This window comes from Phoenix dactylifera, chromosome 2 (assembly GCF_051530095.1).
Source record: "Phoenix dactylifera cultivar Ajwa chromosome 2, Ajwa_hap1_PhDact_Kaust_v1.1, whole genome shotgun sequence".
In the NCBI taxonomy this organism is placed as follows: domain Eukaryota; kingdom Viridiplantae; phylum Streptophyta; class Magnoliopsida; order Arecales; family Arecaceae; genus Phoenix; species Phoenix dactylifera.
Genome location: NC_143191.1, coordinates 38,975,355 through 39,047,088, shown reverse-complemented (window position 1 = coordinate 39,047,088; position 71,734 = coordinate 38,975,355). Strand labels below are relative to the sequence as shown.

The 71,734-nt window shown below is 38.0% G+C and overlaps 5 protein-coding genes and 1 long non-coding RNA gene across 21 annotated transcripts; 1 reads left to right on the top strand and 5 right to left on the bottom strand.

The window, feature by feature from the left end:
- Positions 1–1,286: 1,286 nt before the first annotated feature.
- On the bottom strand, positions 1,287–10,960 carry LOC103723827 (putative disease resistance RPP13-like protein 1). Its single transcript, XM_008814883.6, has 9 exons — positions 6,690–10,960; positions 4,073–4,364; positions 2,912–3,010; positions 2,725–2,826; positions 2,561–2,620; positions 2,328–2,434; positions 2,012–2,094; positions 1,708–1,798; positions 1,287–1,619 (listed from the first exon to the last, which is right to left on the bottom strand). Exons 1-9 carry the CDS (start codon positions 10,733–10,735, stop codon positions 1,418–1,420), a joined length of 5,082 nt encoding a protein of 1,693 aa, XP_008813105.4. The 5' UTR covers positions 10,736–10,960; the 3' UTR covers positions 1,287–1,417.
- Positions 10,961–16,500: 5,540 nt separating this feature from the next.
- On the bottom strand, positions 16,501–27,033 carry LOC120111276 (uncharacterized). Of its 16 annotated transcripts, none has more exons than XR_015975502.2 (6): positions 25,471–27,033; positions 25,154–25,255; positions 23,856–23,956; positions 19,772–23,757; positions 19,119–19,299; positions 16,501–16,915 (listed from the first exon to the last, which is right to left on the bottom strand). XR_015975502.2 is itself a non-coding variant. In XM_088716344.2 (5 exons), exons 1-3 carry the CDS (start codon positions 26,743–26,745, stop codon positions 23,676–23,678), a joined length of 288 nt encoding a protein of 95 aa, XP_088572470.1. In that variant the 5' UTR covers positions 26,746–27,031; the 3' UTR covers positions 16,501–16,915; positions 19,119–19,299; positions 19,772–23,675. The 16 variants fall into 16 exon arrangements, 1 of the variants encoding a protein (XP_088572470.1); XR_015975503.2 differs by having other exon boundaries at positions 19,772–23,956; positions 25,471–25,569; positions 26,641–27,032; XR_015975500.2 differs by having other exon boundaries at positions 19,772–23,956; positions 25,471–27,031.
- A 3,386-nt stretch (positions 27,034–30,419) lies between these two features.
- On the top strand, positions 30,420–32,449 carry LOC120111279 (zinc finger A20 and AN1 domain-containing stress-associated protein 8-like). The gene is made up of 3 exons (XM_039127839.2): positions 30,420–30,559; positions 30,682–30,751; positions 31,602–32,449. The coding sequence occupies exon 3, from the start codon at positions 31,616–31,618 to the stop codon at positions 32,129–32,131; it is 516 nt and encodes a 171-aa protein (XP_038983767.1). The 5' UTR covers positions 30,420–30,559; positions 30,682–30,751; positions 31,602–31,615; the 3' UTR covers positions 32,132–32,449.
- A 3,385-nt stretch (positions 32,450–35,834) lies between these two features.
- Positions 35,835–52,525, bottom strand: LOC103698637 (polygalacturonase ADPG1-like). The gene is made up of 16 exons (XM_088714683.2): positions 52,514–52,525; positions 52,261–52,383; positions 51,255–51,386; positions 50,491–50,640; positions 50,361–50,381; positions 49,286–49,436; positions 49,019–49,100; positions 48,413–48,521; positions 40,631–40,753; positions 39,622–39,753; positions 38,793–38,942; positions 38,665–38,685; positions 37,589–37,739; positions 37,322–37,403; positions 36,706–36,814; positions 35,835–36,071 (listed from the first exon to the last, which is right to left on the bottom strand). Exons 1-16 carry the CDS (start codon positions 52,523–52,525, stop codon positions 35,835–35,837), a joined length of 1,785 nt encoding a protein of 594 aa, XP_088570809.2.
- Positions 52,526–55,099: 2,574 nt separating this feature from the next.
- LOC148714799 (uncharacterized) lies at positions 55,100–56,034 on the bottom strand. Its single transcript, XR_016399343.1, has 2 exons — positions 55,726–56,034; positions 55,100–55,470 (listed from the first exon to the last, which is right to left on the bottom strand). It is a non-coding gene; the product is annotated as an uncharacterized LOC148714799 (long non-coding RNA).
- Positions 56,035–63,576: 7,542 nt separating this feature from the next.
- LOC148714798 (polygalacturonase ADPG2-like) lies at positions 63,577–68,574 on the bottom strand. The gene is made up of 9 exons (XM_089928149.1): positions 68,563–68,574; positions 68,310–68,432; positions 67,304–67,435; positions 66,540–66,689; positions 66,410–66,430; positions 65,335–65,485; positions 65,068–65,149; positions 64,453–64,561; positions 63,577–63,813 (listed from the first exon to the last, which is right to left on the bottom strand). The coding sequence occupies exons 1-9, from the start codon at positions 68,572–68,574 to the stop codon at positions 63,577–63,579; spliced, it is 1,017 nt and encodes a 338-aa protein (XP_089784275.1).
- Positions 68,575–71,734: the final 3,160 nt, after the last annotated feature.

Sequence of the window (71,734 nt, the reverse complement as noted above, 5' to 3'; positions counted from 1 at the left end):
ATGTTGTGGTATATCTCTTTTGATAAACTAGATATTTGATGTATGTATACGTGGATATTTGTTGGTTTAATTGAGTTATATTAGATATTTAAAAAGAGGTTTCATAATTTATATGTTTATTTTGGTGTCGTTTATTACTATTTTCAAATTATATTATTATATTGGTGTGAATGTGCAAAGATTCTTATCGGGTTGTAAAGCTCCCAACTTCTTTTCTCTTTTTTTTCCGAGTTGTAGGCTGCATGGTACTTGACTATGGTTGTGATCACAGATTGAAGGAATGAATAGATAGAGCATTCTTGTTACTAGTTGGATGAATGAATTTTATAATTTTATACCAGTTTGTTACTTGTTATGAAATGATATTATTTTTGTTCACAGATATTGAAATTGTAATAAATTTTTCAGACCTAGCATATTTCTATATCTAACAAAAAAAATGGATATGAATATAGGTAGACAACTACCCAAACCATATTCAAATATTCGATTTTTTTTGTAATTTTATTCAATTTTTTATAGCACTCATGAATTTTTAAAAAAAATAAATGACTATATTAATATGCTATTAATTTGATTTAACTTCTACATAGTAATTCTTTGATTTTCTATCCAATCTATATCCATATTCATTTAAAACAAATATAAATATAAATTTTTGCATCTAACCAATATCGACGTCCATACTTGTATTCATCAAATAAAATAAATATGGATATAGATACTCTGATCCAATTTCAACCCTTGCCAAAATTTTCTAATCCATCTTTTAGAATTTCAAGTCACTTTTTGAATAATAAACATTAAGACCAATTTTTTGATATGGATATCAATCAAACAGTTACAACATTAGCCAAGATTTCAGCAAGACATAAATCAAGGTTTCTCGTCGACACTTCCTTGAAGGAGATCTGATACCTTTTATGCCTGGACGCCTTTTATACAAAAGAAAAGATGGAGTTAAAATCCTTTAGTCGTATTATATTTATTAAAATCCTCGAGTTGCTCAAAAAAATTTTGAAACATTCTTTTGGATTGTTAACATCTGCAGATTGATGTACGACAACAAAACTTAAAACCGTGATAACTACTACTGCATCCTGTCAGAAGCATCTTAAATTAAATATGCTCTCGCATATTGAACATTCCTTGCATAGCACAAAATGATGCGAAGTTCGTCTGACCTTCACTTGAACAATATCCGTAGGAGCTATTGCAAGTTGTGGGTGATCATTACGAAAGACATTGAACACAACGAGCATAGATATAGTGTTAAATTTTCTCCGTTTGCATAAAATTACAGCGCCCTAAATTGAAAATAATCTTTTACAGACAAGAATAATTACTTAAACAGGTTATACACAAAGGATGGATAACACAATTACTTAAGCAGGAATTAATACAAAATGGTGGTAGACTAATGCCTCTTCTTTTTGGCTTGCTTGCTGCTTTCAATTCTTTTCCGGGCCATCTCAAACTCTTGTTCTGAAGGTTCTGGGGCAGCATCTGCATCGCACTCGGCCATGATGGAGGAGAGAACAGAGTTGAACTGCTGTTTCCTCTGGCTCATGCGTTGAGAGATTAGTGCAACAAGATCTGCTTCTTTTTGTTTCTTTGACCTACAAAGGTTCGCAGAGATGATAATTAGGCTTAAAGGGAACTATTTGCATGAATGGTAGATAAAATTCGGGCAAGAAAGCAACTCACTTCCCCCTTCTCTCTAGAGGATTGGTAGGTGGTTCTGTTTGAGAAACCTGCTTCGCCCATTTCTGATATGCTTTGCTTGTCTTCAGTTCTCCTATCAGAGGAATTACATGTCATTTGAGAAAAGGACAAGCTCCACAAAAAGGAGCCATCCAGGATGTTTGTCACAGTCCTCCCAAACAACAGAATCAGAGCTATATTGATTATTTGGATTTGAACAGAATTTATGATGAAAAATTGGAGTGTTGACTATTATACTTCTCTGAAAAGTAGATCAATACGGATGATAACAGTAAACAAATCGCACCTTCAGCTATTGCCTCATCGATTATATCTTTGAACCGGTGTGAATCCAACTTTGGCTCAGAACAAAGCATTGAACAGAAAAGCCTGGATGGAAGGATGTCAGAAACACTATATTAATAAAGAATTTCTATAGTTTTAACAACAACCCGAAATCATATTGTTGAGAGATGGCAATGGATGGCCAGGGGCCCTGGGCCTGCTTCTATTATCAAACATTAAAGCCCAACAGAGCTTGAAGGCAGGTCAATAACGAGATAGTGAAAAAAAATCACAGTTCTCTAAAAAGGTAAAGCTAAATGTGTCTAATTCTATAGTACCTGTTCATATCGCCCCTGAATTTTATATACAAATCCTTTAAATCCTTTTTCTCTGAATCTGAACCTCTGTAATTAGCTTCAAATTCTTCAATATCAGCCTCTGTTACCTGCAGCCAAATGGAGCAATGCAATTATCGCAAGAAAAATGGTTCACTATTCAACACAACTATTTGGTTATTATGAAATAGCTAGAGAAAAGATCATAGTCCCTGTCTCTGAGAAATAACTCATACCTTTTTATACATTGATCTGAAAAACTCTTGCAGATTTTCGGCAGCTTCACCAACCAGGGCCTGATCAAATAGGGAAAATGTCATAACATAACTAAGATGGGCTAATCAATGGACCGGTTAGCGAAAAAAATGATAAAAATAAATAAAATTTTCAATGTCCTTACATCATCACCAGCATAACCAGTCTGATCATATATTGCCCTTTTCTCTTCATCCCCAAGAATAGAAATCACCTTCTGCAAGAGTTGAAATTTTTCCTTGGCTTCCTGATGTAGAAGGAAAAAAGGTCAGGGACCTAGCTACGATGTCAAACAAGAAGACACTACTCTAAATATAATCATGGTTCTCTACCTCATCTCCAGGATTCTTATCCGGATGAAGACGCAAGGCCAACTTATAGTATGCCTTCTTTATTTCCTGCTGAGATGCTGCCCTCTCCACACCCAGAATCTGGAAAAACAAAAAAGATTGTTAATAAATTCTAAATTCTTAGAATGAGTCAGTTTTTTTACCTGATATTTTTGAAAATTAATGGCAAAAGTGGACTATGAAGTGAAAAGATGCTTGTACTAGCTACCTTCTTAAAATAGATATTAACAAGGATAACTGAAACTTAAACCATGAGAATTATAAGGTGGGCAAGGAATGAAAGCAAGAAGAGGGAACCATCAGAGCAATGCATTTATTGAACTATTCACTTGGCAAAAGACCACCGGATGGTGTTGGAATAATTTAACTAAAACTTAAACTACCTCAAAAAATGAGAGGATGGGTAGAGATTTTATGAATTTCTATATCCATATATTCTCATCCATTTACAGCCAGTCGTCCAATTCTTCACAACCAATTTCTACTGGGGCAGACTCATCCATGAACGATCGTCTTTTCAAATGCTTCTTAGAAGTTGCCATCCAAATACCTGCAGTCTTGGGACGTGTTTACACCGAAATCTAAGCCCCTTTCTTTACTATATCCTTCTCTAGACCTAATTTCACAAGGATATCACCTCGGTCATTCTCAATACCCAAAAGCTACGGGATGCAGCCTACTAAATACGATATCTTACATGATTACTTAAGAAATTTCACTCTGAAAGCCTAAATGAGATAAGAACTAAATCCTATCAGATAAATCACGCTCCTTTCGAAAATTTCTCTATTTTCCTAGAACTCGTAACTAGCAAACAAGTCATCTTTTCGAATCTCGCACAATTGTCCGTTTAGCCCAATCATGCAACAAAAGACTTTCCACCCACCACCTGTTTGATTAAAATCAGCAGCCTTTCATCAAAATTTCTGGGCTCTAAACAAACTATGACTGCGAAACCCTAATTCGAAAAATCAACATATAGATAACACATATCACATCAAAACAATGGATCTAAAAGAAAGCAGGTGGGGGAGGGGTGGGGTGGTGAACTGTCGTTTTGAATCGTTCTTTCTAGCAACCAAAGAGAGATTCCGGTTCCCCTAATTATTCGAAAATAAGAGAGGGGAAGGGGACTTGGAATACCTCGTATAAGCTCTTCTCTTTGGGAGTCTTCATCGATGATTCGCCGGCCCCTGGGATCTCTCCGGTCTTCTCGTTCTCGTCCTCGGAAACCCGAGTTCGCTTCTTTTTCCCCATGGCGAGCGGAAAGATCGAAGGTTTAGGTACGGGGGGTGTTCGGTATTTGTAGGGGCTGGGGCCGGGGGCCGCAAATTTCCCGCCTTTTCTCGCTCCGCTCCCGCCGAGAAAATAATAATAATAAAATCGAAAATCCGTCGCCATAAGGGCGAAAAAAAAAATATATATGGTCAGCCTTCTAAATATAATATATTATACAGGCAATATATCATACCATACCGATTTAGTACCTATATTCGGTACGGATAGTGTGTTGGCACTCGGTACGCTAAACAAAATTTCGTACCATATCAATACTATGCTAGTATATGATATCGGTACAGAATTCGATATCGAGACGACGAATCTTACTCTCAAAATTTAATATGGCTATCCCACGCAACGACGCTATTCTAACCATAGCCGTTTTCTCTTGTATTTATTTTTTTTCTTTGGTGATGGAAGCCGGTTTTGATCAATTGCTACTTTTCCTAACGTACAGGAAGATGCATTTCAATTGAAATTTAGACTGGATTTTTGTCTTGCAATGCTCAATACACTACGGCTTTTTGACAAATTTAGCTTGCAAGATATTGTTATCATGATCATCCACATTGCATGAAACACAAAGCAACGCTTGGCAAGTAGACATTCTTCGAGAAAATGAAAAATAAAGACTTATTAATCCAAGCATTACACAATACTTAAAACTCGCTTGGATATCTGATTAATCCAATACTTATTAATCCAACCTATAACAATGTTCCCAATGCCAATCTGATTCAATTGTTCGTCCTGTTCATTTACAGGATATCTTTCATACATATAAATACACCTTACGAACGAAACACCTCTCAGTGCTAACTTGTTATTGATGTGCACAAACAGCCGATTAGTATAATTCATACTTGAGTTCACATGTGTTGATGCCTAAGAGCTCAAGTGCACAGAAATCTCCGTCGACAAATAAATGAACAATATCACTATATGTCTGCCAACCTATCATTTTTATTACAACAAATTTGAAATTTGGTAAACACTATAACCGAAGAGACTGCAAGAAGATCGACACCTCTGTCTCTTCATCTTCTTATAATTATTTAATAGAGTTGGAGGCATATATTATTTGTCGCCTTCTGAAATTACAAATCCTTCAGTCTTTGTCCGAACACTCAATATTTTGAGAACTTTAGGAAGAGTTGAAAATTTTGCAAACTTCAGCATAGTTCATTTGATGATGATTTGTTATATATTTGAAAAGGGTTGGATGAATCTTTATTCAACTTTTCTCGTACGCATACTCTGCTGTTGTTTCACCCAACGAAAGCTCAGTCCATTCACCGGATTCATTATATCTTTGATAACAATCTACTGAAATGTCTTGATCTTGATATGCATTTGATCCCCAATCGTAGCTAATTTCCCACTTTTCTGCTATTTCAGGATCATCATCCTCATGCTTACACCTAAATTCAAAGAGAACAAGAGCTTCAGTAGCTTTAAGAGATTCATAAGATAAACAAGACATGTTTTTTTCCAAATACAAGGGAAGAATATCTCCTCAATTGCCACGAGATCAGAAACTTCACTGTGAAACAGGGTACGCAGGACAAAGATGAGCCAACTGTTTCAAAGCAGTCACAGATATGATAAAACTAAACTGTTGAGTGGGTCACCAGCTGAACAAGTGCATGCTGAGTTGAATTTTTGCAATTTAACAGAAGCCACAAGCTAAGCTGTCACCAATTAAACAAGCACGATTCTATTTGAATACAAACGAAGTTGTCACCCATTAAAACACGATGTTAACCAAAACAATTTAAGAGACTGACGCTAAAAAATATTCTTAGGCACGATAAACAGCTCAATGTGCATCAGATTTATGCTTTCATAACATTGAAAATCAAGGAAACATCACAACTGAGAGAAAATAAAAAACATATGATATGATTAGAGATGTCCACGTTATTGGTTTTGTCTTCAGAATTTAAATCTCATTATATTGGGGAATTTTAAACAGTAGTTATACCACCTTGTAGCCTTGTTGCAGAAGTATACCTCAAGAAATGCCCTCAAAACCTGTTAAACATTATGCAGCAAATAAGGGAGAAAAGATGGGAAAAAAAGGAAGATTTCTATCAGCTGAAAGAAGTTAAGGTTGTACTTCAAGAAAATGTATTCGATCAAAAATGGAAATTTAAGGTTTGCAACTACATACTATAGATGTCAGACATAACTTTTTCTAGCACTCTTGCTACTGTTCTTGTATGTGTAATAAATGCTAATCTCGGTCCTCCAGGTGAGTTAAACAACCATTAGATTTTCTAAAGACAACTGAAATCTAGGCTATATTGGAGGTGGGTAAGAGGGAGCTATTCTTTCTTTAAATAAAAAGAGAAAAAAGAGGTGGGTAGAGGATGATTGTGATAAGAACAGCAGCCACACCTCTAAGCAACAACTGTATCAGTGGATGAGGTTGCAGAATAGCACAACCATCTCTTGCAGAGTTCAGATGAATCAGTAAAATATTTGAGAGATGTGAGCAATCTTATCCCACTCAGGGCCTTTCTTTTTACGCAGCTGTGCCTTTAATTCTGGATGGCATCCCAACAAACTGAAATATTCAAGTGAAGCAGGCAGGCCATCATCGGGCAGCAACTGAATTTCTGATCCATCCATTACATTCAATTCCTTGAGGGAGGAAAGGTTTTTCACATCATGAAGTAGGGCCATTGAATCGAGCTTGGGGCAGCGTTCAATATTCAAGTCTCTGAGGGAGACAAGGGCTGATAAGCCTGCTGCTGCTGATGATAACTCTTTACAGTCCTCAACATGCAATTTTTGGAGCGAGGTCAAGTGGCGCAACACGTTTGCTGGGGGAAGGGATGTAATGCCGTGACAGCCTTCTATGTTCAAGGTGGAGAGGGAGATGAGGTTCTGCAGACATCTGGACAGTGACTCATCAATGATACCACATGAGTTGATTTCCAGATATTCAAGTGACGAGGGCAGGATGCCACAGCTATCTCCTTCGCCTGGGGTCATGGACTCCAGAAGAGTAGGACAGAGAAATATTCTGAGTGTTCTAAGGGAAGAAAGCTCATGCAAGCCAGCCAGTGATGTCAGCAATGGACATTCTCCAATACTCACCTGCTGGAGTGCAGTCAGGTGGCACAGTACCTGCGCCGAGGGAAGGGATGTTATTTGGAGACAGCCTTTAATCTTCAAGGTGGCAAGAGAGGTCAGGTTCCTCAGGCAGTTTGACAATGAGATATCAACAAGGCCACATGACTCGATTGCAAGACGTACGAGCGATGATGGTAGAATGCTACTGCAATTGTCCTCCACCCCTTGGATCATGGATGATGATAAAAGCTTGGGACAACCAACTATTCTCAAGGTTCTGAGGGAGGAAACGGCATGCAACCCAGCCAGTGAGATCAATTCTTTGCAATCTGCGATATGCATCTGTCGGAGTGCAGTCAGGTGGCACAATACATTCCTGGAGGGAAGGGAAATTATGAAGGGACAACCTCCAATCTCCAAAGTGCAAAGAGAGGTGAGGTTCTGCATCCATTTTGACAGTGACTCATCAGTGATTTCACACTGAAGGATATCAAGATATACAAGTGATGAGGGCAAGATGCTACAGCAACTCTCCTTCTCTGTCATCATGGATTCAAGTAAATTGGGACAGAAAGATACTCTGAGTCTTTGGATAGAGGTGAATTCTCGAAACTCTACGGCAGACAGAGTCCCTTGATGACACATGTCCAAGTTCAACACCTCAACATCCCTGAAGTGGTGGCAGTGAAGGTAGTCATCAAGTAGCATGGTGGAGCTACATATAGTCAGGCTTAAAAGGGTTTGCAGTGGTGATGACAACGGGCAGAAATCTAAATTATGAATTGGTCCCACATCTCTTATGGATATATTCATTAAGTTAGGAGGGAAGGTGGGTAATTTCAACAGCTTCGGGCAATTCTTAATCTTGAGTTCACGGAGACAAGGAAACATTTGGGAGTCCTCTATTTCAGACCACTCTACCCACTTCGACATGTTCACAAACTGTATATGCTCCAATGATGGGAATCCTCTTACAGTGCCATGACCATAGAATTCACAACCAACTCGTTTTACTGCATGCATTCCAATAATTTTGAGAAATTTGAGGCCAGGAAGCTGTCCAAGAGGAGGGAGGGATTTCAACCCCTCACAGTTGATTAGGGAGAGAGATTTGAGGTTGCAGAGCCAGATTGCCTCCAGCCAACATGGAGATCTGATGCCCTTGTAGCTTACGATATCCAGTTCCTCGAGATTGGCATTTGGCTGGAGGCCTTCAAGTACTTCTACATCATGCCTTCTAGTCTTTCCAGAGGTACCCCACTCTAACCGCAATGCCGTAATATACATTTTTCGGTTCAACTTGGCCTCAACAGCCTCTGCCTTACTTTTAACATTCTGAAGATTTCTTATGTCGAGTGATCCTCGAAGTTCATTCATGTCCTTCAGCTCTCCAATTTTGTATCCCTTTCTTTCTCTAACATGGAATTCAGCTAATTCCTGAAGACAGGTAAGTTTTCCAATTCCAGAAATCAGAGCTGCATATTTACTATGAACATTAAGATGCCGTAAGCTGATCAGCTTGTTCATACTTTCTGGAAATTGACCAAGCCAGCACCATCTAGATGTGCTTAACACCTGCAGATGGTAAAGCTTGCACAGTGATGCAGGCAATGTTCTGAGTGTGTCACAAAGAGCTAGGTAACGCAGATGAATTAAATGATCAATATCTTCTGGCAGTTTTTCCACATCACAACCAGTTAAATCCAACACACGGATGCTTTTCAACTCTTTGAGCAGATCACGGTGAATGTTGTGATCATTATAGAAGAAAACTAAGGTGCGCAACTTATTCAGTTGACGTATATTTGTGAGTTGAGGCAGATTTTCAGTGTTAATTGACAAATGGCAAACGGTGGATGGAATTTTTGTTACCATGTCACCTTCAATTCGAAAGCATTCATCCTTGGAAACAGTTTGTGCCAAGTCACTCATCAGATCATGCATCATATAATATTTACGACCATCTTGCTCAAGTGTTTGAAAGAAAGACCTTGACAATAAGTCATCGAAGTAGACTCTTCCTATATCCTCTATCCTCGCAATGTTGCAGCTTTGGGGCTGAATGAAACCCTGTGCCATCCACATGTAGACCAGCCTATCTGGTTCAAACTTCCAGTCCTTGGGAAATATACTGCAATATGCAAAGCAGCGCTGCAGGTGTGCCGGAAGGTTTTGATAACTCGATCTTAAAACAGGCATAATGCCATCCCATATGTCACTTTTCAAAACATTCTTCCATTTTCCAATATCCAATTCAGCATTCAGCATTCCTCCCACGACCTTTGCAGCCAAAGGTGAGCCATTTAGCCTCTCTGCTATTTGCTCACCAAATCTTAATAAATCTGGATGGTTATCAGGGTTCTCGCAACCAAAGGCGTGCTTCTTGAAAAGCAGCCAATAAGCATCACCTCTCAACCCCTTCAAGTAGATTGAATCCACAGCACCCAACACCGCTACCACCATTTCCATTCTAGTTGTCGCCAGGATCTTGCTTCCCCTTTCCCCAGATCTCAAAGGGGCGAGGAGCTTCCTCCATCTATCCCTGTTCTCCCAGTCCTCCATGTTCTCAGCATTCCACACATCATCCAAGACCAACAAATATTTCCTCGACATCAACTTCGTTCGAAGCTCCTCTTGGAGCTTATTGAGATTTGCTGAATCGCCAATTGCATCATTAGAAACTGACGCCAAAATCTCCCTGGTAAGCCGAATCTCATTGAAACTATCGGAGACGCAGATCCACATCCTCAACTCAAAATGTTTCGCCACTCGTACATCATTATAGACAAGCTGAGCGAGTGTAGTCTTCCCAACACCTCCTTCACCAACTACCGGAAGAACGAAGTTGTGCTCGTCACCGGGCTCGAGTAGCAGCCCGATTATTTCATCCCGTTCCTCGTCTCGCCCGAACACTTTGTTCTCAAGCAAAAAGGAGGTGGTGGCACGCGATAGCATGAACTCAGGCTGCTGAATTGCACTGCTAATCTCTAACCTGGTCACTTGGAGGAACCTCTCAGCACTGGCGTTGACCCTATCTAACTTCTTTACGGTATTCCTTAACTTGGTTCTGAATTTGCCATGTCCGACTGAAAATTGGCCAGAAGAAAGAGAACAAGAGGATAGCCGATGGCTCACCTTGCATCCGCCCTCCACTCTGGCCTTGAGGAACAGGTAGCCGTACTCATCCAGCACGTCCTCAGCCTCGTATATGGCATCCTTCATTTGGCGCAGCAGTGTTTGGTGGGTCACATCCTTGACATGCTGCCGCCTCTCGGCGGCACCGACGACGGCGAGGATCTGCGTCAGGGAGGTCTCGAGGCTGTGGAGTTCCTCCTCCATGTCCATCCGCCGGTGGTGATGGTTCTCTAGGTAGGAGCGGGCCTTGTGAATCATCTCTTCGATGATAGGAGACACCAGCCATCCTGCTATGGTCAGCTCCGCCATGCCAGGGAAAACAACTGTGTGTTCCTTACAAACAATAGCTGATCCAAGATAGCAGAAGAGAAGGAAAAATTCATAAAAATTAAAGGTGGTGGAAAGGAAAGAAGCAAGTGTGAACGGCTAAGAAGAGTCAATCTAACGGGTCGAAGGGGAATAAAACACGCCAGAGTTGACCGCCGGGTGGAAAGAAATAGGGGAACTTGCTCGGCGGCCCATTTATTGAACTTTAACATTAAATCTCTGTTTAACAACCGGTCCATATATAATTCAACATTGCTTTATGGAACAAAAATGCCCCCGCCTCTCCCATTCCCACCAAAGAAGGAGAAGAAAAAGGCAGCTGCCGGCCACGGCCCGCCGCCTCCCGTGCCTGCCGCCGGCCACAGCCCGCCCCCTCCCGCGCCTGCCGCCGGCCACAGCCCGCCCCCTCCCGCACCCTCTGCCCCCTTCCGCGCTGCCGGGAATACCTCCGCCCCCACGGTGGGGAGGTGCCAAAGAAGAGGAGCCGCTGGCCCCCCCCCGGTGGCCCCATCCTGCGGCTGCCACCGTCCGACCCCCTTCCGTAGCTACCGGCCTCGTGAGAGGAGAAGGAAGAAGAAAGAAGAAGGGAAGAAGAGAAGAAAAAAAAAAAGAAAAGAAAAAAAGAAAATGAAAGAAAAAGAAGAAAAAAAATAAAATAAAAATAAAAATAAAGTTAACTGTGTTCCTAGACAAGTTAACTGTGTTCATAGACAACTTAACTGTGTTCACAAACCTGGAGTTGACCTTTGCTCACCTGGAGTCGACCCCTTAACAGCACGAGTCGACCCCTGTTCACCTGGAGTCGACTCTCAGGCTTTCCTAGACAAGTTAACTGTGTTCACAGATAAGTTAACTGTGTTCCTAGACAACTTAACTATGTTCCTAAACAACTGTGTTCCTAGACAAGTTAACTGTGTTCCCAAACAACTGAACTGTGTTCCTAGACAACTGTGTTCCTAGACAAGTTAACTGTGTTCCCAAACAACTTAACTGTGTTCCTAGACAACTGTGTTCCTAGACAAGTTAACTGTGTTCACAGACAACTTAACTGTGTTCCTAGACAACTGTGTTCACAGACAAGTTAACTGTGTTCCTAGACAAGTTAACTGTGTTCCCAAACAACTTAACTGTGTTCCTAGACAACTGTGTTCCTAGACAAGTTAACTGTGTTCCTAAACAAGTTAACTATGTTCCTAGACAAGTTAACTGTGTTTCCAAACAACTTAACTGTGTTCCTAAATAACTGTGTTCCTAGACAAGTTAACTGTGTTCACAGACAACTTAACTGTGTTTCTAGACAAATTAACTGTGTTCCTAGACAAGTTAACTGTGTTCCTAGACAAGTTAATTGTGTTCCCAAACAACTTAACTGTGTTCCTAGACAAGTTAACTGTGTTTACAGACAACTTAACTGTGTTCCTAGACAACTGTGTTCCTAGACAAATTAACTATGTTCCTAGACAAGTTAACTGTGTTCCTAGACAAGTTAACTGTGTTCCCAAATAACTTAACTGTGTTCCTAGACAAGTTAACTGTGTTCACAGACAACTTAACTGTGTTCCTAGACAACTGTGTTCCTAGACAAATTAACTGTGTTCCTAGACAAGTTAACTATGTTCCTAGACAAGTTAACTGTGTTCCCAAACAACTTAACTGTGTTCCTAGACAACTGTGTTCCTAGACAAGTTAACTGTGTTCACAGACAACTTAACTGTGTTCCTAAACAACTGTGTTCTTAGACAAATTAATTGTGTTCCTAGACAAGTTAACTGTGTTCCTAGACAAGTTAACTGTGTTCCCAAACAACTTAACTGTGTTCCTAGACAAGTTAACTGTGTTCACAGACAACTTAACTGTGTTCCTAGACAACTGTGTTCGTAGACAAATTAACTGTGTTCCTAGACAAGTTAACTGTGTTTCTAGACAAGTTAACTGTGTTCCCAAACAACTTAACTGTGTTCCTAGACAACTGTGTTCCTAGACAAGTTAACTGTGTTCACAGATAACTTAACTGTGTTCCTAGACAACTGTGTTCCTAGACAAATTAACTGTGTTCCTAGACAAGTTAACTATGTTCCTAGACAAGTTAACTGTGTTCCCAAATAACTTAACTGTGTTCCTAGACAAGTTAACTGTGTTTACAGACAACTTAACTGTGTTCCTAGACAAATTAACTGTGTTCCTAGACAAGTTAACTGTGTTCCCAAACAACTTAACTGTATTCTTAGATAACTGTGTTCCTAAACAACTTAACTGTGTTCACAGACAACTTAACTGTGTTCCTAGACAAGTTAACTGTGTTCCTAGACAAGTTAACTGTGTTCCCAAACAATTTAACTGTGTTCCTAAACAACTGTGTTCCTAGACAAGTTAACTGTGTTCCTACACAAATTAACTGTATTCCTAGACAAGTTAACTGTATTCCCAAACAACTTAACTGTGTTCCTAGACAAGTTAACTGTGTTCACAGACAACTTAACTGTGTTCCTAGACAACTATGTTCCTAGATAAATTAACTGTGTTCCTAGACAAGTTAAATGTATTTCTAGACAACTTAACTGTGTTCCCAAACAACTTAACTGTGTTCCTAGACAACTGTGTTCCTAGACAAGTTAACTGTGTTCACAGACAACTTAACTGTGTTCCTAGACAACTGTGTTCCTAGACAAGTTAACTATGTTCCTAGACAAGTTAACTGTGTTCCCAAATAACTTAACTGTGTTCCAACTTAACTGTTTTTCTAGACAAGTTAACTGTGTTTACAGACAACTTAACTGTGTTCCTAGACAACTATGTTCCTAGACAAATTAATTGTGTTCCTAGACAAGTTAACTGTGTTCCCAAACAACTTAACTGTATTTTTAGATAACTGTGTTCCTAAACAACTTAACTGTGTTCACTGACAACTTAATTGTGTTCCTAGACAAGTTAACTGTGTTCCTAGACAAATTAACTGTGTTCCTAGACAACTTAACTGTGTTCCCAGACAAGTTAACTGTGTTCCCAAACAACTTAACTGTGTTCCTAAACAACTGTGTTCCTAGACAAGTTAATTGTATTCACAGACAACTTAACTGTGTTCCTAGACAAGTTAACTGTGTTCCTAGACAAGTTAATTGTGTTCACAGACAACTTAACTATGTTCACAGACCTGGGGTCGACCCCAGCTCACCTAGAGTCGACCCCTTAATAGCACGAGTCGACCCCTGCTCACCTGGAGTCGACTCTCTCAGGCTTTCCAGAGAGCTGTTTTTTTGCCTGATTTCAGGGGTCGACTCTAGCTCTTCAGGGGTCGACCCCAGCTCTTCAGGGGTCGACCCCAGCTCGACCCCAGCTCAGCATAAGTCTACAATAATTTTCTAATAAAACTTAACTGTGTGCACAGTCGAAATAACTGTGTTCCTGGGTAGAATAAGTGTGTTTCGAGATGATTTAAATATGTTCCAAGCTTATTTAACTGTGTGTCATGTTAGATTAAGTGTGTTCCAAACTTATTTAATTGTGTTCCAAGCTTATTTAACTTTATTTTTATTTTTTTATTTTTTTCTTTTTTTTTCTTTTTTTTCTTCTCTTCTTCCCTTCTTCTTTCTTCTTTTTTCTCCTTCCGCGAGCTAGCGGTACACAGTTAAGTTGTCTGCGAACACAGTTAACAGGACTGTGCGCACAGTTAAGTGTTCTTAGAAAATTGTTGTAGAAGTGAGCGAGTCGACCCAAGATTCTCACGAGTCGACCCCAGCAGAGCAGGAGTCGACCCCAGTTCAAACTTTTTCTTTTCTTTTTCTTTTTTTTCTTCTCTTCTTCCCTTCTTCTTCTTTCTTCTCTTCCCGCGAGGCCTGCGGCGCCGGAAAGGGGCTGGGCCATGGCGGACGCTGGAGGAGGGCGGGCTGTGGCCGGCGACAGCCGCAGGACGCGGGACGGAGCCCTTCTTCCTCTTCTTCGGCACCTTCCCACCATGGGGGCGGGGGCGGAGGCATTCCCGGCGGCGCGGCCGCGGGAGGGGGCTCGGGGGAGGCGAGCCGGGCCGGCGGCGGCCGCGGGAGGGGGCAGGCCGCGGTCGACAGCAGCCGCGGCTGGGAGATTACAGTTTGGAAAGTCTCTAAAATTCTTTTTCTTCGGAAGGATGGGAGATCATGAGGGAAGGGGCATTTTCGGTATCTTATTTCAAAATAAAAGGGGCTCAGGGACCAGAAATTACAATTTGGAAAGTTTCTGGACCGGATGTTTTAGATTTAATTAACAAGGACTTTTTGTTACAGTGGAGTCTTTAGAGGGATGGGAAAGTAATTTTCCTAAAGAAATAAGGAAAGAAGGAAGGACATGCTGGAGCTGATGAGTTTAGGAAAAGCTTCTTAATCAGTATTGGCCATTGAACTCCTAATTCTTGGTACCAACAACTCACGGTCGTCTATTTCTTACATCGCAGAAATATTAAGGCTCATTTAGCAGAGCTTTTGATGAATCAGAAAATATTTTTTAACCTTCTAAAAATAATTTTAGGTAGGATAGAGATGTTTGGTAAAAAAATTAAAAAATTATTTTAACTTTGCCATAAAACTAAAACAACTTTTTGAGAAAAACTTCAAAATGTAATTTCTTCATAAAAACAGTTATAGCATGCATCAAAAAGCTATTTTGATTTATAAAATTATTTTCTTTTTGAACCAAAATATCCATAATAAAATATTATAATTACAAAAACTAATTCCTAAAAATATTATATTAATAAAATATTAATATATAATGATAATAATTATAATATTTTATATCTTATTATTGTATTATACTATAAGATATTATGTTATATTATATTATATTATATCATAATACATCGATTCTTTATGTTATATAACATCAAATTATGCTATATTATTATGCTAAAGTATACAATATTATATTACTATATTATAATAATATTATATTAGATTACATTAATATTATATTATATCATATATTTATATAATAATATATATTATATTTTATTATGCTCTATTTGTATAACTATGTATTGTTCTTTATAGTTATTTTGTCATACCAAAAATACTCCCTTAATTTGGTTACTAAACATATATTAAAATTCTACAATACCTGATAAATTTAGTTAGCAAACTGCAAATAGCTTTTTATAAAAACTCTACTTTATGTACCAAGAAAAATAAAAGTTCTATTTTTGAAATCTCTACTGCCAGTAAGTCCACTAAATAGGGCCTAAATAAGTTGACAGCTTCTATTTCTTCGAAAAGAGGTAGAAGAGAAGCTCCTGTCTAAATAGTAACGTGTGAAAGATTGGGTGGGGGAGCGTAAGGGGGTCAAGGGAATTGGAATACCTCGAACCAGCTATCTGTTGGGAGCGATGGATGATACCACGACGCTTCGACTAAATAAATAATTCTCGTCGGCATCTTCTGAAATCCCCTGTTTCTCTTTACTGGTCCTTGATCCCAATCTTGATGGAACAAGGACGAAGCTGGAAAAGCATGAGAGAGACGGAGAAAACGGCCTCAGCCGCCCGTATTTTGTCCGGGCCGCTCCTGCCGCGTAAAATAGGAGGACACTAACGTGACAGCGCACCACAAATTCCCTTAAAGCCAAAATGTCGGTCGATCCGATCGGGACGGCTGTGGTCCACACGCTGCAGGCTTTGGATATGAGCGCTGTAAGCTCCACATGAGCGACATATTGGTTGGGTAGCCTGAGCATTCTCCGAGTTAGCTTAGATCGGGTATAATCACGTAAAAAATTCTAAATTATTTAAAATTTTTTTATAAATTTTAATTAAGTATAATCAAATCAACAAATTTTTAAATTTGTTTAACTCAGATTTGCACCCACGAGGGCGAGGGTCTGCGTCAGGAAGGTCTCGCTTTACTTCTCTTCAGAATATACATGAGATTTCACCCTCTTAAGAGATGAGAAATTGTTTCCTGAGGTCAGTGGACTGTTCTGAAGACTTCTGGTCCCTGGGTCTGGAAGGTTAGAGCCTCAAGCTTCCACTGTAAAATTTGGGCACCAGGTTTGATTGGGGGGCAGGCTTGAAAGGCAACTTAAGAATGCCTCCTGGAAATAGTTCTCTGTTATGCCTAGAAGCAAATGAAGGGACCCATGCGGCATGGCGCAAAACCATCACTGAAGCAGCTTTTAATTTTCAGTGCCATCCCCGGCAACCTGCATAGAACATAGTCTGAGAACACTCATCCATTTATGAAGTCTTAACAAAATGATCGTGTTAATTATATGTAGGACATGCAGATTCAGTTAGATATAAATTTTGAATGAAATACGGTAGATTACTAACGTATCGCATCCAAATAAGAGCAGTTCCTCCAAATGAATGCAATAATTTGCTAAATCAAAAAATCCTCCTCTCTTGAGCATTCCCATAACTAGGAGAACATTAGAAGTTTGCTCCCGCTATTCAAGCTTTAACTATGTAACCAATAACGTAAGTTTCCAATGGCTCTTCCAGCATTCATGCAGGCCCTGATTTTCCCCAAAGTTGTTTTCACAACAAAAGACATCACCAGTTCAGAGGGGTTGGCATTTAAGTAGAGAAGCAATCACAAAAGCTCTCATGCATTCATCCAAGATAGACAGTTTAATATTTTACACCTGAAGATAAGGTTACATTTGTTAATGACAAATAGTTGGATAGGTTCCATGTTATCTCCCTCTTTTCAAAGTTATGCTTATAGGAAGAAAAAAGACTGAAAAAAGCCATATCACCCATCCAGAACCTTGACGAAGAGGTCTCACTTGCCACAGAAGGCAGTTTGGCAGGACATCTCTCTATTACTAAAAACAAAGAAAACTGAAACTCTGGAAGTATATTATGGATGCATCATCAGAGTGCAAATGGATCCATACCAACAAAAAGTTCTACATAAGTGGGTTATTCACTCACAATCTCCTAAAAGGACATGCCTATACAAGTGTTAATTGGTCATCATCAGACAAAAGGTGACAAAAAAACACTTTACATGTGCAAGAAGAGTAAAGCACAATGATACAATAACATGTAACCCTAATAATCCCCTTCAATAATTTTCCCACTCTTCCACGAAAGTTTTACCCGCTAGGGGGCTTGCTGGCCCTCATTTCTAATATTTATTATTTAGAGCCTAACATGGTTCCTCACAACAGGGATTCTTCAACTTATGTTTGTCATATAGGAATGCAGAAGAACATAGGCATTGAGCAGACCTTGCATCATGAACTCACAAACCAAGAATTTGCTGAAGCAATACCTCTAAAATACAAGACAAACAATGTGCCATTCAGTGATAATGTGATGTCTATGTAGGCCACTTGTTTTCAAATGAAATTATCAAGGTTCACAGTTTTGGTACTAGGTTCCATATTGGTCAGGTATCTATATGGTACCATACCATACCGATGCTTGATGTGCATATCCAAACTGGTTCAATACTGGCACAATATTTTTTATTTTTTTTATTTTTTAAGGATTATGTTTAAAACTACTTTAGTGTACTTTTAAAGTATTCAATTAAGTCTTGATCACTATTCAAAGTACCCAATTAAGATTTTATGGATGTTCAAAGTGCTTAACAAATTACTTATTAGCAAATTTAGACATTTTAAAAATTTGATATTTGAACAACACTAGCAATAATTAGAAATTCTAAGGAACACTTATGGTACTCTATATCTGTACTATTCAAACCACAGTTGTAGATAGCCAGTATTAAAAGCTTCTAAGAACAACCCAAAAATAATATTGAATTAACTCTGTGACTACGTGATCAACCATGCTAATAAATATCACGAAAATCATTGAGCTTTAAAAGTTCCAAGCTTTTCCTTTAACATTGTCTCAAAAGACTCATACAACACTTGTTGTCTCCCTAAAAATAGATGAAAATAAAAATTAGATTTGCAGACCTGAATTATGTCATAAAGGACCTTGCCCATTCTCAATAACATTTTCGAGCTACAGTAATTAACCCTCAAAGGGAAGAAGAAGAAAATGAAAGAAAAGAAGGGAAGAAGAAGAAAAAAAGAAGAAACAACAGAAGGAAGGGAGAAGAAAAAGAAAGGAAGGAAGAAATGAAAGAAAGAAGAAGAAAAAGGAAAGAATGAAAGGAGAAGGAAAAAAAAGGAACAAATGAAGGAAAAAAGGAAAAGGGAAAAGCAAGAACAAGGGGAAGAAAAAAGGGTTAGGGGCCCAAACCACTCCAAACCGAGTGAAACTGGGCAGTTTTACTCGACTTGGGTCGGTTTGTACTCTTTACCAAGCTGAACCCCAAACAAGACAGTTCGGGTCGATTAGGCATACCTTGAAAATAATTATATTAATCTCCAAAAAAAAAAATCTTTTAAAGAAACCATAAGCACTACAGTAATGCCATACCCTTTTGGATGCTTGGTTGCAATATCAGCCACAACGGTGACTTTTGGCACATCTCCAAAGTTGTTGAAATGGAGAGAATGTGTATCTTTTGTAGCAGCAAAGTGCACCTGCAAACCCAGCACTTTAAGTGTCCATTGTGGTTACCGCCTCCGTAGCATCAAAAATGGTAGAATTGCTTGCACTGCTCACAAAGATAATTCTCAAATGAACATCATAAGGGCAGTCACTAGCATATGATATTGTAGAATGAAGAAGAAATAACTAACCTTTTACATGATCATCACAAATGTACAAAACTGCAGGATTTTTAAACATATATACGGAACAAGAATGCCAAGCTAAAAGATACCATATTATCTAAGATGAAAAAAAAGAAAAAAACACTCGTGACTTTTCATTGCCCACTGCATCACGTAAAGGCTAAGCTAACAATGCAAGACACAATTTTTGCAACAAAGCAAATCCAGTGCTCGAAAAATGATGAATTAGTGTCCAGAACAAAACAAAACAAGCATATTGTGAAATTTCACTTTCATAGCCTTACTAAGAAGAGCTGATGGTATTCTATCAACTAATCAAGCTGGCCCAGTTTTTACATATTTTTAGTTCATGCAGACAGAAACAGTCAAACTAATACAAGGTCGATGAAGTACCAGGTGTTGACACCACGGTTTTCTGCACCTCATTTCAAACAATCAAACGAGCCACATCCTGTACAATATAGAGAAAATCAGCACATTTCTTTGTCAAAGAGGGTAGAAAGAGAAGGATGAGAATAAATTAAAACAGGAGAATATTATATTTCTTTCCAATGATCCTTTTTTTTATATAAAAAAAATATATATCAATTGGAAGAGCTCTCTGATTTTCCTAAATCCATGATGCATTTAAGATTGTCATCAGCCAGAAGGAGAAACATCACCAGAGAAAAGGAAAGCAAGTAACCTATTTTTTCATGCTCAGTATATTTTCAAAAGTTAAGGAGTTTGACTTTAAGAAAATAAAATAATAATCACCTCTAGAGGTAGAGGGAAAAAACACAAAGCTTACAGATATGTACAGTTGACTATCATAGTCTTGTCTCATGCATGTCTTACTGCAAAAATGAAAATGACAATTAGAAGTTTAACTTAATAAAAGCCCATTTATTTATTTATTGAGAGTTGGCGGTGATGTTCTCCTTTATAAGCTGCAAATTTGGCTTCTTCGCACCCACATTACCCTTTTCCCCAGCCATCGGATTCTCTGCTCTGTGACACTCTCAGGTGCTTTTAGTAAGATGGTTTCCATGTATTCACATTACAGATACATTCAAAATCTTGCAAGATGCATTTTTCAATGCAGTAACAGGTGGATCTTGATCCATCAACCTTGTTTTCTTTACAACTCCATCAGTATCCTTGACAAAATTATACCGCACCACGAGTGAGTTCTTGCTTTTGGTTGCAGAGAAAGCACTTTGGGAAGCATTCAAATCCCGATGCTTTACAATGTTGACATTATCATATTCATTCATCATTATTTGATGAAGAATTGGGGACTTTCCATATTTCACTACCTAGCATGGTTATATTTCCAGCAAAAATTTCATTGTACTGTCTTCTTTGATCATAGTCCAAACTATGTGAATATCTGATATGATCAAAATCATAATAGCTTTGGGACTTCCCTGTTTCACTACGTAGCATGGTTATATTTCCAGCAGAAATTCCATCATACTGACTTCCTGAACCATAATCCAAACTATCTAATTGTTGAATTTGATCAGAATCATAATGATTTTCTTTTGTTCAGGTGTTCTATAGTCTGATGACTAATTTATAATCTCGATCTAGTCCATGCGGTGACCAAGTCTATCAAAAATATTTCCTGAACATCTAAGCTTCTTTGCATCTTTAGCTGTTCTCTTCCAGCTTTGAGCACCATTGCCATAACACCTGAATATCTTGCAATGAATATGGTTGTCTGAGGTCTCTCCTCCAACATAGAATTTGTGGTTAATGGACATATCACAGAGTGAAGCTACTTTAAAGCTGGTTTCCACTTGTCTTCCTGACAGTCCTCACATCATCAAGAAGAGTGGACTAAAGAAGCTGCCATGAAACATCAATCATTAAAGTGGGAGCTGTGCATCTCTAATGGCAATTACAAGAGGATTATTTTTAAAGAAACAAAAGGATGAAAGACAATAGAAATCAAGATAATGCAAGTTACAGAGAAACACGAGAGAAAAGAATATGTCCATAATTTCCTAGATTCATTTCTGCCCCATATAAGGAAGCTATGTTCCTCGTAGCCATCTTATCTTCCTACAGCAGACTGGAAAGCATCAGGTACAAATTCAGTAAGAAATAATAAGGACATTCTTTACTTAATGATGAAAAAATTCACTTCCAATATATCATAATGCACTCAAGTGGATTGTTCATTCTCTGGCAAGCATTGAAAAACTGTCGGAACAGGACAGTACCATTTGTACTGTACCATTCTGACAAAAACTGTCATGCATGCTGGCCTCAGGACAATGAAACTGACTGGAATCGATGGCCAGCTGGTGTAGATAGGTACAGGCTTGTTTGGACTGGTACCACAGTTGGTTCGGCCAGCAGCTCCTCACTTCTAGGGTCACGGGAGTGGTTTGGGGACCCCTAACGGCCTTTCGACCAAGAGAAAGAAAGAGGGAGAGAAGAGGAGGAGGAGGAGGAGGAGGAGGAGGAGGAAGGAGAAGAAGAAAGGGGAGAGAGAGAGGAAAGAAGAGGGGAAGAGGGTGATGCAACGTTTCTACCCTACAAGCCAGGCTCCTATAAAAGATTTGATTAAATGTACAAAAAAGGGAACATGCACAGATAATTTAGAAGCTGATTTTTGAAATAGTTATGCATTTTTGTAGTTATCCAAATTATTCATTTTAAATCATAATTACCCCATATCTCTTTTTTAAGAATCCCTACCTGCTTTTGGAAGTGGTTGGGCTACCTCTCTCTTTCTTGCCTGCTCACCGGGCTTTGACCATAATGCCAATGAATTGCTACGAGGCATTCTCATTTCTCTTCTTTCGAGATCGGATTCTTTTGATCCGTCTATAGACTCATCTGGCTCTTTTGACATTTTTTTTTCCACTTTTCTTTTGACGAAACTCTGAATCTTTCGCTTTCCTTTCCTTTTTCAGTCAGAGCAGAGTTTCTTTTCATTCGCAAAAAACTCAGAATTCTGAAAATCACCCTCTAAAGGTAAAAAATGAAAGTAATAAGGTTAAGATTCTGGAAAAACTATCATAGAACCCCATAAAATTTTGTATAGACTATATTGAACTTAATTATTTATTATTGAATATGCAAGGAGCATAGGTCATTAGGTGGCCAGATGGAGCCCAGCAAGAAAAGCAGAAAAGAACCTGATTCTTAAACTAGATTATTAATTTATATAGTTAAACTAGACTCTTGAATTAGTACACTTCAATAGTGGAAATTACGAGTATCATTAACAATACTGACACTTTGGCATCAAAGCGCCCCATCAAAAATCACTTGAACATGATAAAATAAGATAGCTTAGTATCCATATTGTGAATTAAAAAGATAAAAAACTGAAAAAATTAAATAAATAAACAAAAAAAAAATGTATTGGTACATAGCACTGCACAGTGAGTTGGTATGAGACAGTCCAGTACCATACCGATCATAGAAAAAACCGGCACCATGGTCCGTACCGGATTTTAAAACCTTGCTCTCTAGAATGTTTTTGGAGTTTAAAGAGGCAAAAAGGTAAGCACAGTACCTGTAAGTGCTTAAATTTACATAATCCCCTTAAGAACCTCTTCCCAATGAAGCAAAAATAAAGATGGGGAGTTATTCAATATGAGGCAAAGCTGCATTTAGTCATTTTGGAGAAAAACTATGGAATAAAAAATTGTGCTTCTAAAATAAGGGAAGGGAAGAAGATGGAGGAAAGAAACTACTAGAAAGCAAATAAATTGCGAAAGCTATCTGGCCAGAAAATGGTATAAAGATTATGCAAATCCATAACTTGATGAAACTTCAACACTTTATTACAGTGACTTGGTGAAATCTATAGAATCCCGGTCATATGCATCACTTACAATAGTTTGCTGCTTTCTAGTTAGCAACAAAACAAAGAGAGCAAATATGATGCAGGGTCTACTGGCTACTTAATTTGGTGGAACCATAAATAAGTTCTAGCATAAAAAACCTTTTTAGCTGCTAGAAATATTGTCCAGTCTGTTTTTTTGTGAATTTGAGGTCTGAGAGCACTGGATCATTTGGCTCAACGATACCTTGTTTCCGCCGACTGAAAATTCTCAACCATCATGCTCCAAAGAGAAAATGGTTCAGTCTCCTCCCATACCAATCCTTTCCATTCCCCTTTGTGCCAATTTTCAGAAACTTTAGCTGACCTCTCTCTCTCTCTCTTTCTCTCTCTCTCATATTTCCAGAATCAGAATGCATTCTATAACTTGCATTTGCTGCACATGAATGGTATCTTCCAGAAGATTCATTTAATATGGATTGTGTTTTGGGCATTTTATCAGGAGATGAGTCATGAAGTTGCACGTACAGGTGCACGTTTGAAGATAGATGATACTGAAAACCTGCAATAAAATGGTCTCATCCAAACTTGCCTAACACATCCAGTGAAAATGAAGTCAGGATCTTGATTTCACTGTTAGAACTGGAAAAACTAAAACTGTAAAATACATAATGAGAAAAGCAGGGATACCAGGTTACAAAAGCAGCATGGCCATCTCCTAAGAACACATTAAGCTCATTTCTTGCCTCATCCTTGTGTCTACAATTCCTGAATATGACCAGAACATATTCCTGCAAAGGTGAAGTGAAACATCGGATATTTGCTTATAAGTTCATAACTTTGTTGTATGTACAACAATTAGTATAGTACTACTACAAAAATCTACCAAAGCACTGTGGATACATCTGAGGTGCATAGACATGCACATATACACACACAGTTAGACACATCTAAGTTTTATTTATATGTATGTATTTATTCGTTCATGCATGTACATATAGATATATGTGTGTGCATGTGTTCATTTGCACAAAGGCATGGATGTATTTAAGGACAAGTGCATACAAATGATAGCTAGGTGACAGAGATATAAACATACACAATGAATGGACATGTATGTATGTGACAGAGATGGAGACTGACACACACATACAGACACAGAAAGAGAGAGAGAGAGAGAGGGGGCTGATTGTTCCACAATACCCACCAATCCTTCACATAAAAATATAATAAATAAAGGTGAAGGATTTTAATCTGTTGAAGTAATTTTTATGCATTATATGTTGTTTTTCACTCCCAGAATTTGTTGTTAAAATTGGAATTATATTGAAAATTGCCAAGGGAATTGGAGCTGACTGATTATTAATCATATTAGTTCATTACTAGATTCTTCCCAACTGGGGGTAAAATGCAAATAGTTTTAGATTTTGATTCCATGTACTCACGAATCCTTAAGAAGAAAGCAACAAATCAACCATCATAGTGCAAATTGGCCTTGTTGTATAATTTCCCTTGCAAGAAGATGGATTTGGCCTCCCACATGTTAAATCAAGCCTAACGAAAATAAAGCAATCTTTACTTAAATAAAGCACAGTCTGTCACCAAAAAAGTAGCTAGATAACATTCCATTCTTTCATGCTTCAGCAGTTAAACAAACTTGACAACATAACAAGCACAAATCTACAGTTAAGATATCCAAAAGAACCATAAGCATATAAAAAATAAATATCCAAGTTGCAACAAGATAGATATGGCTAGAAACAGATAGGTCACAAGGCTTAGAAATGACAACAAATATCACTATAATGAACCCCCACGTCATTCTAGTACTCAATTATGTAAGGAATGGCTCTCATCTTCCGTTTCCGATAATGAGACAATTTCTACCTCCTCCACCACTCGAACCCCTTCCTTTAAAGTGGTCTATTAGCCCTATCAAGAAGAAAACAATTGAAGATTTAAAGTCTAGAATGTAAGAAAATATTTACTTCTTCTAGATATGATGTGTAGATTCATATTTGGGCATTCAAACTTGTGTAGGTGCCTTTCCATGCTCAAACTACTCGCTTGCATGTGGCCCACATGGGACACTAACAACAAAAACACTCAATCAGATACTTCTGTGGTATTCTAAACAGCTGTAGAAAAAAATGGTTTCTTAATCTTATATTGAAAAGAAACATACTTGTACAAGAAGAAGAAGAAGAAGAAGAAGAAGAAGATATCACAAGACACTTCTCCAAGAACATGCATTATATCATTTAAATCCCATTCAAGACTAAGACAAATCATATCATCAACTTACTTGGGCTTCCCTGGTTATAAGACTGTAACAGTATTGTCTGAATCACCCTTGCGTTCTTCATGTCAATGAACTGTGTTCCTTTCTCAATATCATTAGGCACTTTGCCAAAATACAAGAAAAGGTTAAAGAAAATGCCACCTGAGGATGGAAGATGTCATCAATAAAAGAAAATATAGTTCCAAAAACCACTCATGTCATCCTACCCATCTCAAAATCGCCACCCAAGGAGGGGGAACCTGCCAAAACTCAGCTGCACTCTTTCACCGATATGCCAACCACTCCAGATAAAATATATAAACGATATAAAGAAAGTGAAATACAAACAGATAGAGATGTCACTATACAAAACATAATTCCAAAACGAAATGGGTAACCCATGCCCACCCTAACCCCATCTTCAAATATGTAAATAATCTTCAATACTCATGCGTTTATCCAAACTCATTGGTATGGGAGCCATTATGTTACAAGCTTCTCTACGATCCAGAAACTGCCCCCACCAAACTTAGAGAGAGGGGAGAGAGAGACCCACCTGTGCTAGAACTACCTAGGTCGCAATATGTAGGGATATACCACCTAAGATTCGAACCTAGAACCCATGTTTGCTATGCAGAGGGGTATGACCACGGAGACGCGCCCCGGTTCATGAAGCAAACCATAGTTGTTAAATGTTTAACTCAAGTCCTTCTTAGAACTACCGCATGTTAATTTGATGATGTCTTTGAGATACTCTCTGGCATATCTTTGAAACCCCACATTTTCCGAATAAAATGTCTAATCAAGAAAAGTATCAGTGGAGTTGGATATATGGTATCTTCACCTACAGAGGGAAGAATTATACTACCAGACTAAATTAGCTTTCTCTCGGCATATGAATTTCAAAAAAAAAGAAGAAGCATTTTAGTACATTTATCCCAATTATAATCCATCAATTCATCAGTATAGATTGCTATCAAACTCCATAAAACCCTACAAACGAAATCATCTGGAAGCCAGAAATGTTGACTATTTCGAGACCCAGCGATCGTCACTTCATTTCACTTTGATTCGAGTAAAATAACCAAGAAGTTCAGAGAAGCAACTCAGACGCCGGAAGATCAGAAAATCAGCAGTGGTTTAAGCATTTCCGACTATAAAATTTAGGGGGTGAAATGGAAAACGGAATCATACCATGAGGATGTCGTCGGCGTAATCTCCCATGAACTCCTTCAGATTCTCCATAATCCTCTCCCGGAGCCTCGCTGCTCCCTCGCCGGTGAAGCTAACCCCAAACATTTAGTCATCGCCGGCACAATCCCAACCCTCCATCTCCAATACTTAAAACAATACCCAAAATCGTCCCGTCGGGAATAATCTCAGCGATGAATTGAAACCTAGAGAGCAACAAAGGGAGGAAACCCTCGATTCGGTCCGTTGTCCGGTCGCTCCGGCGGCCTTGGTCGGTTCTCCGCTCCACAGAGAGTGCCGGGGAAACCCGCGCGGAGTTTAAGAAGAAAGAGCGTTCATATAGTTTGCAGAGTCACGTGTCTTCGAGAAAGTAATGCGAAGTTTTAAGGCAGTAGTGTAGGGGTTTTTTTTTTTTAAAAAAAAGAACACAATAGAAGTGTGCAATGTCTACGGCCTTCAGGTACTGACTGTGCGGGAGTTCAGCACTTTGGTCTGCATCCTAAAATGGCCCTGAAAGATTACTTCGGGCGGCTCCCGACTAGGATCATCCTGAGTACAAAGGGCTTGGATATCTATCTCTAGTGCCCCTTAGCTAAGTCTGTGGATCATTTCTTATTCTAGTATCAGTGCGCACGGTAGATATGAGATTGTGCCATGGTCCCATCAAGAATCTGGGATGATTCTAGGAGATTAGTCGATGGGCGTCTGCCCCACGATACAGGCAGGCGGCTACTGTAGCAACCTATATAGCATACCAGGTCTGGCTATTCAGGAATATTTGGACGTTTGGTGAGAGCTGCCCTCCACCGAGGTTCATTGTTGAAAAGGTCCGAAAACAGATAGCTGAGATGATTTAGTTGCATCTGTTGGATGGTACTTTGATAGCTCGGGACACCTAGGGTTCCTATTCTGCTCCTAAAGCGTCTCGCTCGGTGTTCTTCACATGGGAGCCCTCACCCCCGAGTTTCCTCGAGGTTAATTTCGACGGATGTATACTGGATGGCGGTAGTAGGAAAGGAGCAGGCTTTGTCATTAGGGGTCAGACTCCAAGATGATTACGGCTGGTGGTTGCCAGATTTTCGATGCTTCTGTCCTAGGGGCAGAGTTGAGGGCTGCCTGAACTGGCCTAAGGTATATTAGGCGCGTGTTGCAAGCCAATACCTTAGTACTTGAGGGCGACTCGGCTACTATCATTAGTTGGATGTAGAGTATGGGAGGGGTGGATGATTACCATCCGCTCTTTAAGGATATCGGGAAGATGGTGAGGGGTGGGATGGCCCTGCAGGCCAAGCATGTGTATCGAGAGGCCAACGGGATAGCAGATTGTGTAACCTCCTATGTAGTTAACCACTCTGGGGAGACGTTGTGGCTGGGGGAGAGGAAACTACTCGGTGCATTTTGAGATTTATTATCTTTTAATTTTTTTGGATGTATTCATATCCGCTATGTATGATACATCCATTTCAAACAAAAAAAAGAAAAAAGAAAAAAAAGTATGGAGGGCAACTAAAGAAAAAGCGTTGACTTCAGAAGTAACCCTTACGGAGGTTTGCAGGGAAGTTTGAAACTGATTGACTTCTCAATGCATGGCCAGCTAGCCAGGAAAGCCTCTCTTGTAGTTTTTTCTTAGGATCTAGAGTAAGATTGTACCTCTCGTCATGAGATTGAAACATAATACGTACATGATATGATACTAGTAGAGTCCAATAACAACCAAAATTTGACAATATGGTTGATTATTGCTGTCTATGTTTTAGCATATTTTTTATCTTTATTAGTGGGAACAATATCGTCATTCTGATGTGTTGACTTTGAACTAGAAAGCCTCATGATAGATTGGATACATGCTGTATATTTAGCCAACGGTAAGCAAAATCCATTTTATCAGGTTAGCATCATAAATAGCACTATTATCAGTTGAGGTTTAGGATTATAGAGCTAATCTTTACATCAATAGGGTGCGCACAAAATATTTGCCTTCTCTCTCTATTCTAATAAAGTTAAAAGTGAAATCGTGCTTTTCTCATTTGATATATAGTATACAATGCATTAAACATATGAAGTAAAAGTAGTTTGAGACTTCAACAAAATATGTTCATCTTGCTTTTGGTTACAAGGGGATGAGAACAAAGAGAGATTTGAATTTTTGTTTTACAGTTGATTTTTTTTTCCTACATCCTTGCTTCTCCATAAATGAAATTTTAACGTAAGAGATGCCCTTTTAAATAATAATAGCAATGGCATTATGCAAAAGGTATGACTCTAGGATATTCCTTCACAACATTTGACCCCAAGTTGTCCACATTAGGAATAAAATATCTGATGATTAAGTGATAGGTTTCTAACCAAGCAAGATTACTGATAAGAGATAATCTAGCAATAGGAATTCCTCGGTCGTATATTGTCATATTATTAGTTTTTTTTTTTAAAGAAAATGGCATTTAAGCTCTTTGCTGATTTTCTTGAGAAAGGATTTTTGAGCTATTCAATCTGTTAAGTTTGACACATGATGCATTATATATGCTTAATTAGGAGTCGTAAGTAAATGGTGGTCCTATAATTTAGTTTTCACAGCCATTTGGAGTTTCCACATCCTATTTGCTTTTTGTGCAGTGTATTTGACACAAAACATTCAAGTATTTAACATGTTAAATGTATTAAGGCTTATATGAGCCAGCAACATGAACCTAAAAATTTCCACACTTATATTTGGATGGTCATATGATCTATTTGCAAAATTTTTTTGGTATATAACAAGGAGAATTGATCGGTGGAAAGAAACAATCAGTTGGGTAAGTAGTAAATCGTCTAATCAAATATAACCACTATAATATATAGGATGGCAAAGACTAGCTGCGACGGCATTTTGTTTTGTGCTGCTTAAGAGTCTAGATTATAAAGCGCATTCAAGGATATCCAAAGAATCTCTTCTCCTAATCTATCATGTTTAAGGTCTATTGTATGTAAGGTTTATGCAAGAACTTCTATCATAGGCATCCAAATAGATCCTTCATAAAGAGAAAATATATCCTGCGGCGCATGTACTAACATGGCCATGCACCAAACTAATCACCTCGGCTCATTTTTATGTGCCAATCATCGAGACAAGCACATGATGGATGGAGCCTATAAATAAAAATAAGTATTCTAAAGGCTTATGAAGTAAAATGTTTGGATACATATAGTAGTTTCCAAAGTTATTAATCGGATTTATATGATGCCAAGCTTCTATTGGTTCTTAAACATAGAGCCATATACTTATCAAATTTTTTTTTTTTTTTTGGGAGAAAATGATCATGATCAAGAATATCCAATGGTTTTACAGGTGAAATCCCTGCACAACAAAAACTCCAAAAATGAAGGCACAGACCGCAGTATATTTTGGCGCACGAGCACGCAGTAAAAGCTTCGTGCTCAGGAGCAACCATCAAAAAAAAGAGAGAGCTAAAAACACGATCGCTCCGCTGGAACGCGTGCTTTGATAAAAAAGGCCGTCCGTTGCATCTCGGAGACAACATCGTTCGATCGTAACCTCCCCACGTCATTGGTATACTTTAATTTCGCTAAACCTCAGGGTTATTATCATGCCGACTCGGTACTCTAAGCTGTATGGACACGGCGGTCGGGCGGCACCACCGCAGTGATACGACTTTGTCCAAACGAAGGCATAAAAGAATCACACGAATTTGCTGGCATCAAACGGTTCAGTTCTGCATCTGGGAAATTGAACGGCAGATTTTGAGTTACCTCATATAAATTAATTTGCGGAACCTTAGATGGGATATGCGAGACTCATCTTAAATAGGGGCGGAGTCGTAACCCAACCCACCTCTCTCCTTCTCTCTACCATTCGCCTTTTTTATCGCCGTCCCCCTTTCGAGCCTTCAATTCCACGATTCCGACTCGATTTCTGGCCGCTAGGGTTGGGGCTTCGACCTATTTTCTTGATTTTTTTTTCTTTTGTGGATATTTTGATACGATGGCAGGCGGTTTGATCCATTTCTGTTATTGCTTGTATTTTTTAAATTTTTTTTTCGATGGTAGGGGACCTTCGAAGCGCATAGATTGGGGAAGATCGCCGTAAAGGAATCGTGAAGAAGGCCATATCGAACAGGTATCCAATGTTTTTGACCCGGATATGGGTTTTTTGTTCTCGGTTTGGTTTTTTGGCGAGGATCGAGGGTTAGGGTTTGGTTGATGGGTTCAATTGATTCTATCACACAAAAAGTACGTTCCATTTTTCTTCGTTCCCCTATTTTTCGATTTGACTGATCATCTGTTTTCTTTTTCCTCCTCCTGCTTCTCCTTCTTATTCTTCTTCTTTTCATTTTTATTATAAAATTGTATTAGGGTATGTGATTAGACTTAATGAACTTTTGCATCAAATGTCGTTGCGAAGTTCTATTTCTGTTTTCTTTTCTTCTTCTTATTGTTGGTTGGTGAAATTTTTATTTTTTATGAGATAACAGCATTATTTTTTATTAGATCTGGGTTTTAATTCGAGTTGTCCTCTTTTTATCCTTTCTTTGGTTATGCGATAAGGGTTAGAACTTTGTGACAATTTTTTTTTAGTTATTTGTTTGCTTGAATTACCTCTTTTGTTTTCAGCGTTTCTGAAGATTGTCTGATGATAAATCTGTGAAGCAGATCAATTTCTGATGAAATCATTATTCAATATTCTGTGGTTTTGGGCAGTTACATGCAAAATTTATATGCATTTAGTGTGTTAGGCTCTAAAATTTGATCAATCACCGGAATTTACATTGGCAGGTCGGTCTATACTGTGGTTGCTATTTCTTAGATTATTTATGATCTTTTTGTCTTGAGGGTTTAGTTTTCCTTTGCTATACCTTGAACATGGTTAGATGGGTGCTTGGGCTCAGAGTATGCAGGTATAGAGCCGTTGTTGTTTATTTCCAGAAAATTGCTTGGTTGTTTTTGATTTTGAGGTTGTTGCGTTTCAGGTTAGTAAAAAACCATGGAGCATGATGAGACCGGATGCCAGGCACCTGAAGGTCCGATTCTCTGCATCAACAACTGTGGTTTCTTCGGAAGTGCAGCTACCATGAATATGTGTTCCAAGTGCCACAAGGAGATGATCCTGAAGCAGGAACAGGCCAAGTTGGCGGCTTCCTCCATTGGCAATATTGTGAATGGCAATGGCAGTAGTAGTGGTAAAGAGCCAGTCGTTTCGGGGAATGTGGACATAGCTGCTGATTCTATAGAGCCAAAAATCATTTTGGCACAACCATCTGATGCTCCAGTCTCAGTTGAGTGTGGAGAAGCAAAGGCGAAGGAGGGTCCAAATAGATGCAACACTTGTAGGAAGCGGGTGGGTCTGACGGGCTTCAATTGTCGGTGTGGGAACCTTTTCTGTGCTGTGCACCGCTATTCCGACAAGCACAACTGCCCATTTGACTACCGAACAGCTGCCAGGGATGCCATTGCCAAAGCAAACCCTGTAGTTAAGGCTGAAAAGCTTGACAAGATCTAGAGAGCCTTGAGAGAAGGTCAATGAAATCTGAAGTGATGCTTCTCTTTCTTATCCATGCCTTATCTTTTGATGATGGTTGCTTGTCAGTGCCTATAAGTGGCTGGATGCATGATTCTTGGGGCATCCTTGAGGCGTCAGCCTCAAGTACTGTCTCTTGTTGATCAGAAAAGATGTAAGCTTTTAGTTGTGCTGGTATATGGACTTGTGGCATATGATCTGGCTAGCTTTGTAACCTCCTATCATGGTTCTCATGTTACATTATATGAATAGTAGTAATCAGCAGTTGTGCGTGAAATAGAGTGGAAGTTCATATCTTTACTCCATGTTTCTGTTAATTAGTTGGGCGTTGTGGGTGCATACAGTGGTGGCAGTAATTTGCTGATGCCCTTGCATTTCTGATATAGCTTCTATCTTATGCCTGGGCATTTGATGCTTGATAGATATATCAATGGCTTCATAATGTATGAAATGGTTATATTTGTATGTTTGTGTGTGTATATAATTGCATTTCTGGCATGACTTCTATCTTCTGTCTGGGCATTTGGTACTTGATAGATATGTGACTGTCTCCGTAAAGTATGAAAAAATTATGATCTTTGGTATCTATGTTGTATGGTTATATTGTATATATGCTTTTATGTATATATGTTTGTTTGTGACAAAGTCGGAGGAACTGGTATCGGGCATTGTACCAGTTTTCCAACAGCACGAATTGATACAGGCGTGCCTGGTCTGTATCGGTAGAGAAGAGGGCACAGTACTTTGGGAGAAAGAAAAGGAGAGAGAGTGGGAGGGTGGCAGACTTTGGAGGAGGGCGGACGGAGGCCGCGACAGGCGAGGCTGCAGCTGGTTCCCATATTTCGAACGAAACAGGGGTCCGACCGTGGCTTAAAAAATATCGCGATTTTTAAGTGAAGTCAGCAAATCGTGAAAAATTTTGCGATTTTTAAGTGAAGTCGGCAAGCGATTTGCGAACTTCACTTAAAAATCGTAAAAATTTTTAAACCACGGTCGGACCCCTATTTTGTTCGAAATAAAGGAGCTGCAGCCTTCGCTGGCCCCTCGTCGGCGTCCCAACCTCTCTCTTCTTGCCTCCCTCGCTTGCTTTCTCTTTCCTTCTTCTTTTTCGGCTCCAGCAACGAGTCTCGTTTTCGTTGCTGGAACCGTATCGGTGGGCCACCAGTACGGCTTGGAACGGTCGGAACTGCTTGGTTTGGGACGGTTTTGCCGACCCTAGTTTGTGATGTCTATGGATTGGTTACCTCTTTCTCTCGTTGCTCTTCTTGTAAGCTAAAAAGAGAAGGGGGTGTGAATGGGAGCTTGGTGGCTCATTTTCACCTATTTACATTTTGTTTGCCTACTAATGAAATGTATGCGTGTGTGAATATAATTGCATTTCTGATCTAGCTTTGATGATATGTCTTGGCATTTGATACTTGATCGATACGTCACCGGCTCCATAAAGTACGAAATATTATGATCTTTGTTATCTATGTTGCATGGCTATATTATATGTTCATTTATGTTATATGTTTATTTGTGCTGTCTATGGATCCTAGACTAGTTCTCTTGTTGCTCCACCTTAAGCTGAAAAGAGAATGGAATTTGAATCAGGGTTTGGTGGCCTGTTTTTACCTCTATCCAATATGTTTGATCAGTAATGAAAGCATGTGTATGTGCGTGTACGTACGTGCATGCATGTGTGAATATAATGGCATTTCTTATATAGCTTCCATCTTACGGCTGGGTATTTGATATGCTGGCTTCATGAAGTATGCAGTAATATAATCTTTGTTATGTATGTTGTATGGTTATATTGTATGTATGCATATATATGTGTGTGTGTGTGTGTGCGCGCAGTATATGTATGTATTTTTTTTGTGCATGTGTGTGTGTGTGTGAATATAATTGCATTTCTGATATAGCTTATGTCTGGTTATTTGATATGTGACAGATATATCACTGGCTTCCATCGAGTATGAAATAATATGATCTTCGTTATCTATGTCATATGGTTATGTTATATATTTGCATTTATGTATATATTGTTTATTTGTGATGACTATGGATGGTTTACACATTTCTCTTGTTGCTCTACCTGCAAGCTAAAAGGAGAAGGGAGTGCAAATGGAGGCTTGGTGGGTTATTTTCGCCTTTCTACAATATGTTTGCCTAGTAATGGGACCCCATGATTTCTTAGTTTACACAAAGGATTATTTTTGCTTAATTGTCATCTCTGGTCATAGCTTTTAGATTGTTGTTGCAGATTCGGAATTTGGATCCATTTAAAGATATTTTTGTTGATTTTGGTAGGCAATGACAAGAGTAGCTCAGCGAGTATGAATGACTAATCTGATTGGGATTGATAATTGATGCAGACTTGTTATGGTGTTGGTGTGATATTAGGTAGTTACTTGATTGGTTGTTGGTACTTTTGATTCAAGAGTCATTCATTTATATTGACACCATCTTATGTGTCTTTACAAATAAATATACTTCCAAATGGATGATATGCACTAGTTGATTTAGGAAAGAGTACTCTTAATTGCAGTTAAGGATCGTTATGGACATCATTGCAACATAATCTTTTATAGATTTGATAGAAGACTTGCACGTCTGTTGAAAACACAATCCGGCAATGGGGCTGCCCCAGTTTGTTTGGTTTTTAGCTGCCTCATTAACTACATCTTGATTCCTTTACCCGTTCTGATGGTGGTTGCTGATTCTTCTTGGCCCCTAATCTGGAAAGATGAAATAGTGGATGGTAGTGGTTGGTGGTCATCTTTAGAAGTGGCCATAACGTGTAGGTCTAGATTCATTCAGGTATTGGTAAATGTATTAATATTGGCTACAGAATGGCTAAGCAGAGTTGGAGATCTAAGTGGAGGTTAAAATCTTTGGTGAGCTGTCTGGGACGAAGTAGCTATTTGGACTTTTTTTTTTTTTGTTTTGAGAATTTTATGTAATGGCCCTAATGGGTCATTATAGAATAGAAAATTGGTTTGTTGGATTGTGACCTAAATTTACCATGATAAGTACTGAAGAGGAAATATAAAGTGATGAAGGACAAAATAACAGAATTAATGGTTTAGTCTTACAGTCTTACATGGCTTGATTAGTATAAAAAGTTTTGGTCGTAAATGGTGATATTATGAAAAGTTGTTCTGCATGTGAATGCACAAAAAATTCTTTCTTTGCTGCACTTGTCCATTTTCTTCCTCCTTTGTAAAAGGATTTGGTGACGGACACCCTAGAAAAGAAATTGAACGCTAAAAATTTCGAAATGGCAAAGACCAAGACATGGATCGATGACCTCCAAATTGTTCCACAATATTATTTAATTTATCGGTTGTTTTTATGCATGCTTTTCTCCATCCTTCATCGTTTGCAATGAGCATGAAAAGTGGATACTGCATTCCTTGATTTCCAAAGGCAGCCAAGTTGGCAAAATGCTTAGTTGCTGGCCTCCTCAGGTTGGTATAAAGCATGATCATGCTTGGATACTTCTTTGAGATACTCAGGGCATGAGAATGGACAATTTGGCTTGATAACTAGGTCAAAAAACATCAAAATTTACTGTATAGATCGCTTCTGTTATTAGCCCACTATAAGTTCAATAGACTTTCGGAATTTTGGTCAATCCTGGAGTTTACACAGACAATCAGAAGCTATTCTGGTGTTGATATTCCAAGAAACAACAATTTCAATTTGGCGTCAAACACGAGAGCGCCGGGACGATCGGATGTTTCTTTGTTCCAAACGCATTGAAGCAGAAGTTTGTGATGTTCCTCCGTGGATCTGCAGATTTGAGTCTGACATTGTCCAGGACAATGTCTGTGCAAGGATGGCTTTGGCTACACTTGATGAGGATGGCTTCATCGGTGGCTGATGATCCCACCAAATCAACATATCGCACGTCACTCACTTGAACAGCCGAAGTCTTCACCAAATGGGACAAAGAGAAATAAAATTAGAAGTTTGGAATATTTCACATAACCACTGGGCAAAATGATCTTTTACCAATTGGAATCAATTTCATGCGTTGAATATTACACATTTCTTCTTTATTCTCATTTCTTTTTTCTTTTCATATGAGGAATTCTATATACACCCCTACTAGCAGTTGATGTGAGGTTATTGCAAGAAAAATAGATGATTGCAGCTCATTAAACATGTATACGGAATGGTTTTCTTTTCACATTAACTACATTATGAAAAAGAAGACCTTTACCTTGTTCGGGCCATCACCATAATATTGGTCTATTATTATTGGAAATTGTACTGAAGTGAAGTTGATATGCTCGAATAATACCCTTTTGGTATATCCGTGTCCACCCTAACAAGAAGGAAATTGAGTTAGCGGATGGAAACTCAAACTTTCATGCAACTATGATAAGAGACCAAAACGATCCCATTCCAAGAGCCAGCCAGACTTATTCAGCTGATTGGCATCTCTCCTCAGCAGAGAGTTCCAGTTTGCAATTCTAAGAACACAACACTAGTTGCTAGGTGAACTACATCGTGATGCTCGTTAATTTTATTTCATTCGAACAGAATCCATATCCAGAGTTTACCTGGCATGTCTTTATTCTCACTCCATTTGTAGTCCCATTGAATTGGCAATGGGAAACACGAATCCCCTCCACTTTGGCTTCAGAGTCGTCTTCACCCAAGCTTCCAATACTGCAAACATTTAAGTAAACACCTTAGAAATGGAGATGGATGTGGGAAGCTTTTCGACCGACTAGTTGACACTTAATTTACTTAGATTATATATGCACATATACATGCATACATATGTACGTACGTACATGCATATGTATATGTGGAGAGGGGGGGGGGGGGGGGGGGGAGAGAGTAATGGCGGTAAAAACACCACCTCACTATTCATCGAGAAGATACAAAGGGCGTGCAGAGGAGGGCAACCTTGAAGAAGGAAAGAGAGGAAGAATAGATAATGGAGGAAGAACTAAAGAAGGAAGAGGGAAACTTATCACTGGAATCATAGGTACATGAAATTGTGATCCTGGAAGGAAGAATCAGCTTGCCTAGTGGTTCTACCAGTTAGATGCATGATCATTACACCAAGTGTGAAATTTAGTAGAGGCAATAACCTTATACTTTATACATTTGCTCCTAATGATCTTCCTTAAGTGAAACCAAATATTGTGACAAGTGGTGAAAACAAACCTTATGCCATGGCCTGGACCACATCTTACATGACTGATATTAACATCCTTGGTGTTGGTCTCAATAGATATGCAATCATCTCCTGCAATCATTTAAAATCATATGGTTGTTCAAAACTTAAAATTTCCTATGTTTTCATTTATTCTATATATTAATATAGCTGTGTCATTTGCAGCGAACAATCTGGATTTATAGTGAAGAAGAGACTACCTGTACCGATGACAGAGTGCGAGATTTGAATGTGACGGCTTCTTTGGATGTGTATACCATCCGTGTTAGGACTATCTTCAGGAGCTGTAATGGTGATCCCACTCACACTAACCACAAAAGATCTTTGTATGGTGAGGTGCATCATAGGGCTGTTTTTGAAATTTAAGCCCTTCAAGTTGACATGCGAGCAGTTTCCAACAACAAATGCCTGCACCGAAACAATTTTTGTGATAAAGTTATGCCTAAGCAAGGTTCCTGAAACAGTAAAAGTTATAAGTTGCAGAGCAAATTTAGGCCTAAGCCCATATATATACATATAGACAATTCGTAATCCATCTGCAATCAATAAAACAAGTTGACATTTATCATTATCTAGTTTTGTATGATTTCGAATCATAATAATTGCTTCAAAACATGAAAGAAAACTTTTAGCACTTGTATGTGGGATAGAAGGCTGGTTTTACACGACGGCTAGCAACATTTTGATGCTAACCTTGTAAATATGTGGCCTCTGTATTGCATTTAGGCTTGACAAAACATGGATGACTGCCCCATTGCTCCGAGATATTCAGATCATGGTAGGTGGAGACGTTGCCTTTTAGGTCAAATATATTTATAAGAAAGCCAATGGAGCCACGAATTGGGTGGCCTCGTATATGGCTGACGACTCTGGGGGAGCTCTCTAGGTTGGTAAGAGGGAGCTGCCTAGAGCGTTCCAAGACTTATTATTTTTTTTGATTTTTTTGGATGTATTTATACTAGAAATGTATGAGTCACCCATTATAATAAAAAATAAAAAATAAAAAAAATAAAATGATTCAATTAGAAATATAGTTGCTTGTTAAAACAAATAACAAATAATAGTTGAACGAATGAAAATTACAAAATTTTTATCTTTCTAATGAAAAAAATTCAAATGCATTTTTGAAATAGAGGGAGTTGAAAAACTGAGTTCCTAAATTGTAGTCTCCCAAAGTAGATACTAGTCAATCATTAAACTTGGTGTTCTTGATACCAAATTCATATCAATATGATAAAAAGGAACTTATGCTATGTCATAGTGACCATCCAGCCCTAACTATGGTACTGTACTAAGATTATATGTCATGAATAGGAAGTTCAAGAGCACTTACAGTGGGTCCACTCTTGCATTTCTGCAATAGAAAGAAAAACAAGAACATTTAACCAGATATAATACTCGAGTAAAAACGGTGGAAATGAAGACATGCAAATGAGAAATGCATGGAGAGAGAATACTAACCTGCTTAGCTCTACCATCATACCAAACAGCGCCTTGACCATCAATGTAGCCTGTTCCATTAATTGTTATCCCTTCAATGCCTACAAAGCTAATCCAATGGTTCTCCCTTACTGCTCGAATTTTGTAGGGCGACAAAATAGTTCCATCGACCTACATATTCCAAGGTCAACATGATTACGGAATGCTTAGGGATATATTTTGATACCAAGCACCTTATCCAATTTCCAATCTCTTGAGTGCAAAATAAGAATGGAGTCATGCTTGAAGGCAACCATTACAAAGCAGAGCACGAAAGGATCGATTTAGATTGAAGGATTTGGGGTGGCATGCGAGAGTTGCCAAGCCAGCATTAATTAGTGGGTTTAAGAAATTTTCCACATTCACGTGACAAGCACGCCAAAGCATCTTTCCTTAAAAATACTAAATTTAGCAAACAACATGGGGAAAGAAGCGGAGGCATTAGATATTTGAGTCCCTAAATCCTTAAATTAAAAAAAAAAAAATTATTTTTCGAGAGGAACGAAAGAAGGTCCACCCACATCATTATAATTACCCAGTTTAAATTCCTGGAGATGAACCATCCATGACTCGGCCTGGAACTTTCATTTTTAAAGTAAAAAATATATATGACTATTGAGACAAGCTCCAATTCACTTAAAATAATATTTTTTATTACTATTATTTTCTTCGGATCTCAAGAATAATTAACCCTGCACCTTCAATCTAGCATGTCGGATTCACTATGTGAGGATGTTCAAACAATTAACCACGAGCAACAGCAGTTGTTTCGGCCATTAAATTTGCAAATTAATGACGCTAGAAATAATACCTGTACACGGATGTAAGACTTGCAAGGCCCCTGGAAGTAGAGTTGGTCCGCCAAGAATGTATACCCTGAAGGTATGAGAAGGGTTGGAACTTTAGAATCCGAGCACGCTGCATTCCATGTGTCCGTCAATGCCTGATGGATGAGACTCAGATTATTACATGAATCCATACTAACACATATAGTAGTAGTGCACTTAACCCATTTCTAATGCAAGAAGAATTGAAACCTTCAGTTGATTGCTTATTACTCATCTAACTAAATTTAAATCTATTCTACCACTGCATTGTGCTTGTGTTGGGACGTAACTTGTGCATGCATGGTGAAAGCACAGGATGTCCGGATGGCATACGTGCGCATGAAGCCCAATCATATGGCATGATTAGAAATTTCTCTAGTAACTTCCTAATCCCCTACAGGCGAGGATAGGTGAGTTGAAGCCGCAATTTTTGTCATTGTATTCTTTTGTGACAATGGCGTGCTACAAACTTCTAGAAGACAATGAAAGTGAGTATCACCTAGGGTTGTAGATGGGTTAGGTTGAACTAAGGGAAGCTTGACCCCGATCCAATCTGATTCTATCTTAGATTTTAATGTTGGACCCAAATGATCGGATCAGGCCATGTCATGCCCATAAAAAATATTTTAAACCCATAAAATCAAAAATATTATTAAATAGATTGTAAATCAATTAATAGCATATTAATGTAGCTATATATTTTTCTTAAAAGTTCATGAGTGCTGCATTAAATTAAATTAGACTACAGAGAGAATCAGATATCGGATACAAATCCGGTAGTTCTTTATTCATATCTTTGCTTATTTTTTTATTTGATAGATATGAATACAAATATGGATCTTAGTCGGATGCTTAAATTTTTATCTATATCCAGATAAATTTAGTTAAGAAAATAGATATAGGCAAAAATCAGCAAAAAATATTTTCCATATGTTGTTTGCATTTGTGTGTGCGTGCGCGAGAGAGAGATGGGTTGATCAAAGAGGTTTATACCTGGGCGTCGTCAGTTTTGCCATCTCCTTTGGCTCCTTTATGTATAACATTGTAGATCGGACCCGACAATACCCCAACCGCAAGTGAAGCAAAAAGTAGAAAGGTAAAAGCGCACACAGATCCCTGAAATATAAACACTATACTTAACAAGAGACGTACCATACTTAAGAAATCAGAAAGAGGAATGCACACAACTCATTTAATCGTATACTGTAGCCAAAATGAAAAAAAAAAAAAATTATCATGTTCCTCACCATGCTATCCTCGGATTACCGGTGAGGAATGAATAAAAAAAGCAGCGCCCACACCCTCCATTATATAAAGATCTAGCTCACTGTACACCTCTCAGATCAAATTATGAAGTAAATCCATGAGTTTCGATTTATGGTGATTATTTTCCTTCCATGCTAAGTTCATTGTTATTTTAGGATATGGTTGAATAATTGCGTGCCAATAGAGTCCTAGTTACCCTAACAGTGAGAAGAAAAATCACATGAGAGTTGCAAATTGGAGTTGACAGGCTGTATTAATTAAGGCAATCTCGGACCAGAGGTTATGTTATTAGCATTAAATTAATCCTTCTCTTATATAGAAAGTTGATAGCTGTATGGAGCACACCACCAGAAGTGGCCGGTGATCATTTTTACCAATGCATTGTCATATTACCATCTATTTATCTCCTTCAATGCGATTCAGTCAAAATTTTCTTCATATGCTTCTTTGCAGACATGCCTAAAAGATCTCTTTCTTATTTGATTTTGAAATTTTTTTATAATCATCAGTAATTTTTGATTAATTGCATCTAATACAGTCTAGCACTATAGGGGGCGTTTGGTATGGGGTGATTGTCCCAGTGTCAAAGGTGATGTGGATGGAGCTGATGAGATCATCACATTTGGTTGCACCACGGTGATCCTAAATCACCTCCACTTCTCCAATTACCGTCCAACTTGGCGATCGGATACCTATCCTTGAGGTCGGAAATCCAAAATCACCCCAAAAATACCCCTTAATTTAGCAGAAAAATTGATATATCAATATACCATCAATATATTATATCAATGTTTTATATATAATATAATATTATGTTGATATTATATATTATATTAATGATATATATACTATATTATAATATATTAATAATCATATTATTATTCTATTATTATTGAAGGATAATTTTAAATTATAGTAGAAATATATTATTATATTTTATATTTATATAATGAAAATATTTAATATATTACTCCTATTTACCTTATTTTCCTAATCAAAATAATTATTAGTATTAAAAAAATTATTATAAGTATAAATAAAAATATTAATTCTATAATGGAAAATAACATATTTTTGTAAGATTAATAATTTATAGGAGTAATAAATATATTTTTATAGAATACATTAATAATTAATATATTGATACATATATTAATATTTTATTATAATATATTTTATATGATTAATAAATATATGATAAGGGCTACTAAAAGTAGAATATGCGACAAAATTATGGAGCTATTATAGAAACTAGCATATTGACTTACATTTTTGATTTATGAGAATTAAAAATATATAAAAAATCCATCTAAGATATATCAGGGGTATTTGTGGTATTATGTGGTTGGTGATCTTGAATCCCTGTACCATACCAAACAAGTTACTCATGGATATCTAGATATTTTTAATCACTGGACCATGACCTACCAAACATATTGATCTTAGATCACTGGGATCAAATCATCCTAGCATTCGGATTACCGGAGATCTTAGATCATCGTGGTGATCTTGTTGGGGTTACCAAACGCCCCCATAACACTTCTTCATGAAAACTTGTAGCAGGCTTTCAGAGCGGTAGTGAAAGTATGACAGGTAAAACCTCTTCCTATTTATCTATCTTATTAAGAAATACAAATATAATCAAATAGAGAGAGAGAGAGAGAGAGAGAGATGATAGGAGAAGGGCCATTAACAAACGAACAGAGTCAAATCTTTGAAACGCCTCTGTGAGTCATATCTTTGGATAGAAGGGTACATGATTTCTGCAGCCACCAAGGCTGGTGTATACTATTGGAAAAATTTAAATGCGCACACCGAGGCTGGTGTATGAAAAATTTAAATGCACACGTAGCCCGAGACTCGGCCCTGTGCACGTTTGAATTTTGCGAAATGCCCACTGTGGCGTTCGCGAAATCACCGTGGGCGCATCCGTGGAAGGCACAGACGCGTCTGTAAAAAGACCAAAAAAAACAATGCTCAAATACCTCCATAAATACCTCATATTTCATCATATTCGGAACACGAAAAATTAGAAAAAAATACCAAAAAAGTTCTGGAGAAAAGTTCTTCATCTTAGCCACTTCTGATTTTTATTTTTGCAATTCTATTCAGTTTATTTTATTATTTTTATTTCATTCTTCGCTGGATCTGCAAGTCCGATCGGATGCGATATGACTTCTTCCGAGACGTACTGAAGAAGAAGTTTAGAGTCGTCATATCTTTGAGGAGGATTGCGGGAAGACCCGTACGTGGGGGCAAACACTTCTTTGGGACAACGTCTATGCGTTTCGACCTGCCTTCAATCAGGCTATTTTCTCTTACTTTTGTTTTAAATTTAATATTAGTGGATCTGTAGGATTTGCAATTTTATGATTTGAATTTATTAAATAAATAGATTTATTTTGTGCTAGAATAGATTTCTTTTATGATAAAATAAATTTATTTTGATACCGAATAATATATATATTATTTCTTTTAAGAATTTCTATTAATTGCAATTATTAGATTTATTTGCTTAGTTAGGTGATATATTGCTATCAAGCCAAAGAAGTGTTTGGTTTATTTTTTTTGTTAGTAATATATAGTTCAGTAAATCATTTTAAAAAGATAATAATTTATTTAACCTCCAAGAGGTTTATCATACCTCCATTTGGACTCCTCAAGGAGTAATTTCCAAATCCTATTCAAACAAAAAATTTGGAAATTGGTTAATACATAATAATTAATTCATTGAATTGACTTATTAGATCTCAATCAATTATTCTAATAGGGTAATAAATCATATAACTCATTGAATTGATATTTTAGATCTCAATTATAATAATTGATTTGCTACCACAAAATTAGTAATCAATTATTCTAATAAGATAATAAATCTTATAATTCATTGAATTGACATTTTAGATCTAAATTATAATAATTGATTTGTTGGCACAAAATTAGTAATCAATTATTCTAATAAGGTAATAAATCTTATAATTCATTTAATTGATATTTTAGATCTCAATTGCAATAGTTGATTTGCTGGCACAAAATTAGTAATCAATTATTCCAATAAGGCAATAAATCAATTCTAATATATAATTCATTGAATTGACATATTAGATTTCAATTACAATATTTGTCTAGCTAGCACTAAATTAATAATTAATTATTACTAATTCAGAAAATTTAAATAGAAAATTCAAAAATTGATTAATCCATAATAAAAAATTTAAGTTTGCACTTAGACTTTTGTAAAAATTGAATTTGTGTGATTTTTAGTGATTATATCTACTAACTAATAGTGTCAAAAAAAACTTGTCAAAAAGACATACGTGCTTGAGAAAGGCTGGTACTTAAGTGAGCTTAGTGCTCTACCACCGATCTAGAGCTGTCTGACGATTATTTTTTGGATATATCAACTAGACATTCAAGATTCAATACAAATTTTAGTGCAATATTTTAACATAAACTTTTTGCCTTTATTCATGTTTCTGTCATTTCTTTATAACCTTGAACCTATGGCCTCAAACACTAGTGACCACCTTAGTGCCAAACCTAAAAAAAATTGATGGCCATAACTTTAGAAGGTGGCAGAACCAAATGTGGTTCTGGCTCGCCATATTAGGGTTGATCTCAACTATAGGTGAGAGCACCACTGAAGTTGATAATGAGTCCAACCCTACTACTTCACAATATGCTACTCACCAAAACCCAAACCAGTGTTCATCCTCCTTCCATACTGAACCTTGTGCCTCTACCAGCACACCCTCTAGAACACCTGATGAGATAGACTATCATTGCATCCATAGAATCCTATGTGCCCTCTCTGAAAGGTTGTATGACATTTATTATACAGCCAAGAGTGCCAAAGAACTCTTGGACACCCTAGATAGCAAATATAGTCTTGATGATGCTGGGATAAAGAGGTTAAAGGCCTCCGACTTCAATAACTTTAGGATGGTGGACTTAAAGTCTATGAATGACTAAATCCATGATTTTGAAATCTTGATTTACCAGCTTATGGCTAATGAAACTAATTTAGATGAATGAATTTAGGTAGCCTATCTGATAGACAAACTACCCAATTTCTGGTCTGATTTTGCTATGACTCTAAGCCATGTCCAAAGAGGTCTTACCCTAACCCAAGTTTTGAACTCGATTGGAATTGAAGAGCAATATAGGCTCAGGATTAAAACCTCTACTGGATACAAAAACAATGCTTATAATGTAAAGGCTCCACCTAGGAAAAATCAGAACCGACTCTTCAAAAATAAGTATTACAAAAAGAAGCCCTACAACCCTAGAAACCCTAACCACCATAATGGAAAACCTATCCATTTCCAGAGCAGAAGAAGAAGAAAGAGGAAGGTGGTGTTCGTTTCTATTATGTCTGTGGTCGGACCAACTATTTAGCTCTCCAGTGCTTCTGTAAGAAGACTGCACCTCTTCAATCCAAGAAGAAAGGTCCACACACAATCAATGCTCAAGTCAACATAGTGACTTCCAGTGCTGGCTCCTTTGAGATTGCTTTAAGGTCTCAAGTGGAGGAGCTGTGATCATGGCAAATAGCTTGAAGGCGTGTGTGCTAGGAGTGGGATGTGTAGACTTAAAGCTTACTTCTGAAAAATTTCTGTCCCTACACGACGTCCAACATGTTTTGGTCGTTAGGAGAAACCTAATTAGTGGTTCCTTGCTTGTCCAGCAAGGCTATCATCTTGTTTTTGAGTCCAATAAAGTTGTAATTTCTCATGGTGTAATTTTAATGGAAAAGGATTCCTTAGTGAAGGATTGTTTAAGTTGAATGTAATAGTTCCTTTAATAAATAAAAATTCTTTGATCATGAATATAGAGCCTCCTTCTATTTGGCATGGTAGATTAGGTCATGTAAATTATAATATAATTAAGCAACTAATGAACCTAAATTTAATACCAAAAAGTGATCTTAAGAACCATTAAAAATGTAAAACTTGTGTAGAAGCCAAACTTCCTAGAAAGCCTTTTAAATCTGTTAATAGGGATTCAGATCTATTAGAGTTGATCCATAGTGATATTTGTGACTCTGGTAGAACTTCTAGGGGAGGTAACAGATACTTTGTGACCTTCATAGATGATCCATCCAAGTTCTGTTACATCTACCTAATTAAAATGAATGATGAGGAACTCAGCAAATTTAAGATTTTTAAGATTGAAGCTGAAAATCAACAGAAAAAATATTAAAATTCTTAAATCATATCGAGGAGGTAAATATACATCTAATGATATAACTCAATAGAAGAGAGAAGGGAATAGTTACCCTACCAATACTTTGCTTCTCGTTTGGTTCGTGGGAAGAGGCTAGGAGGGAGAAAGTGTGGTCAACAGAAAAATAGAAAAATACTTCATATTTTGTTGGAGCTTTCAAAGGAGAGAAATAGAGAAGCAGCTTTTCCATGGGAATACGATTTCTTTATTTTATGAGAAAAAAAAATCTATATGGGACATTGAAAAATCTAATTCTCACTTGCTAGGAATTGGGATAAATATTTTTCTAGAAATGCCCATTAGCTTTTAGACAGAATAGGAATAGATTTTTTCTTTTATTAAGGATATAACATGTATTTTACATAACTTTTACATAACTACATCTTGATTCCTTTACCCGCTGATAGTGGTTGCTGATAAGTTGCTGATTCTTTTTGGCCCCTAATCTGGAAGATGAAATGGTGGATGGTAGTGGTTGGTAGTCATCTTTAGAAGTGGCCATAACGTGTAGGTCTAGATTCATTCAGGTATTGGTAAATGTATTAATATTGGCTACAGAATGGCTAAGCAGAGTTGGAGATCTAAGTGGAGGTTAAAATCTTTGGTGAGCTGTCTGGGACGAAGTGGCTATTTGGACTTTTTTTTTTTGTTTTGAGAATTTTATGTAATGGCCCTAATGGGTCATTATAGAATAGAAAATTGGTTTGTTGGATTGTGACCTAAATTTACCATGATAAGTACTGAAGAGGAAATATAAAGTGATGAAGGACAAAATAAAAGAATTAATGGTTTAGTCTTACAGTCTTACATGGCTTGATTAGTATAAAAAGTTTTGGTCGTAAATGGTGATATTATGAAAAGTTGTTCTGCATGTGAATGCACAAAAAATTCTTTCCTTGCTGCACTTGTCCATTTTCTTCCTCCTTTGTAAAAGGATTTGGTGACGAACACCCTAGAAAAGAAATTGAACGCTAAAAATTTCGAAATGGCAAAGACCAAGACATGGATCGATGACCTCCAAATTGTTCCACAATATTATTTAATTTATCGGTTGTTTTTATGCATGCTTTTCTCCATCCTTCATCGTTTGTAATGAGCATGAAAAGTGGATACTGCATTCCTTGATTTCCAAAGGCAGCCAAGTTGGCAAAATGCTTATAGTTGCTGGCCTCCTCAGGTTGGTATAAAGCATGATCATGCTTGGATACTTCTTTGAGATACTCAGGGCATGAGAATGGACAATTTGGCTTGATAACTAGGTCAAAACACATCAAAATTTACTGTATAGATCGCTTCTGTTATTAGCCCACTATAAGTTCAATAGACTTTCGGAATTTTGGTCAATCCTGGAGTTTACACAGACAATCAGAAGCTATTCTGGTGTTGATATTCCAAGAAACAACAATTTCAATTTGGCGTCAAACACGAGAGCGCCGGGACGATCGGATGTTTCTTTGTTCCAAACGCATTGAAGCAGAAGTTTGTGATGTTCCTCCGTGGATCTGCAGATTTGAGTCTGACATTGTCCAGGACAATGTCTGTGCAAGGATGGCTTTGGCTACACTTGATGAGGATGGCTTCATCGGTGGCTGATGATCCCACCAAATCAACATATCGCACGTCACTCACTTGAACAGCCGAAGTCTTCACCAAATGGGACAGAGAAATAAAATTAGAAGTTTGGAATATTTCACATAACCACAGGGCAAAATGATCTTTTACTAATTGGAATCAATATCATGCGTTGAATATTACACATTTCTTCTTTATTCTCATTTTCTTTTTCTTTTCATATGAGGAATTCTATATACACCCCTACTAGCAGTTGATGTGAGGTTATTGCAAGAAAAATAGATGATTGCAACTCATTAAACATGTATACGGAATTTAGCACTCTTTTCTTTTCACATTAACTACATTATGAAAAAGAAGACCTTTACCTTGTTCGGGCCATCACCATAATATTGGTCTATTATTATCGGAAATTGTACTGAAGTGAAGTTGATATGCTCGAATAATACCCTTTTGGTATATCCGTGTCCACCCTAACAAGAAGGAAATTGAGTTAGCGGACGGAAACTCAAACTTTCATGCAACCATGATAAGAGACCAAAACGATCCCATTCCAAAAGCCAGCCAGACTTATTCAGCTGATTGGCATCTCTCCTCAGCAGAGAGTTCCTGTCTGCAATTCTAAGAACACAACACTAGTTGCTAGGTGAACTACATCGTGATGCTCGTTAATTTTATTTCATTCGAACAAAATCCATATCCAGAGTTTACCTGGCATGTCTTTATTCTTACTCCATTTGTAGTCCCATTGAATTGGCAATGGGAAACACGAATCCCCTCCACTTTGGCTTCGGAGTTGTCTTCACCCAAGCTTCCAATACTGCAAACATTTAAGTAAACACCTTAGAAATGGAGATGGATGTGGGAAGCTTTTCGACCGACTAGTTGACACTTAATTTACTTAGATTATATATGCACATATACATGCATACATATGTACGTACGTACATGCATATGTATATGTGGAGAGGGGGGGGGGGGAGAGTAATGGTGGTAAAAACACCACCTCACTATTCATCGAGAAGATACAAAGGGCGTGCAGAGGAGGGCAACCTTGAAGAAGGAAAGAGAGGAAGAATGGATAATGGAGGAAGAACTAAAGAAAGAAGAGGGAAACTTATCACTGGAATCTTAGGTACATGAAATTGTGATCCTGGAAGGAAGAATCAGCTTGCCTAGTGGTTCTACCAGTTAGATGCATGATCATTACACCAAGTGTGAAATTTAGTAGAGGCAATAACCTTATACGTTATACATTTGCTCCTAATGATCTTCCTTAAGTGAAACCAAATATTGTGACAAGTGGTGAAAACAAACCTTATGCCATGGCCTGGACCACATCTTACATGACTGATATTAACATCCTTGGTGCTGGTCTCAATAGATATGCAATCATCTCCTGCAATCATATAAAATCATATGGTTGTTCAAAACTTAAAATTTCCTATGTTTTCATTTATTCTATATATTAATATAGCTGTGTCATTTGCAGCGAACAATCTAGATTTATAGTGAAGAAGAGACTACCTGTACCGATGACAGAGTGCGAGATTTGAATGTGACGGCTTCTTTGGACGTGTATACCGTCCGTGTTAGGACTATCTTCAGGAGCTGTAATGGTGATCCCACTCACACTAACCACAAAAGATCTTTGTATGGTGAGGTGCATCATAGGGCTGTTTTTGAAATTTAAGCCTTTCAAGTTGACATGTGTGCACTTTCTAACAACAAATGCCTGCACCGAAACATTTTTTGTGATAAAGTTATGGCTAAACAAGGTTCCTGAAACAGTAAAAGACATAAGTTGCAGAGCAAATTTAGGCCTAAGCCCTTATATATACATATATGCTATTCTTAATCCGTCTGCAGTCAATAAACCAAGTTGACATTTATCACTATCTAGTTTCGTATGATTTCGAATCATAATTATTGTTTCAAAACATGAAAGAAAATTTTTAGCACCTGTATGTGGGATAAAAGGCTGATTTTACACAACGACTAGCAACATTTTGATCCTAACCTTGTAAATATGTAGCCCCTGTATTGCATTTAGGCTTGACAGAATATGGATGACTGCCACTCATTGCTCCGAGATACTCGGACCATGTTAGGTGGAGACGTTATCTTCAAGGCCAAGCATGTCTACATGTAGGCCAATGGAGCTATGGATTGGGTGGCCTCGTATATGGCTGAGCACTCTAGGTGTGCTCTCTAGATTGGTGAGAGGGAGCTGCTTAGAGCGCTCCAAGACTTATTATTTTTGGACTTTTTTGGATGTATTTATACTAAAAGTATATGAGTCATCTATTATAGCAAAAAATAAAAAATACAAAAAATAAAATGGTTCAATTAGAAATATAGTTTTTTGATAAAACAAATAATATTATTGAACGAATGAAAATTACAAAATTTTCGGCTTTCAAATGAAAAAAATTAAAATGTGTTTTTGAAATAGAGAGAGTTGAAAAACTGAGTCCGTAAATTGTAGTCTCCCAAAGTAGATAATAGTCAATCATTAAACCTGGTGTTCTTGATACCAAATTCAAATCAATATGCTAAAAAGGAACTTATGCTATGTCATATTGACCATCCAGCCCTAGTTATGGTACTGTACTAAGATTATATGTTATGAATATATTGGAGGTTCAAGAGCACTTACAGTGGGTCCATTCTTGCATTTCTGCAACAGAAAGAAAAACAAGAACATTTAATTACATATAATACTCGAGTAAAAACGGTGGAAATGAAGACATGAAAATGAGAAAAATGCATGGAGAGAGAATTCTAACCTGCTTAGCTCTACAATCATACCAAACAGCGCCTTGACCATCGATGTAGCCTGTTCCATTAATTGTTATCCCTTCAATACCTACAAAGCTAATCCAATGGTTCTCCCTTACCGCCCGAATTTTGTAGGGCGACATAATAGTTCCATCAACCTACATATTCCAAGGTCAACATGATTACGGAATGCTTAGTGATATATTTTGATACCAAACATCTTATCCAATTTCCAATCTCGAGTGCAAAATAAGAATGGAGTCATGCTTGAAGGCACCCATTTCAAAGCGGAGCACGAAATGATCGATTTAGCTTGAAGGATTTGGCGTGGTATGCGAGAGTTAATTATTGGGTTTAAGATATTTTCCCCATGCACGTGACAAGCACACCAAAGCATCTTTCCTTAAAAATACTAAATTTAGAAAACAATATGGGGAAAGAAGCGGAGGCATTGGATATTTGAGTCCCTAAATCCTTAAATTAAAAAAAAAAAATTTATTTTTCGAGAGGAACGAAAGAAAGTCCACCCACATTATTATAATTATTACCCAGTTTAAAGCAAAAAATATATATGACTATTAATACAAGCTCCAATTCACTTAAAATAATATTTTTTATTACTATTATTTTCTTCGGATCTCAAGAATTAACCCTGCACCTTCAATCTAGCATATCGTATTCACTATGTGAGGATGTTCACCAAGAATAGTGAGCCACTAGCAACAGCAGTTATTTCAGCCACTAAATTTGCAAATGACGCTAGAAATAATACCTGTACATTGATGTAAGACTTGCAAGGCCCCCGGAAGTAGAGTTGGTGCGCCAAGAATGTATACCCTGAAGGTATGAGAAAAGTTGGAGCTTTAGAATCCGAGCACGCTGCATTCCATGTGTCCGTCAATGCCTGATGGATGAGACTCAGATTATTACATGAATCCATACTAACACATATAATAGTAGTGCACTTAACGCATTTCTGATGCAAGAGGAAGCCTTCAGTTGATTGCTTATTACTTATCTAACTAGATTTAAATCTATTCTACCACTACATTGTGCTTGTGTTGGGACGTAACTTGTGCATGCATGGTGAAAGCACAGGATGTCCGGATGGCATACGTGCGCATGAAGCGCAATCATATGGTATGATCAGAAATTGCTCTCGTAACTTCCTTATAGCTACAAGCGAGGATAGGTGAGTTAAAACCGCATTTTTTGTCATTGTATTCTTTTGTGACTATGGCATGCTACAAACTTCTAGAAGACAATGAAAGTGAGTATCACCTTGGGTTGTAGATGGGTTAGGTTGAACCGAGGGAAGCTTGACCCCGATCCAATCTGATTCTAAGTCAGATTTTAATGTTGGATCCAAATGATCAAAGCAGGTCAAGTCAGGTCCATAACAAATAGTTTAGACCCTTAAAATCAAAATATTACTAAGTAGATGGTAAATCAATTACTAGCATATTAATGTGATTATATATTTTTCTTAAAACTTCATGAGTGTTGTACAAAATTAAATAAGGCTATAAATAGAATCAGTTATCGGATACAGATTCGGTAGTTGTCTATCTATATTCTTATCTATTTTTATTTGATGGATATGAATACGAATATAGATCTTAGTCGGATGCTTAAATTGTTATTTATATCTAGATAAATTTAGTTAAGAAATGGATATCGACAAAAATCAGCAAAATCACATATATTTTCCATATGTTGTTTGCATTTGTGTGTGCGCGTGCGTGAGAGAGAGATGGGTTGATCAAAGAGGTTTATACCTGGGCGTCGTCTGTTTTGCCATCTCCTTTGGCTCCTTTATCTATGACATTGTAGATCGGACCCGACAATACCCCAACCGCAAGTGAAGCAAAAAGTAGAAAGGTAAAAGCACGCACAGATCCCTGAAATATAAACACTATACTTAACAAGAGACAAACTATACTTAAGAAAAGAGAAACATGAATAGACACAACTCATTTAATCGTATACTGTAGCCAAAATGAAAAAAAAAAACAAAAACAAAATTATCACGTTCCTCACCATGCTATCCTCGGATTACAGGTGAGGAATGAATAAAAAAAGCAGCGCCCACACCCTCCATTATATAGACATCTTGCTCGCTGTACACCTCTCAGATCAAATCATGAAGTACATCCAAGAGTTTCGATTTATGGTGATTATTTTCCTTTCATGCTAGGTTCATTGTTATATGGTCATCCATTTATTAGGGCAAATTTAGGATATGGTTGATTAATTGCGTGCCAATAGAGTCCTAGCTAGTTACCCTAACAGTGAGAAAAAAAAATCCCATGCGAGGTGCAAATTGGAGTTGACAGGCTCTAATTAGGGCAATCATGGACCAAAGGTTATGTAATTAGCCTTAAATTAATCCTCCTCTTATATAGAAAGTTGCTAGCTGCAGGGAGCACAACACCATATATGGCCGGTGATCATTTTCACCGATGCATTGTCATATTACCATCTATTTATCTCCTTCAATGCGATTTGGTCATCAGAGCACCAAATTTTCTTCACATGCTTCGTTCCAAACATGCCTAAAAGATCTCTTTCTTGTCTGATTTTGATTTTTTTTATAATTATCAGTAATTTTTAGAAAATTGCATCTAATACAGTCTAGCACCATAACACTTCTTCATGAAAACATGTAACAGCTTTCAAAGCGAAAGTGAAAGTATGAAAGGTAAAACCTCTTCCTATTTATTTGCGTCTTATTAAGAAATATAAATATAATCTAATAGAGAGAGAGAGAGAGAGAGAGAGAGGAGACAGGAGAAGGGCCATTAACAAACGAATGGAGTCAATTCTTTTTTTTTTGATGAAAACGGCAATTCATATAGCTCTAATGTGAGTACATCCTGCCAAATCACGAGAAAGTAAAGAGTACAAGAAAATGGGTATATCTGCTGCGGATGTCCAGAGGAACTCTCCAGTGTGTCGGGCGATAAAGGAGGCGATCCAGTCTGCTGCCTGGTTCGCCTCCCGAAACACATGTGCTGCCTAAAAATTGCTCATTTTCTGAACCAATCTGCGAGCCTCCCGGATGATTGGATGCCCATCTCCAAACCTGTCCCCTCTCTGGATCCAGTCAATCACTATAGCAAAATCTCCCTCAAGACACACCCGTGCAGCACCAAATACCCGCCTCGCATAGAATATGCCCTCTCAGGCTACCCGAAGCTTCACCCCAATCACCGGAGTCAAATCTTTGAAACACCCCCGTGAGCCATATCTTTGAAGAGAAGGAAACAGGATTTTTGCAGCCACCAAGGCTGTTGTACACTATATCCAAACTATCATTACTAGCTAATCTGGGACAAGGATATGCTACAAAAGGAAGTGAAAAAATTGCAATTCCATTACTCTAGCTTATCAGTGTGATATCATTAGGCTATCAACAAATTAAATTTTGGTAGTGTATATGGATGGTATTTATCTGATATCTATTATGGAGAAATGGTTGGATTGTTCATTGCATTAATCATTGGGCATGATATCAATGATAACAAGCTAAGGAAATGGTTGGATGTAGAGGATGACATTGATTTTATAGATGACTGCATAGAAGACAGCCTTGTGATATAAATAGGTTTGGAAAATCATCAGAAAAAAAGAGGATAGCTTTAACTATTCTCTTGTATCCTAAAATAACTTGAGTCAATTTTTACTACATTTGAGCTCAAATCTGTGCCAACTCATCCATGCTAGCTAAAATAGCTAAATAGCAAGTACATTCTACATGTGAGACTAAAATAACTAAGCTTTAGCCTTTTCCCTCCTCCCCTGCTTCCCAGACAGAAAAAAATAAAAATCACAACCAAAATAAAGAATAAGAAATAAAAAGAATTGACGATGAGCTCTGATCGACTATGTATATAACAACAAACCCTAAATCATATTTTTTTTGCCATCTATTGAAGGTTTCGAAACTTCATACTAGAATTCAAAAGTGGAGCAAAGTTTCTAGTAGAACAAAAGATGTATCCTAGCTCTTAATTTGGAGGTTAAAATATTTTTATTACTGCATTCTTTAAAAAAAGAACCTGCTGGCTGCTCCATACCCACCCTAACCTACATAGGCATATTGACTAACTCCAGAGATGATAGGGATTTGTCTAACCAAAAGTGGTGGCCAAAAATGCCCATTAAGTCTAAAGCGCCTATTCCTAAACTATTACGTGCCTAATTCAGTGATGAAAAGCTCCGAAAACTTTAAAGACACGTTTGGTTTATAGAAAAAAAATTTTCTCACCGAAATATTTTTTTTGAAAAAATGATTTCTTGAAATATGATGCCTGAGAAAATGGTTTTGGCATATTTGGTTGATCATGAAAGAATGACACATTCCAGAATGGCTTATTTTTGGTTGAGCATCTACTTTCCTAGAAAAGTTTTATAAAATACCTATTATACCCATAATAAAAAAAAAGACCTTATCCATAAATTTTTATAGCCTAAGGGTACTTTTGAAAAAGAAAAACAACTCCAATTTCCAGCTAGTAGAAAAGTAGCTTTTTCATGAAATATGGAAATCTTATTTTCATGAAAATGCTATTTTTTCATCTTTTTTTTTTTAAGCTCCAACCAAACAAGAGTCATTTCTTTATTTTCCCCGCAAGTTATTTCATTTATCATTTACATTATTGCATTTACAAAGTGATTGCATTATAGAGACCTTCGGTCAATCATGATCTCTGTTGATACAAGTGATGGCTTTCCAAGAAGCAGTAACTTCATTGCCCGTCGAAACTGGCGAGTGCAGGGATTACCGTACCGTTTATTTTTCCATGTACATTAAAGCAGAAGGCTGTTGCTGGCTCTTTAGGGTTTGCAGATGTGATATTTACATTCGCCAATGTAATGTCTGTGCAAGCTTTGCTTTTGCTGCACCTTAGAACAATGGCTTTATCATCAGCTGATGATCCTGCAACCTTGTCAAATTGCACATCGCTCACTTGAACGGCCGACGTCTTCATCCCCATCGAATGCAACAAAGGAAAACAAACCAAGTGATTTAGAAAAATTTGTACAACCACCAGAAACCAAGATATGAAGTTATATTGCAACTATATATCTTGTTTTTTCCAATCATTAATTTTGTTGCGAGGAGTGCTACACCCATGCACACCTTGAGATGTGAAGCATCTACATGCATTGCAACTATTTTTCTTTATATATGCTCTTCTGTGTGGTCGATGCAAGAATAAGAGATCGTTGCAACTAACCAAGCAGGAAGTGATGTCATGTTCATATTGATTGCTGCATTGCTACATTCTTGAAAAGGTGGACGTTTTACCTTGTTGGCACAGTTGTTGCCATGCTCGCAATAATATTGATCTATTATTATGGGCCTCCTTGTCGAAAACATAGTGATATTCCTAAACAATATCCCTTTTGCATAACCACGTCCACCCTAGCAGGAAGGAACTGAGTTAGTAGGGGGGAAAAACTAAACTTTCATACAAATATTGTAGTAGGGCAAAAAGTACTATTCTAAGAACCAACTACACTTAATTTCAGATGATTGGCATCTCTTCAGCAGAGAGATCCTGTAACAACCCAGGACCTCATCCAAAATGGCTAGCCGCAAGTTATTATTTGGGTTCCTTGATCCTGTATAAGTACCTAAGATCTACTCAGCGAATAACCGATGTGGGACTAAACACACGCCCGCACGGGTCCTCACATACTCCCCCCGTTCAAGCCCTGACGTCCTCGTCAGGCTAAGGGTTCATATCTATTCAAATCTAATCACAAACACCACGATTGGCCCGTAGTCAGCCCCAATAGATCCGTGCTGCAGTGTTCCCTAGTCCACATAGGTTATGAGCCGGGTCTGCTCTGATACCATTTGTACCAACCCAGGACCTCACCCAAAATGGCTAGCCGAAAGTTATTATTTGGGTTCCTTGATCCTGTATAAGTACTCAAGATTTACCCAGCGAATAACCGATGTGGGACTAAACACACGCCCGCACGGGTCCTCACTCACGCTCCGAATTCGGATCATGACACGGCCGTGCTATTGCAAACCTTTGCCTGCAATAACACGCAGCCACTTTAAAACTTCAAATTTTTCATCAATAAAATATAGAAGGCCTACATAAAAACTAGTTTTAACATCTCCTGATGGATATAACAACTTCAGATCAAATCACATCTTCATAATAATATTATCCATTTAAGTTTTATCATCTACATTTATTTGTAGGAAGTTAACAGCACTCACCACGGGCGCTCTTGCACATTGCTGCGATAGAAAAGGAACAAAAAGAACCAATGAGCACAGTGGATTGTCGAACAAAAGTAGTGGAATTTTGTAAGTGAAATATATTCAAGTGAGGAGAGAAAATGACAACCTTCTGAGCTCTACAATGCCACCAAATGGCGCCTTGACCATCAATCACGCCCGATCCATTGATGGTTAGACCCTTAATGAACATAAAGTCGATCCAGACTTCTTTCTTTAATATCCAAGTTTTATTAGGTGCCAAGATAGTTCCATCAATCTACATTCCAGGTCCCAAACAACGGTATTAGAAATTCATCAATACACCTGCCAAAGTCATTTCCTTTTTTTTTTTTTAGAGCACGGATTATGTACTATGCACAATTTACACCGCAAAGTGCTGTATAGCACTCGGTGCACTCTATCAAAAGATGAACGGCTATCAAACAAGGCAGTCTTAATTACATGATATACACGGTGCCTTGTAAAAAAAATTCTAGTTAGAAACTATATTTCCAACTCTACAATAGAGGATTATAAGCCAGTCACATATCTTCTTAGAGCCCAGCAAATCTATTGTCTTAAAATGAGGACATGTCTAGATACCAGATATCCTATCCAACTTGTAATTATCTTCCAAGAGTTGAGAACTAAGAATGGAGCAATACTAAGCACACATGTTTCATGTCCATAAATAATTCTTCTACCACATGGCATGGGGGATTGGTCTAACTTACGATATTTGGTGCAATACATGGGGGAGAGGTTCGTTAATTACCAATGCAATACTAGCGCACATAAAGGACCGATCGGACCTATTTTCTTAGGGTTGTTAAATTTAAGAAATTAAAAAGACCGAAAGCAGTTGAGACATTGGGTTTCCCGATCCTCAAATTCTTAAATTCGAACCATCAAAAGTGTACTTGACCTTTCATTATCTTCAAAATCTAGAAATAAGGAAATCGAGCAGCCTGCATAGTTATGCTCTACCTTCAAACCTCCCCATTTCATCAACCCATCTCTTCAGTCCGGCATATTGTACGTATACATTAGATATATTAGCAATACTACATACTTTTAATCGATAATTTCATAACTAATGCAAGAAATAGTACCTGTACATGGATAGAAGATTTGCAAGGCCCCTTGAAGGACACTGCACTTAGCAAGAATGTCTTCCCCGCAGGTACAAGGACGGACGTCCCAGCTTTAGAATCCGTGCATGCCGCATTCCATGCAGCCATGAATGCCTGCTTGGTAAGAGATACCATGAATACATTATCCATATTATATCATGTAGCGCATTCGTTAACTAAATTATGGTTTTTTTGGATGGACGGTGCGTGTGGCGATGCTAGCTAATCTTGCCATATATAGCTTATTTTGCACTTAGGTGGATGAGAAGATGCATCCTTGCAAGTTGCGAAACAGACGACCAAAAATGGTCTGATGAACGTAGGAACCTTTTTGCCACTGTGAAACATATGCTGCTGTCATGCTATCAACAAGCCGAGCGAGCAGCTAAAAGAGTTCACGTCAGCAAAATCACATTGGTCTCCATGCATGTCACCTAGAGACAAGGAAACGCTCCAAATCATATATAGCTAACTTAACTACCCATTCGCATGATTAGTCTTAAAGTTTTTAATCATGGTTAAAATTATTGCTTTGATACCACTAAATGTCACGCCCCGAATTCGGATCATGACACGGCCGTGCTATTGCAAACCTTTGCCCGCAATAACATGCAGCCACTTTAAAACTTCAAATGTTTCATCAATAAAAGATTGATTACAAAGCATCTAAAAATAGCAACATTTAATGTGTCATTTTCTTATCCCCATAATCCTGAAGCATGTCACGCTCCTCGTTCCTAGCATCTCCTATTCATCTGTAAGAACATAAATAAATGGGTATGAGCTATAAAGCTCACTAAGTAACCATGCATAATCTTATCTGATCAAGCATTATATTTTCTCATACTAGTGCATTAATTTAAGAAACTAACAGTTGTAACAAAGTAAGCATTTCATATAACAAACCAGTCATAAAACTATGCATGTCCATTTATGCAACTTTATAAACATGGCTATGAATCATAAAACTTTTATTATTATCCCATGCTTTGAAATCCGTACTCGTCATTATTCATGCTTTGAAATCTGTACTCATCATTATTCATGCTTTGAAATCCGTACTCATCATTATTCATACTTTGAAATTCGTGCTCTCAGATGATAGTGCAGCTATGGTCACTATTATTACCCGTGACAGGGCCATAATCTTTACCAACTATTATTCCCCGTTGGCAGGGTCTAAGCCAAGCTATTATAACCCGCTGGCGATGGCCGTATGCCGAGCTACTATAACCCGCTGGCGAGGGCCATAATATTTGCCAACTATTATTCCCCATTGGCCGGGTCTAAACTAAGCTACTATAACCCGCTGGCGAGGGCCGTATAACGAGCTATTGTAACCCGCTGGCGAGGGCCATAATCTTTGCCAACTATTGTTCCCGTTGGCAGGGTCTAAACCAAGCTACTGTAACCCGCTGGCGAGGGCCGTATGCCGAGCTACGTACTGTAACCCGCTGGCGAGGGCCGTATGCCGAGCTACTGTAACCTGCTGGCGAGGGCCATAATCTTTGCCAACTATTGTTCCCCGTTGGCAGGGTCTTTTTCCAGTTACTATTACCCACTGGCGGAGGTCGTAAAGCCAAGTTACTTTTACCCACTGGCTGGGGTCGTATGCCTAGTTACTGTTACCCACTAGCTGGGGTCGTGCATAGCGATCTGAGAGTTCTTAAAAAACATATCATGCTTTTCATAAATCTTTTCTCATCGGTACATTGGAAAGTGAATAATGACATCATGTTGAATAAAATTCATGATCATGCTGAAAACTTTATTTTTCTTTCCATGCATCTTTCTACATCATCATAATCATGTATAATTAATATAATAATCATGATGGATGCTATTTATCCAAAATCATGCAATCATTTGCTAACACATGTTGGATCCTAATTTTGAAAATATAAATAATCATATACAACTTCATAATCAAATAGTCACAAGTATTTGATAAAACATAAGATTATATCCGGGTTACTTACATTTTCCACAATTCATATACACAATTCCAAGTCTATAAATAATACTTTTTCATTATATAAAACGTGATACATGATCCATAATAAGATTAAGACAGGTTACTTACATTAATTTCTCACCAAATGCCAATTCTCCAATACCTAGCAAGATCATTAAATTACATGTCACTTGCACATTTAATTTCTATTTATTTATAATCTTAAAGTCATTTACAGCCCATCCATTGGACTCAATTTTATTTTCAGGTCTGTAGCCTAATTCAATTTCTGGTTCAGATCTAATCTACTTCTTGGCTCAGATTTGATTCAATTACTGGTTCAAGTCTGATTCAGCTTCTGGTTAAAACCTGATTCAACCTCTGATTCAGGTCTGATCCAGCTTCTGGTTCAGGTCTGAGCCAATTCCACCCAATTGCCCTCTGGTTCAGGTCTGGGCCCATTTGCATTCAGGCCCGACGTTTAATTAGGTTCTAGATGAGACCCTTGGCCGGATTCAACTACTGGGCCCATTTGTATTCAGGCCCAGAAACACAATTAGTTAATTTATAATTAAACCTTATCAGTTCTAATTAATTTAAAGGGAACCTAGCCTCAAACTATATTCAATTTAGTCCCTATATTAAAATTTGAGCTTTTCAGGCCCAGTTAGTTTTGGTTTTAAGAACAATGGGCTCGAATCAGGGCCCAGCCCAGCCAGGGCTTCTAAACCCAAGTTTATTTGAAGCCCACTCCGGAAATCAAGCCCATTTCAGGCCACCACATTTTTTTTTCTTTTCTTTTCCTTTCTTTTCTTCTTTTTCTTTTCTTTTCTTTCTTCTTTTTCTTTTCTTTCTTCTTCTCCCTTCCCGAACCTTCTCTTTCTTCCTTCTTCGTTCCATCCCGATCTCCTCCCCTTTTATCCTCTTCTCCCACGAAACGAGCTCGGAAGGGTGCTCGGGATGAGGCCGGCCCGAAGCCGACGGTGCTGCGGCCAACCGGCGGCACCGACGGCGGCTGGGGTCCCACCTGCGGCAGCCGCGGCCCGACTGGCAGCTCTACTCCTCCACCTCCGGTGGAGGAGATGGGTCACGGCTAATTCATGATTTTGAAATCTTGATTTACCAGCTTATGGCTAATGAAACTAATTTAGATGAATGATTTCAGGTAGCCTATCTGATAGACAAACTACCCAATTTCTGGTCTGATTTTGCTATGACTCTAAGCCATGTCCAAAGAGGTCTTACCCTAACCCAAGTTTTGAACTCGATTGGAATTGAAGAGCAATATAGGCTCAGGATTAAAACCTCTACTGGATACAAAAACAATGCTTATAATGTAAAGGCTCCACCTAGAAAAAATCAGAACCGACTCTTCAAAAATAAGTATTACAAAAAGAAGCCCTACAACCCTAGAAACCCTAACCACCATAATGGAAAACCTATCCATTTCCAGAGCAGAAGAAGAAGAAAGAGGAAGGTGGTGTTCGTTTCTATTATGTCTGTGGTCGGACCAACTATTTAGCTCTCCAGTGCTTCTGTAAGAAGACTGCACCTCTTCAATCCAAGAAGAAAGGTCCACACACAATCAATGCTCAAGTCAACATAGTGACTTCCAGTGCTGGCTTCTTTGAGATTGCTTTAAGGTCTCAAGTGGAGGAGCTGTGATCATGGCAAATAGCTTGGAGGCGTGTGTGCTAGGAGTGGGATGTGTAGACTTAAAGCTTACTTCTGAAAAATTTCTGTCCCTACACGACGTCCAACATGTTTTGGTCGTTAGGAGAAACCTAATTAGTGGTTCCTTGCTTGTCCAGCAAGGCTATCATCTTGTTTTTGAGTCCAATAAAGTTGTAATTTCTCATGGTGTAATTTTAATGGAAAAGGATTCCTTAGTGAAGGATTGTTTAAGTTGAATGTAATAGTTCCTTTAATAAATAAAAATTCTTTGATCATGAATATAGAGCCTCCTTCTATTTGGCATGGTAGATTAGGTCATGTAAATTATAATATAATTAAGCAACTAATGAACCTAAATTTAATACCAAAAAGTGATCTTAAGAACCATTAAAAATGTAAAACTTGTGTAGAAGCCAAACTTCCTAGAAAGCCTTTTAAATCTGTTAATAGGGATTCAGATCTATTAGAGTTGATCCATAGTGATATTTGTGACTCTGGTAGAACTTCTAGGGGAGGTAACAGATACTTTGTGACCTTCATAGATGATCCATCCAAGTTCTGTTACATCTACCTAATTAAAATGAATGATGAGGAACTCAGCAAATTTAAGATTTTTAAGATTGAAGCTGAAAATCAACAGAAAAAATATTAAAATTTTTAAATCATATCGAGGAGGTAAATATACATCTAATGATATAACTCAATAGAAGAGAGAAGGGAATAGTTACCCTACCAATACTTTGCTTCTCGTTTGGTTCGTGGGAAGAGGCTAGGAGGGAGAAAGTGTGGTCAACAGAAAAATAGAAAAATACTTCATATTTTGTTGGAGCTTTCAAAGGAGAGAGATAGAGAAGCAGCTTTTCCATGGGAATACGATTTCTTTATTTTATGAGAAAAAAAAATCTATATGGGACATTGAAAAATCTAATTCTCACTTGCTAGGAATTGGGATAAATATTTTTCTAGAAATGCCCATTAGCTTTTAGACAGAATAGGAATAGATTTTTTCTTTTATTAAGGATATAACATGTATTTTACATAACTTTTACATAACTACATCTTGATTCCTTTACCCGCTGATAGTGGTTGCTGATAAGTTGCTGATTCTTCTTGGCCCCTAATCTGGAAGATGAAATGGTGGATGGTAGTGGTTGGTAGTCATCTTTAGAAGTGGCCATAACGTGTAGGTCTAGATTCATTCAGGTATTGGTAAATGTATTAATATTGGCTACAGAATGGCTAAGCAGAGTTGGAGATCTAAGTGGAGGTTAAAATCTTTGGTGAGCTGTCTGGGACGAAGTGGCTATTTGGACTTTTTTTTTTTGTTTTGAGAATTTTATGTAATGGCCCTAATGGGTCATTATAGAATAGAAAATTGGTTTGTTGGATTGTGACCTAAATTTACCATGATAAGTACTGAAGAGGAAATATAAAGTGATGAAGGACAAAATAAAAGAATTAATGGTTTAGTCTTACAGTCTTACATGGCTTGATTAGTATAAAAAGTTTTGGTCGTAAATGGTGATATTATGAAAAGTTGTTCTGCATGTGAATGCACAAAAAATTCTTTCCTTGCTGCACTTGTCCATTTTCTTCCTCCTTTGTAAAAGGATTTGGTGACGAACACCCTAGAAAAGAAATTGAACGCTAAAAATTTCGAAATGGCAAAGACCAAGACATGGATCGATGACCTCCAAATTGTTCCACAATATTATTTAATTTATCGGTTGTTTTTATGCATGCTTTTCTCCATCCTTCATCGTTTGTAATGAGCATGAAAAGTGGATACTGCATTCCTTGATTTCCAAAGGCAGCCAAGTTGGCAAAATGCTTATAGTTGCTGGCCTCCTCAGGTTGGTATAAAGCATGATCATGCTTGGATACTTCTTTGAGATACTCAGGGCATGAGAATGGACAATTTGGCTTGATAACTAGGTCAAAACACATCAAAATTTACTGTATAGATCGCTTCTGTTATTAGCCCACTATAAGTTCAATAGACTTTCGGAATTTTGGTCAATCCTGGAGTTTACACAGACAATCAGAAGCTATTCTGGTGTTGATATTCCAAGAAACAACAATTTCAATTTGGCGTCAAACACGAGAGCGCCGGGACGATCGGATGTTTCTTTGTTCCAAACGCATTGAAGCAGAAGTTTGTGATGTTCCTCCGTGGATCTGCAGATTTGAGTCTGACATTGTCCAGGACAATGTCTGTGCAAGGATGGCTTTGGCTACACTTGATGAGGATGGCTTCATCGGTGGCTGATGATCCCACCAAATCAACATATCGCACGTCACTCACTTGAACAGCCGAAGTCTTCACCAAATGGGACAGAGAAATAAAATTAGAAGTTTGGAATATTTCACATAACCACAGGGCAAAATGATCTTTTACTAATTGGAATCAATATCATGCGTTGAATATTACACATTTCTTCTTTATTCTCATTTTCTTTTTCTTTTCATATGAGGAATTCTATATACACCCCTACTAGCAGTTGATGTGAGGTTATTGCAAGAAAAATAGATGATTGCAACTCATTAAACATGTATACGGAATTTAGCACTCTTTTCTTTTCACATTAACTACATTATGAAAAAGAAGACCTTTACCTTGTTCGGGCCATCACCATAATATTGGTCTATTATTATCGGAAATTGTACTGAAGTGAAGTTGATATGCTCGAATAATACCCTTTTGGTATATCCGTGTCCACCCTAACAAGAAGGAAATTGAGTTAGCGGACGGAAACTCAAACTTTCATGCAACCATGATAAGAGACCAAAACGATCCCATTCCAAAAGCCAGCCAGACTTATTCAGCTGATTGGCATCTCTCCTCAGCAGAGAGTTCCTGTCTGCAATTCTAAGAACACAACACTAGTTGCTAGGTGAACTACATCGTGATGCTCGTTAATTTTATTTCATTCGAACAAAATCCATATCCAGAGTTTACCTGGCATGTCTTTATTCTTACTCCATTTGTAGTCCCATTGAATTGGCAATGGGAAACACGAATCCCCTCCACTTTGGCTTCGGAGTTGTCTTCACCCAAGCTTCCAATACTGCAAACATTTAAGTAAACACCTTAGAAATGGAGACGGATGTGGGAAGCTTTTCGACCGACTAGTTGACACTTAATTTACTTAGATTATATATGCACATATACATGCATCCATATGTACGTACGTACATGCATATGTATATGTGGAGAGGGGGGGGGGGGGGGGGGGGGAGAGTAATGGTGGTAAAAACACCACCTCACTATTCATCGAGAAGATACAAAGGGCGTGCAGAGGAGGGCAACCTTGAAGAAGGAAAGAGAGGAAGAATGGATAATGGAGGAAGAACTAAAGAAAGAAGAGAGAAACTTATCACTGGAATCTTAGGTACATGAAATTGTGATCCTGGAAGGAAGAATCAGCTTGCCTAGTGGTTCTACCAGTTAGATGCATGATCATTACACCAAGTGTGAAATTTAGTAGAGGCAATAACCTTATACGTTATACATTTGCTCCTAATGATCTTCCTTAAGTGAAACCAAATATTGTGACAAGTGGTGAAAACAAACCTTATGCCATGGCCTGGACCACATCTTACATGACTGATATTAACATCCTTGGTGCTGGTCTCAATAGATATGCAATCATCTCCTGCAATCATATAAAATCATATGGTTGTTCAAAACTTAAAATTTCCTATGTTTTCATTTATTCTATATATTAATATAGCTGTGTCATTTGCAGCGAACAATCTAGATTTATAGTGAAGAAGAGACTACCTGTACCGATGACAGAGTGCGAGATTTGAATGTGACGGCTTCTTTGGACGTGTATACCGTCCGTGTTAGGACTATCTTCAGGAGCTGTAATGGTGATCCCACTCACACTAACCACAAAAGATCTTTGTATGGTGAGGTGCATCATAGGGCTGTTTTTGAAATTTAAGCCTTTCAAGTTGACATGTGTGCACTTTCTAACAACAAATGCCTGCACCGAAACATTTTTTGTGATAAAGTTATGGCTAAACAAGGTTCCTGAAACAGTAAAAGACATAAGTTGCAGAGCAAATTTAGGCCTAAGCCCTTATATATACATATATGCTATTCTTAATCCGTCTGCAGTCAATAAACCAAGTTGACATTTATCACTATCTAGTTTCGTATGATTTCGAATCATAATTATTGTTTCAAAACATGAAAGAAAATTTTTAGCACCTGTATGTGGGATAAAAGGCTGATTTTACACAACGACTAGCAACATTTTGATCCTAACCTTGTAAATATGTAGCCCCTGTATTGCATTTAGGCTTGACAGAATATGGATGACTGCCACTCATTGCTCCGAGATACTCGGACCATGTTAGGTGGAGACGTTATCTTCAAGGCCAAGCATGTCTACATGTAGGCCAATGGAGCTATGGATTGGGTGGCCTCGTATATGGCTGAGCACTCTAGGTGTGCTCTCTAGATTGGTGAGAGGGAGCTGCTTAGAGCGCTCCAAGACTTATTATTTTTGGACTTTTTTGGATGTATTTATACTAAAAGTATATGAGTCATCTATTATAGCAAAAAATAAAAAATACAAAAAATAAAATGGTTCAATTAGAAATATAGTTTTTTGATAAAACAAATAATATTATTGAACGAATGAAAATTACAAAATTTTCGGCTTTCAAATGAAAAAAATTAAAATGTGTTTTTGAAATAGAGAGAGTTGAAAAACTGAGTCCGTAAATTGTAGTCTCCCAAAGTAGATAATAGTCAATCATTAAACCTGGTGTTCTTGATACCAAATTCAAATCAATATGCTAAAAAGGAACTTATGCTATGTCATATTGACCATCCAGCCCTAGTTATGGTACTGTACTAAGATTATATGTTATGAATATATTGGAGGTTCAAGAGCACTTACAGTGGGTCCATTCTTGCATTTCTGCAACAGAAAGAAAAACAAGAACATTTAATTACATATAATACTCGAGTAAAAACGGTGGAAATGAAGACATGAAAATGAGAAAAATGCATGGAGAGAGAATTCTAACCTGCTTAGCTCTACAATCATACCAAACAGCGCCTTGACCATCGATGTAGCCTGTTCCATTAATTGTTATCCCTTCAATACCTACAAAGCTAATCCAATGGTTCTCCCTTACCGCCCGAATTTTGTAGGGCGACATAATAGTTCCATCAACCTACATATTCCAAGGTCAACATGATTACGGAATGCTTAGTGATATATTTTGATACCAAACATCTTATCCAATTTCCAATCTCGAGTGCAAAATAAGAATGGAGTCATGCTTGAAGGCACCCATTTCAAAGCGGAGCACGAAATGATCGATTTAGCTTGAAGGATTTGGCGTGGTATGCGAGAGTTAATTATTGGGTTTAAGATATTTTCCCCATGCACGTGACAAGCACACCAAAGCATCTTTCCTTAAAAATACTAAATTTAGAAAACAATATGGGGAAAGAAGCGGAGGCATTGGATATTTGAGTCCCTAAATCCTTAAATTAAAAAAAAAAAATTTATTTTTCGAGAGGAACGAAAGAAAGTCCACCCACATTATTATAATTATTACCCAGTTTAAAGCAAAAAATATATATGACTATTAATACAAGCTCCAATTCACTTAAAATAATATTTTTTATTACTATTATTTTCTTCGGATCTCAAGAATTAACCCTGCACCTTCAATCTAGCATATCGTATTCACTATGTGAGGATGTTCACCAAGAATAGTGAGCCACTAGCAACAGCAGTTATTTCAGCCACTAAATTTGCAAATGACGCTAGAAATAATACCTGTACATTGATGTAAGACTTGCAAGGCCCCCGGAAGTAGAGTTGGTGCGCCAAGAATGTATACCCTGAAGGTATGAGAAAAGTTGGAGCTTTAGAATCCGAGCACGCTGCATTCCATGTGTCCGTCAATGCCTGATGGATGAGACTCAGATTATTACATGAATCCATACTAACACATATAATAGTAGTGCACTTAACGCATTTCTGATGCAAGAGGAAGCCTTCAGTTGATTGCTTATTACTTATCTAACTAGATTTAAATCTATTCTACCACTACATTGTGCTTGTGTTGGGACGTAACTTGTGCATGCATGGTGAAAGCACAGGATGTCCGGATGGCATACGTGCGCATGAAGCGCAATCATATGGTATGATCAGAAATTGCTCTCGTAACTTCCTTATAGCTACAAGCGAGGATAGGTGAGTTAAAACCGCATTTTTTGTCATTGTATTCTTTTGTGACTATGGCATGCTACAAACTTCTAGAAGACAATGAAAGTGAGTATCACCTTGGGTTGTAGATGGGTTAGGTTGAACCGAGGGAAGCTTGACCCCGATCCAATCTGATTCTAAGTCAGATTTTAATGTTGGATCCAAATGATCAAAGCAGGTCAAGTCAGGTCCATAACAAATAGTTTAGACCCTTAAAATCAAAATATTACTAAGTAGATGGTAAATCAATTACTAGCATATTAATGTGATTATATATTTTTCTTAAAACTTCATGAGTGTTGTACAAAATTAAATAAGGCTATAAATAGAATCAGTTATCGGATACAGATTCGGTAGTTGTCTATCTATATTCTTATCTATTTTTATTTGATGGATATGAATACGAATATAGATCTTAATCGGATGCTTAAATTGTTATTTATATCTAGATAAATTTAGTTAAGAAATGGATATCGACAAAAATCAGCAAAATCACATATATTTTCCATATGTTGTTTGCATTTGTGTGTGCGCGTGCGTGAGAGAGAGATGGGTTGATCAAAGAGGTTTATACCTGGGCGTCGTCTGTTTTGCCATCTCCTTTGGCTCCTTTATCTATGACATTGTAGATCGGACCCGACAATACCCCAACCGCAAGTGAAGCAAAAAGTAGAAAGGTAAAAGCACGCACAGATCCCTGAAATATAAACACTATACTTAACAAGAGACAAACTATACTTAAGAAAAGAGAAACATGAATAGACACAACTCATTTAATCGTATACTGTAGCCAAAATGAAAAAAAAAAACAAAAACAAAATTATCACGTTCCTCACCATGCTATCCTCGGATTACAGGTGAGGAATGAATAAAAAAAGCAGCGCCCACACCCTCCATTATATAGACATCTTGCTCGCTGTACACCTCTCAGATCAAATCATGAAGTACATCCAAGAGTTTCGATTTATGGTGATTATTTTCCTTTCATGCTAGGTTCATTGTTATATGGTCATCCATTTATTAGGGCAAATTTAGGATATGGTTGATTAATTGCGTGCCAATAGAGTCCTAGCTAGTTACCCTAACAGTGAGAAAAAAAAATCCCATGCGAGGTGCAAATTGGAGTTGACAGGCTCTAATTAGGGCAATCATGGACCAAAGGTTATGTAATTAGCCTTAAATTAATCCTCCTCTTATATAGAAAGTTGCTAGCTGCAGGGAGCACAACACCATATATGGCCGGTGATCATTTTCACCGATGCATTGTCATATTACCATCTATTTATCTCCTTCAATGCGATTTGGTCATCAGAGCACCAAATTTTCTTCACATGCTTCGTTCCAAACATGCCTAAAAGATCTCTTTCTTGTCTGATTTTGATTTTTTTTATAATTATCAGTAATTTTTAGAAAATTGCATCTAATACAGTCTAGCACCATAACACTTCTTCATGAAAACATGTAACAGCTTTCAAAGCGAAAGTGAAAGTATGAAAGGTAAAACCTCTTCCTATTTATTTGCGTCTTATTAAGAAATATAAATATAATCTAATAGAGAGAGAGAGAGAGAGAGAGAGAGGAGACAGGAGAAGGGCCATTAACAAACGAATGGAGTCAATTCTTTTTTTTTTGATGAAAACGGCAATTCATATAGCTCTAATGTGAGTACATCCTGCCAAATCACGAGAAAGTAAAGAGTACAAGAAAATGGGTATATCTGCTGCGGATGTCCAGAGGAACTCTCCAGTGTGTCGGGCGATAAAGGAGGCGATCCAGTCTGCTGCCTAGTTCGCCTCCCGAAACACATGTGCTGCCTAAAAATTGCTCATTTTCTGAACCAATCTGCGAGCCTCCCGGATGATTGGATGCCCATCTCCAAACCTGTCCCCTCTCTGGATCCAGTCAATCACTATAGCAAAATCTCCCTCAAGACACACCCGTGCAGCACCAAATACCCGCCTCGCATAGAATATGCCCTCTCAGGCTACCCGAAGCTTCACCCCAATCACCGGAGTCAAATCTTTGAAACACCCCCGTGAGCCATATCTTTGAAGAGAAGGGTACAGGATTTTTGCAGCCACCAAGGCTGTTGTACACTATATCCAAACTATCATTACTAGCTAATCTGGGACAAGGATATGCTACAAAAGGAAGTGAAAAAATTGCAATTCCATTACTCTAGCTTATCTGATGACCCAAAGATTGATTCATAGATTGATTTTGATGATCACAAAACCTTGAAGTATAGATACTAATGTTTATGTTGCAAGGAGAAAGATATTTATTTTGCAAGGAACATAGCAAGTTGGAAGAACACAAGAAGGCCTCCAAAGCTCTCAAGTTGGAAGAAAGCTACAATTTATTGGCCCAAGCTTAAAGTTCAAAGGATTCAAATTGGAGGAGTAAAATCAAAAGAAAAATTCAAAAGAACAGTCTTCGAGTCGACTCCAGTGGAATTCGAGTCGACTCCAGAGAAGTATGAGTCGACTCCGGAGAAGTATGAGTCGACTCCTAGGAGTCACAGGCAGAAAAGTCAGAGAGCAGTTTTCGGGTCTGAGATTCGAGTCGACTCCAGTGGAACGCGAGTCGACTCCGATGGTTGGTAGGTCGACTCCGAAGAAAGCAAGAGTCGACTCTCAGCGGAACACAAGGAAAAAGTCAGAGAGCATTTTTGGGACTCTGAGATTCGAGTCGACTCCCGCATTGCACGAGTCGACTCCGAGACTCCGCGACCATCAACAGACAGAAAACCAAGTTACTGCCTCTGAGATTCGAGTCGACTCCCAGACAGCTCGAGTCGACTCCAAGGCAGCGCTACACCAAGATGGCAGAAGGTTGTGTTTCACAAACTGAGAGCCGAGTCGACTCCAAGGAAGTTCGAGTCGACTCCAAGACTGGACGAGCCAAAAGACAGAGGATCGGGAGTTCGGGGTCTGAGATTCGAGTCGACTCCCAGGACAGTCGAGTCGACTCGAGAGGACAAAATTCAAAATTGGATCCACGGACTTCAGTGGATGAGCCGACTCCGAAATTGCCAAGTCAGCTCCAGAAGTTGGCGAGTCGACTCCGGGTTAAGACGAGTCGACTCCCAGTCGAGGATGCACCATAATTCAAATTTGGAACAGTGGCCGAGTCGTCTCCAGTAAAGCACGAGTCGACTCCTGCAACAGGCGAGTCGACTCCTGATCGCGCGAGTCGACTCCGATCCCAACGGTAATATTGTCAGGAAGTGCAGACTGTGTCCAACGGCTCTATTTTTGTCTCTAACGGCTAGATTCTTGTTTCCACGCCATCTAAAGCTATAAAAACAAGAGGAGAGCTAGGGGAGAAGGCATGGAAGTGGGAGAGATCATCTAGGAAAGAGATCTCAAAGAGATTACAAAGGAAATCTCCCACAAGCACAAAAGGGCCATCCAAAACGAAATAGAGAGAAGAAGAGCATCCAAGTGAATCCGAAAGCTTCCTCTCCATCCGCGTGCTGCCTCGGGGATCCTCTACTTCATGCCAAATCAGAGGAGGATCAAGTAAAGAAGAAGCCGAGCTCCTCCATCTTCAAAACTCGTTTGAGGGCTTCTCTTTACTCTATTTGTTTATATTGTCATATCTGCTTGTTTAAGAAGCTTTGATTTGTTTTTATTCTTTGTTTTAATATCTTGTAACTTGATTCAATCAAGGGATTGAATCAAGGGGTTAAAGGTTTGTTGGTGAGCCAAAGGGAAAACCAACGGTGTAAGGTTTGTTGGTGAGCCAAAGGGGAAAACCAACGGAGATAGGTTTGTTGGTGAGCCAAAGGGGAAAACCAACGGAGATAGGTTTGTTGGTGAGCCGAGGGTAAAACCAACGTGTAAGGGTTTGATTGTGAGCCCGGGAAAACAATCGGGGTTGGTTCTAGTCGGTGAGCCTGGGAAAACCGACCGAGTTCGTTGTGCGCTCGTAAAAACAACAAGTTGGGTTGTGAGCTTGTAAAACAACCGGCTGTAATCGGTAGGATTATAGTGA

Excerpts from the sequence above, each read along its gene's own strand:
- LOC103723827 (XM_008814883.6), bottom strand. The coding sequence starts at position 10,735 with ATGGCGGAGCTGACCATAGCAGGATGGCTGGTGTCTCCTATCATCGAA. Across the intron at positions 4,365-6,689 it reads GCTCACATCTCTCAAATATT|AAGGCTGACCATATATATTT; the intron begins TTACTGATTCAT and ends TATTATATTTAG. Across the intron at positions 2,435-2,560 it reads TCAGATCAATGTATAAAAAG|GTAACAGAGGCTGATATTGA; the intron begins GTATGAGTTATT and ends ATTTGGCTGCAG.
- LOC120111276 (XM_088716344.2), bottom strand. The coding sequence starts at position 26,745 with ATGTTTGGGGTTAGCTTCACCGGCGAGGGAGCAGCGAGGCTCCGGGAG. Across the intron at positions 23,957-26,640 it reads ACGCCGACGACATCCTCATG|GAATATGTTCTGGTCATATT; the intron begins GTATGATTCCGT and ends TCACCTTTGCAG. Across the intron at positions 23,758-23,855 it reads CATGCTGCTTTTGTAACCTG|GCAAGTTTGGATGAGACCAT; the intron begins GTATCCCTGCTT and ends TGGATGTGTTAG.
- LOC120111279 (XM_039127839.2), top strand. The coding sequence starts at position 31,616 with ATGGAGCATGATGAGACCGGATGCCAGGCACCTGAAGGTCCGATTCTC.
- LOC103698637 (XM_088714683.2), bottom strand. Across the intron at positions 50,641-51,254 it reads AGTCTTACATCAATGTACAG|GTTGATGGAACTATTATGTC; the intron begins GTATTATTTCTA and ends TGGAATATGTAG. Across the intron at positions 38,943-39,621 it reads AGTCTTACATCCGTGTACAG|GTCGATGGAACTATTTTGTC; the intron begins GTATTATTTCTA and ends TGGAATATGTAG.
- LOC148714798 (XM_089928149.1), bottom strand. Across the intron at positions 67,436-68,309 it reads GCAAAACAGACGACGCCCAG|GCATTGACGGACACATGGAA; the intron begins GTATAAACCTCT and ends CTCATCCATCAG. Across the intron at positions 65,150-65,334 it reads AGATAGTCCTAACACGGACG|GAGATGATTGCATATCTATT; the intron begins GTATACACGTCC and ends ATATGATTGCAG.